Source organism: Coregonus lavaretus, assembly GCF_964263955.1.
Source record: "Coregonus lavaretus genome assembly, chromosome: 28".
NCBI classification, from domain to species: Eukaryota; Metazoa; Chordata; class Actinopteri; order Salmoniformes; family Salmonidae; genus Coregonus; species Coregonus lavaretus.
This window is the reverse complement of record NC_140015.1, coordinates 36,505,896-36,577,984: the sequence shown is the minus strand read 5'-3', so window position 1 is coordinate 36,577,984 and position 72,089 is coordinate 36,505,896. Positions and strand designations below refer to the sequence as shown.

The window sequence follows — 72,089 nt, the reverse complement described above, 5'->3', positions numbered from 1 at the left end:
CCTAAAGGACTCTCAGACCATGAGAAACAAGATTCTCTGGTCTGATGAAACCAAGATTAAACTCTTTGGCCTGAATGCCAAGCGTTACGTCTGGAGGAAACCTGGCACCATCCCTACGGTGAAGCATGGTGGTGGCATGTTTTTCAGTGGCAGGGACTGGGAGACTAGTCAGGATCGAGGGAAAGATGAACGGAGCAAAGTACAGGGAGATCCTTGATGAAAACCTGCTCCAAAGCGCTCAGGACCTCAGACTGGGGCGAAGGTTAATCTTCCAACAGGACAAAAACACTAAGCACACAGCCAAGACAATGCAGGGCAGCAACAATGTCATACTCTTTCTGACCAGACAGCACCAGATAGATACGCTACGCATACTGAGACAGAGGGGCACTGTTTCGTTGGCTCGGATGCTTTATCCAGTGAGATACATAAAGCCTCTTGAGAATTGAAGGAAATGTATGAAACACAGAGAGATGAAAGACAAAAGAATGTGTATGTTAAATCTTTTATTTGGCAATTTCTTTGGGAGCCTGGCTTCCCTTGGCATCCATGAATACACGCCACTGTGTACTACGCTATTTGATTTAAATTATATATATATATGTAGCTCAATTGGTAGAGCATGGCGCTTGTAACGCCAGGGCAGTGGGTTCGATCCCCAGGACCACCCATACGTAAAAATGTATGCACACATGACTGTAAGTCGCTTTGGATAAAAGCGTCTGCTAAATGGCATATTATTATTATTATTATTATAACACTTTGGTTTCACTAATAATATGTTGAAATGGAACCAAATTATATTTTTCTGTCTTCAGTCCTTTTTAAATATGATAGATGGACTATGTGGGCTATGGTATAGGTCGAATGTGATAGTCTGCCTATACCCGCCTTAGTAGGCCTATAACTCCATTCCTATTGTATTCAGAGTTTAGATAAATTAAACAAATTGGAAATGAGCTATTATCACGCTGGTTAATGCGATGCATGTCTGTTGAATTTGGAAAACTTCACCTGCACTCGGCCCCGCCCCATCTACGCAGCCAGTCAGGAGCCTCTACTGCGTTGCGGCTGTAGCATACTGCATACTGCATACTTCTTATTAAATGGTACGTGCTAAAGAGTATGCAACGATGAGTACATAGTATGCAGTTTAAGTATGTAGTACGCCAGTATAGGTATTCGGACAGGGCAAGCATCTGGGTGTGATTCTACATCTGCATTGCTGTTTGGGGTTTTAGGCTGGGTTTCTGTATAGTACTTTGTGATGTCTGCTGATGTAAAAAGGGCTTTATAAATAAATTGGATTGATTGATTGATTGATCTTGCCACTCTGTTATTGGTTCTGTGGAGTTACCTGCCAATGTGGTTGTTTGGTTGGTTGGTCGGGCTGTTCCTGTTGTGGTGTTCCAGTAGATAGGTGGTGCTGCTGTGGTGTGGCTGCCACCTGATGGAGCTAAAGACAGGAGTTCAGTACAAACTTACTTTACACAATTTTATAATAATAAAGTCCCTAGTGGAGGTTGGGTTATAAAGGGATGGGGAGAAGTGGAGGTTGGGTTATAAAGGGATGGGGAGAAGTGGAGGTTGGGTTATAAAGGGATGGGGAGAAGTGGAGGTTGGGTTATAAAGGGATGGGGAGAAGTGGAGGTTGGGTTATAAAGGGATGGGGAGAAGTGGAGGTTGGGTTATAAAGGGATGGGGAGAAGTGGAGGTTGGGTTATAAAGGGATGGGGAGAAGTGGAGGTTGGGTTATAAAGGGATGGGGAGAAGTGGAGGTTGGGTTATAAAGGGATGGGGAGAAGTGGAGGTTGGGTTATAAAGGGATGGGGAGAAGTGGAGGTTGGGTCCAAATAGAATAAACATTTAAAAAATGAGGAAAATGAATACATGAACGAGAATAGGACATTTCCTAAAGAAAATGTGTGCTTGCTTGTCTTGACGTATTTATGGTTGTGAAATAAGTTGTTGTGGGGTTTAAACCATAAGACACCAGGATGGTGATCTACCTGTATCCAGAAAACCTTTACTAAGGTTGTTGATCGAAAAATAATTGATAAAGAAGCTTAAAAAACAATACTCCTACCTGAACAGATGACACCAGCGTCTTCATGATGTCCACAGTTGTGTAATCCAAACCCATTGTGACTGCACCTTGTGAGAAAAGACTCGCTGCCTGTACATATAACGTCATCCAGCCAGATCGTCCCGTTCCCCTGTCCGAAGCGAGCTTCAGGTGGTGCAGACAGAGCTCTTCCACAGCCCAGCTGTCTACACACCACCTGGGCGTCACTCAAGTCCCACGAGTCATCACACACCGTCCCCCAGCTACCACTGTGGTAGACCTCCACTCTCCCAGAGCAGGAGTTAGGACCGTTGACCAATCTGATCGGGGCATCTGACAAAGAAATTAATTCCCTTCAGTCAAGTTACAACTTTCTACAGATAAAAAGGATGGAATGCAAAAAAACTAAATGTCTGTGTCCGAATACCCATGCTTGCGTCCTAAATAGTAGTCTGTTTGAGTATGCAAAAAAAAAAGTTTAATAGTATGCAACATTTCAAAAATCAAGTATATTTTAAATGCCCGGATGTCATGCTAAGTTCGGCTTTGACAACAGCTGATCAATTTGATATGGGGATGCGCCACCGAAATCAACGAATAGCGGGAAACAATGCAATCGCGCATGATGCATTCTCAGTATTCAAAAACAAAATGTTGTATATTATGTGAATTTTCAAAAATCGAGTATGGTTTAAATGCCAGGACATTATACTGATTTCGGCTGTTCATCTAGTAGAATTCGATGCACACTTTTCAAAATGTTCTACAGCTGCACCATCGAGAGCATCTTGACTGGCTGCATCACCACTTGGTATGGGAAATGCACCGCCCTTGACCGCAAAGCGCTACAGAGGGTGGTACGGACAGCCCAGTACATCACAGAGGCCGAGCTCCCGGCCATCCAGGACCTCTATGTCAGGCGGTGTCAGAGGAAGGCCCAACAAATTGTTCTAAGCTGTCATATGGAATTGTTTTAAGATGGTCATTTGACTATTTTATTTATTTTTAGGTATAATTTTTTTAAATAAAATAATAATTTGATTAAATATTGAATTAGGCTTTTACTACTATAACCCATAGAAACACATTGAATAACACATTCATAAATGGCAAAAAAAAGACAGTAAAAAAATAAATCATAAGGAATAAGGTTTTGAAGTGTCTGTCCCATATCTAGGAGATCTAAGAAAGCTCAGGATATATATATATATATATATATATATATATATATATATATATATATATATACACAAACTGCATTCGGAAAGTATTCATACCCCTTGACTTTTTCCACATTTTGTTACGTTACATCCTTATTCGAAAATGGATTAAATACTTCTTCCCCCTCATCAATTTACACGCAATACCCCATAATGATAAAGCAAAAACTGTTTTTGTGAAATGTTATCAAATTTATAAAATAAAAAACCCGGAAGTATCACATTTACATAAGTATTCAGACCCTTTACTCAGTACTCTGCTGAAGCACCTTTGGCAGCGATTACAGCCTTGAGTCTTCTTACGTATTTTTTTATTTATTTCACCTTTATTTAACCAGGTAAGCCAGTTGAGAACAGGTTCTCATTTACAACTGCGACCTGGCCAAGATAAAGCAAAGTAGTGCAATAAAAACAACACAGAGTTACATATGGGGTAAAAAAACATAAAGTCAGAAATACAACAGAAAATATATATTCAGTGTGTGCAAATGTAGCAAGTTATGGAGGTAAGGCAATAAATAGGCTATAGTGCAGAATAATTACAATAGTATTAACACTGGAATGCTAGATGTGCAAGAGATGATGTGCAAATAGAGATACTGGGGTGCAAAAGAGCAAAATAAATAACAATATAGGGATGAGGTAGTTGGGTGGGCTAATTTCAGATGGGCTGTGTACAGGTGCAGTGATCGGTAAGGTGCTCTGACAACTGATGCTTAAAGTTATTGAGGGAGATAAGAGTCTCCAGCTTCAGAGATTTTTGCAATTCGTTCCAGTCATTGGCAGCAGAGAACTGGAAGGAATGGCGGCCAAAGGAGGTGTTGGCTTTGGGAATGACCAGTGAGATATACCTGCTGGAGCGCAGACTACGGGTGGGTGCTGCTATGGTGACCAATGAGCTAAGATAAGGCGGGGATTTGCCTAGCAGTAATTTATAGATGGCCTGGAGCCAGTGGGTTTGACGACGAACATGTAGTGAGGACCAGCCAACAAGAGCGTACAGGTCACAGTGGTGGGTAGTGTATGGGGCTTTGGAGACAAAACGGATGGCACTGTGATAGACTACATCCAATTTGCTGAGTAGAGTGTTGGAGGCTATTTTGTAAATGACATCGCCGAAGTCAAGGATCGGTAGGATAGTCAGTTTTACGAGGGCATGTTTGGCAGCATGAGTGAAGGAGGCTTTGTTGCGAAATAGGAAGCCGATTCTAGATTTAACTTTGGATTGGAGATTCTTTATGTGAGTCTGGAAGTTGAGTTTACAGTCTAACCAGACACCTAGATATTTGTAGTTGTCCACATACTCTAGGTCAGACCCGTCGAGAGTGGTGATTCTAGTCGGGTGGGCGGGTGCTAGCAGCGTTCGATTGAAAAGCATGCATTTAGTTTTACTAGTGTTTAAGAGCAGTTGAAGGCTACTGAAGGATTGTTGTATGGCATTGAAGCTCGTTTGGAGGTTTGTTAACACAGTGTCCAATGAAGGGCCAGATGTATACAAAATGGTGTCGTCTGCGTAGAGGTGGATCTGAGAGTCACCAGCAGCAAGAGCGACATCATTGATATACACGGAGAAAAGTGTCGGCCCAAGAATTGAACCCTGTGGCACCCCCATAGAGACTGCCATAGGTCCAGACAACAGGCCCTCCGATTTGACACACTGAACTCTATCTGAGAAGTAGTTGGTGAACCAGGCGAGGCAGTCATTTGAGAAACCAAGGCTATTTAGTCTGCCAATAAGAATGCGGTGGTTGACAGAGTCGAAAGCCTTGGCCAGGTCGATGAAGACGGCTGCACAGTACTGTCTATTATCAATCGTGGTTATAATATCGTTTAGGACCTTGAGCGTGGCTGAAGTGCACCCGTGACCAGCTCGGAAACCGGATTGCATAGCGGAGAAGGTACGGTGGTATTCGAAATGGTCGATGATCTGTTTGTTAACTTGGCTTTCGAATACTTTCGAAAGGCAGGGCAGGATGGATATAGGTCTGTAGCAGTTTGGATCTAGAGTGTCACCCCCTTTGAAGAGGGGGATGACCGCGGCAGCTTTCCAATCTCTGGGGATCTCAGACGTTATGAAAGAGAGGTTGAACAGACTAGTAATAGGGGTTGCGACAATTTCGGCGGCTAGTTTTAGAAAGAAAGGGTCCAGATTGTCTAGCCCAGCTGATTTGTAGGGGTCCAGATTTTGCAGCGCTTTCAAAACATCAGCTGTCTGAATTTGTGTGAAGGAGAAGCGGGGGGGGCATGGGCAAGTTGCAGCAGAGGGTGCAGAGTTGGTGGCCGGGTTAGTGGTAGACAGATGGAAAGCATGGCCAGCTGTAGCAAAATGCTTGTTGAAATTCTCGATTATTGTAGATTTATCGGTGGTGATAGTGTTTCCTAGCCTCAGTGCAGTGGGCAGCTGGGAGGAAGTGCTCTTATTCTCCATGGACTTTACAGTGTCCCAAAACTTTTTGGAGTTAGTGCTACAGGATGCAAATTTCTGTTTGAAAAAGTTAGCCTTTGCTTTCCTGACTGCTTGTGTATATTGGTTCCTAACTTCCCTGAAAAGTTGCATATCGCGGGGGCTATTTGATGCTAATGCTGTACGCCACAGGATGTTTTTGTGCTGGTCAAGGGCAGTCAAGTCTGAGGAGAACCAGGGGCTATATCGGTTCTTAGTTCTGTATTTTTTGAATGGGGCATGTTTATTTAAGATTGAGAGGAAATTATTTTTAAGGAACAACCAGGCATCCTCTACTGACGGAATGAGATCTATATCCATCCAGGATACCTGGGCCAGGTCAATTAGGAAGGCCTCCTCACTAAAGTGTTTTAGGGAGCGTTTGACAGTGATGAGGGGTGGTCGTTTGACCGCGGACCCGTTACGGACGCAGGCAATAAGGCAGTGATCGCTGAGATCCTGGTTGAAGACAGCTGAGGTGTATTTAGAGGGTATGTTAGTCAGGATGATATCTATGAGGGTACCCATGTTTAAGGATTTAGGGTTGTACCTGGTAGGTTCGTTGATAATTTGCGTGAGGTTGAGGGCATCTAGCTTGGATTGTAGGATGGCTGGGGTATTAAGCATATCCCAATTTAGGTCACCAAGCAGTACAAACTCAGAGGATAAATGGGGGGCAATCAATTCACATATGGTGTCCAGGGCACAGCTGGGGGCTGTATGACGCTACAAGCTTGGCACACAGAGTTCCTCTGTGGAGATGGGAGAACCTACCAGAAGGACAACCATTTCTGCAGTACTCCACCAATTAGGCCTTTATGGTAGAGTGGCCAGACGGAAGCCACTCCTCAGTAAAAGGCACATGACAGCCCTCTTGGAGTTGCCAAAGGGCACCTAAAGGACTCTCAGACCATGAGAAACAAGATTCTCTGGTCTGATGAAACCAAGATTAAACTCTTTGGCCTGAATGCCAAGCGTTACGTCTGGAGGAAACCTGGCACCATCCCTACGGTGAAGCATGGTGGTGGCATGTTTTTCAGTGGCAGGGACTGGGAGACTAGTCAGGATCGAGGGAAAGATGAACGGAGCAAAGTACAGGGAGATCCTTGATGAAAACCTGCTCCAAAGCGCTCAGGACCTCAGACTGGGGCGAAGGTTAATCTTCCAACAGGACAAAAACACTAAGCACACAGCCAAGACAATGCAGGGCAGCAACAATGTCATACTCTTTCTGACCAGACAGCACCAGATAGATACGCTACGCATACTGAGACAGAGGGGCACTGTTTCGTTGGCTCGGATGCTTTATCCAGTGAGATACATAAAGCCTCTTGAGAATTGAAGGAAATGTATGAAACACAGAGAGATGAAAGACAAAAGAATGTGTATGTTAAATCTTTTATTTGGCAATTTCTTTGGGAGCCTGGCTTCCCTTGGCATCCATGAATACACGCCACTGTGTACTACGCTATTTGATTTAAATTATATATATATATGTAGCTCAATTGGTAGAGCATGGCGCTTGTAACGCCAGGGTAGTGGGTTCGATCCCCAGGACCACCCATACGTAAAAATGTATGCACACATGACTGTTAGTCGCTTTGGATAAAAGCGTCTGCTAAATGGCATATTATTATTATTATTATTATAACACTTTGGTTTCACTAATAATATGCTGAAATGGAACCAAATTATATTTTTCTGTCTTCAGTCCTTTTTAAATATGATAGATGGACTATGTGGGCTATGGTATAGGTCGAATGTGATAGTCTGCCTATACCCGCCTTAGTAGGCCTATAACTCCATTCCTATTGAATTCAGAGTTTAGATAAATTAAACAAATTGGAAATGAGCTATTATCAGGCTGGTTAATGCGATGCATGTCTGTTGAATTTGGAAAACTTCACCTGCACTCGGCCCCGCCCCATCTACGCAGCCAGTCAGGAGCCTCTACTGCGTTGCGGCTGTAGCATACTGCATACTGCATACTTCTTATTAAATGGTACGTGCTAAAGAGTATGCAACAATGAGTACATAGTATACAGTTTAAGTATGTAGTACGCTAGTATAGGTATTCGGACAGGGCAAGCATCTGGGTGTGATTCTACATCTGCATTGCTGTTTGGGGTTTTAGGCTGGGTTTCTGTATAGTACTTTGTGATGTCTGCTGATGTAAAAAGGGCTTTATAAATACATTGGATTGATTGATTGATTGATTGATCTTGCCACTCTGTTATTGGTTCTGTGGAGTTACATGCCAATGTGGTTGTTTGGTTGGTTGGTCGGGCTGTTCCTGTTGTGGTGTTCCAGTAGATAGGTGGTGCTGCTGTGGTGTGGCTGCCACCTGATGGAGCTAAAGACAGGAGTTCAGTACAAACTTACTTTACACAATTTTATAATAATAAAGTCCCTAGTGGAGGTTGGGTTATAAAGGGATGGGGAGAAGTGGAGGCTGGGTCCAAATAGAATAAACATTTAAAAAATTAGGAAAATGGATACATAAACGAGAATAGGACATTTCCTAAAGACAATGTGTGCTTGCTTGTCTTGACGTATTTATGGTTGTGAAATCAGTTGTTGTGGGGTTTAAACCATAAGACACCAGGATGGTGATCTACCTGTATCCAGAAAACCTTTACTAAGGTTGTTGATCGAAAAATAATTAATAAAGAAGCTTAAAAAACAATACTCCTACCTGAACAGATGACACCAGCGTCTTCATGATGTCCACAGTTGTGTAATCCAAACCCATTGTGACTGCACCTTGTGAGATTAGACTCGCTGCCTGTACATATAACGTCATCCAGCCAGATCGTCCCGTTCCCCTGTCCGAAGCGGGCTTCAGGTGGTGCAGACAGAGCTTCCCCACAGCCCAGCTGTCTACACACCACCTGGGCGTCACTCAAGTCCCACGAGTCATCACACACCGTCCCCCAGCTACCACTGTGGTAGACCTCCACTCTCCCAGAGCAGGAGTTAGGACCGTTGACCAATCTGACTTGACTATTGGCTATTGCTGATGTTGTATCGGATGTCATTGTTGAGGACATAGTGTCTGCTATGCCGGGTGGGGTGGTAAGCGGTGGTGTCGACACCTGTGTTGGAGAGGTGGTGTTGACATCTGACCGAACTGACAAAAGAGAGTCTCTGATGAAGCATAGGCTACTAGCCACAGTATCATGTACCATCATTATGTATGACTAACAAGACCTTCAAAAAAAATGTCAACTACTATGATGGAAATTGAACTCTGCCCAGATCTTAAACACAAGGACCTGAAACACATAATACCAAATGACCATCAACCATGTTACCTGAGCTATGACCAGTGGTGGCCTGTATGAACAGGAGCAGCAGTGGAGCCCCTGAGGACGTCATTAGGAACACCATCATTCAGATCCAAAACACACCTGAGAAGAGGTTCAGAGTTAGTAGTGGATAGTTAGTGGAACAATTGGTTGATACTGTATATAGTTAAACATCTATAAACCATCTATAGGGGACAATTCACATAAAGTGTTAGTAGGAATTACAAATAATATAAAGCATAATTGAAACCAAATCCAACAATGTCGTTTCAGTCTGCTAGAATAGTCAAGTCTTCCAGGACCCCTCCGTTGTTGACTTACCACTCAGAGGATGTGAGTGTTCTGGATTTCACCTGGGAGCTCCATTTATACCGTTTCCTAGGACACATCATGTGATTTATACTGTGATTACCGGCATCAAGTTACTTATTCATCGCTTTAAAATCCAAGCAGAAACTAAACTGACAGATGAATAAAATGACTCTTTGTCAGAAAGCCTTGTATCAATATACTTACTTTTCAATAATATGGACACAACCTCCATATAGAATAGGTTGGGGGTTATGAACACAAAGACAGTTTGTACATTCCAGATAATACCACAGCCAACCCCTTTGTTCCTTTGGCCAACAGCCATGTCTATAACATTTATTTAATGTGTTACTATCAAGAAGTCCTTTGAAGTCATTTGAGTCCATTGCAAAACTGTGAACAAAATAAAAAAAATACATACATTTTTTAAAGGCAAAACTTTAACAGCTCAATTGTAAAAGTGAACTATTTGTTTGATTGTACCCGTTTCTTTGAATGTTTGATACTCCTTTAATTTCCTTCTGCAAAATGAGTTATTTTCACAAAGTAAACTTTCCTATTGCACAAAGTAAACTTAACCCAACCTGCACAAAGTAAACTGACCCTAACCTTCACAGGACAGTTGCCATGGATTCAAAGTGTGCAAGAATGCAGAGAGGCTTTGTCTTTTGTGTAGTAAACCATGACAAACAATCCTGTAGAGCATTTCCACTATCTAAATCAAACATACTAACCCTGGTGGTCAGATAACCTACATTCCCAAATTGTCACGTCATGTTTGCGTCGTGTTGCTGGGAAATACCCAGGATGCGTCCCTAATGGCACCCTATTCCCTATATAGTGCACTACTTTAGACCAGGGAAAAGGGTGCCATTTGGGACTCAATTCAATGTCATTTCTTACAGAAATAACAATTTTCATTATAGGCCTCCACACATGCTTGAGGCTGTTTACCAAAACTAAAGAAGTTGGCGAAGTAACATGGTGGTGTTTTGGAATTCCCACCCCATCTACTAATAAGATTAATTGTCATACGTGTGAGATTTGCTTTACTAAAAGTGTTGTTGGTGCATGCCTCTTGTTGTATAGCTCCTGAAGTCCTAACTGTGCTGTACACTCTCAGATCAAAATAAAAGGGTTTTATTACAGACATAAATACTCCTCAGCACCCCCCCCCCTCAGAGGATCTCGCAGGTGAAGAAGCCAGATGTGGAGGTCCTGGGCTGGCGTGGTTACACGTGGTCTGCGATGGTGAGGCCGGTTGAATGTACTGCCAAATTCTATAAAATGACATTGGAGGCAGCTTATGGTAGAGAAATGAACATTCAGTTCTCTGGCAACAGCTCTGGTGGACATTACTGCAGTCAGCATGCCAATTGCATGCTCCCTCAAAACTTGAGAGATCTGTGGCATTTTGTTGTGTGACAAAACTGCACATTTTAAAGTGGCCTTTTATTATCCCAAGCACAATCAATCAATCAATTTTATTTTATATAGCCCTTCTTACATCAGCTAATATCTCGAAGTGCTGTACAGAAACCCAGCCTAAAACCCCAAACAGCTAGTAATGCAGGTGTAGAAGCACGGTGGCTAGGAAAAACTCCCTAGAAAGGCAAAACCTAGGAAGAAACCTAGAGAGGAACCAGGCTATGAGGGGTGGCCAGTCCTCTTCTGGCTGTGCCGGGTGGAGATTATAACAGAACCATGCCAAGATGTTCAAAAATGTTCATAAGTGACAAGCATGGTCAAATAATAATCAGGAATAAATCTCAGTTGGCTTTTCATAGCCGATCATTAGAGTTTAAAACAGCAGGTCTGGGACAGGTAGGGGTTCCATAACCGCAGGCAGAACAGTTTAAACTGGAATAGCAGCAAGGCCAGGCGGACTGGGGACAGCAAGGAGTCACCACGGCCGGTAGTCCCGACGTATGGTCCTAGGGCTCAGGTCTCTCAGTTGGCTTTTCATAGCCGATCATTTAGAGTTGAAAACAGCAGGTCTGGGACAGGTAGGGGTTTCGTAGCCGCAGGCAGAACAGTTGAAACTGGAATAGCAGCAAGGCCAGGCGGACTGGGGACAGCAAGGTGTCATCATGCCCGGTAGTCCTGACGTATGGTCCTAGGGCTCAGGTTCTCAGAGAGAAAGAGAGAACGAGAGAATTAGAGAGAGCATACTTAAATTCACACAGGACACTGGATAAGACAGGAGAAGTACTCCAGGTATAACCAACTAACCCCAGCCCCCCGACACATAAACTACTGCAGCATAAATACTGGAGGCTGAGACAGGAGCGGTCCGGAGACACTGTGGCCCCATCCGAAGAAACCCCCGGACAGGGCCAAACAGGAAGGATATAACCCCACCCACTCCGCCAAAGCACAGCCCCCGCACCACTAGAGGGATATCCCCAACCACCAACTTACAATCCTGAGACAAGGCCGAGTATAGCCCACAGAGGTCTCCACCACAGCACAAACCAAGGGGGGGGTGCCAACCCAGACAGGAAGATCACGTCAGTAACTCAACCCACTCAAGTGACGCACCCCTCCCAGGGACGGCATGAAAGAGCACCAGCAAGCCAGTGACTCAGCCCCTGCAACAGGGTTAGAGGCAGAGAACCCCAGTGGAGAGGGGAACCGGCCTGGCAGAGACAGCAAGGGCTGTTCGTTGCTCCAGCCTTTCCGTTCACCTTCACACTCCTGGGCCAGACTACACTCAATCATATGACCTACTGAAGAGATAAGTCTTCAGTAAAGACTTAAAGGTTGAGACCGAGTCTGCGTCTCTCACATGGGTAGGCAGACTGTTCCATAAAAATGGAGATCTATAGGAGAAAGCCCTGCCTCCCGCTGTTTGCTTAGAAATTCTAGGGACAATTAGGAGGCCTGCGTCTTGTGACCGTAGCGTACGTATTGGTATGTACGGCAGGACCAACTCGGAAAGATAGGTAGGAGCAAGCCCATGTAACGCTTTATAGGTTAACAGTAAAACCTTGAAATCAGCCCTTGCCTTAACAGGAAGCCGGTGTAGGGAAGCTAGCACTGGAGTAATATGATCAAATTTCTTGGTTCTAGTCAGGATTCTAGCAGCCGTATTTAGCACTAACTGAAGTTTATTTAGTGCTTTATCCGGGTAGCCGGAAAATAGAGCATTGCAGTAGTCTAATCTAGAAGTAACAAATGCATGGATTAATTTTTCTGCATCATTTTTGGACAGAAAATTTCTGATTTTTGCAATGTTACGTAGATGGAAAAAAGCTGTCCTTGAAACAGTCTTGATATGTTCGTCAAAAGAGAGATCAGGGTCAAGAGTAACGCCTAGGTCCTTCACAGTTTTATTTGAGACGACTTTACAACCATCAAGATGAATTGTCAGATTTAACAGAAGATCTCTTTGTTTCTTGGGACCTAGAACAAGCATCTCTGTTTTGTCCGAGTTTAAAAGTAAAACGTTTTCAGCCATCCACTTCCTTATGTCTGAAACACAGGCTTCTAGCGAGGGCAATTTTGGGGCTTCACCATGCTTCATTGAAATGTACAGCTGTGTGTCATCCGCATAGCAGTGAAAGTTAACATTATGTTTTCGAATAACATCCCCAAGAGGTAAAATATATAGTGAAAACAATAGTGGTCCTAAAACGGAACCTTGAGGAACACCGAAATGTACAGTTGATTTGTCGGAGGACAGACCATTCACAGAGACAAACTGATATCTTTCCGACAGGTAGGATCTAAACCAGGCCAGAACTTGTCCGTGTAGACCAATTTGGGTTTCCAGTCTCTCCAAAAGAATGTGGTGATCGATGGTGTCAAAGGCAGCACTAAGGTCTAGTAGCACGAGGACAGATGCAGAGCCTCGGTCTGACGCCATTAAAAGGTCATTTACCACCTTCACAAGTGCAGTCTCAGTGCTATGATGGGGTCTAAAACCAGACTGAAGCATTTCGTATACATTGTTTGTCTTCAGAAAGGCAGTGAGTTGCTGCGCAACAGCTTTTTCTAAAATTTTTGAGAGGAATGGAAGATTCGATATAGGCCGATAGTTTTTTATATTTTCCGGGTCAAGGTTTGGCTTTTTCAAGAGAGGCTTTATCACTGCCACTTTTAGTGAGTTTGGTACACATCCGGTGGATAGAGAGCTGTTTATTATGTTCAACATAGGAGGGCCAAGCACAGGAAGCAGCTCCTTCAGCAGTTTAGTAGGAATAGGATCCAGTATGCAGCTTGAAGGTTTAGAGGCCATGATTATTTTCATCATTGTGTCAAGAGATATAGTACTAAAACACTTAAGTGTCTCTCCCGATCCCAGGCCCTCGCAGAGCTGTGCAGATCCAGGACAGCTAAGCCCTGGAGGAATACGCAGATTCAAAGAGGAGTCCGTAATTTGCTTTCTAATGGTCATGATCTTTTCCTCAAAGAAGTTCATGAATTTATCACTGCTGAAGTGAAAACCATCCTCTCTTGGGGAATGTGTCACGATCGTCTGATGAATGAACGGACCAAAGCGCAGCGCGTTGAGTGAACATGATAACTTTAATAAAGTAAAGCACGTAAATACAAAACAAACGACGATTCGTGAAGTCCTCTGCTAAACTGACAGAAACGGAACAATAACCCACAATGCCCACAAGAACACATACAGAATAAATATGGCTCCCAATCAGAGATAACGAGCCGACAGCTGACACTCGTTACCTCCGATTGGGAGTCACATGACTAATCAACATAATTACAACACTTTGACACCCAACATAGAACCAAACCACATAGACTGCACACACCCTGGCTCAACATAATGAGTCCCAGAACCAGGGTGTGACAGTACCCCCCCCTAAAGGCGCGGACTGCGACCGCGCCTCAAAACCCCCAAACAGGGGAGGGCTGGGCGGGCATACCTCCTCGGTGGCGGTTCTGGCCCCGGCCTAGACCACCACCCCACCATAGTCACTACCCGCTTACGTAGGTTCCTCCAAATGACCCCCACCGGTTTAAGGGGCAGCACCGGACTAAGAGGCAGCACCGGACTAAGGGGCAGCACCGGACTAAGGGGCAGCACCGGACTAAGGGGCAGCACCGGACTAAGGGGCAGCACCGGACTAAGGGGCAGCACCGGACTAAGGGGCAGCACCAGACTAAGGGGCAGCACCAGGATAAGGGGCAGCACCTGACTCAATGGCGGATCCTGGCTGGTTGGCTCTGGCGGATCCTGGCTGGACGGCTCTGGCGGATCCTGGCTGAACGGCTCATGGCTGGCTGAAGGATCTGGCTGCTCATGGCTGGCCGACGGATCTGGCTGCTCATGGCTGGCCGACGGATCTGGCTGCTCATGGCTGGCCGACGGATCTGGCTGCTCATGGCTGGCCGACGGATCTGGCTGCTCATGGCTGGCTGACGGATCTGGCTGCTCATGGCTGGCTGACGGATCTGGCTGCTCATGGCTGGCCGACGGATCTGGCTGCTCATGGCTGGCTGACGAATCTGGCTGCTCATGGCAGGCTGACGGATCTGGCTGATCCTGTCTGGCCGAAGGCTCTGGCTGATCCTGTCTGGCGGAAGGCTCTGGCTGATCCGGTCTGGCGGAAGGCTCTGGCTGATCCGGTCTGACGGAAGGCTCTGGCTGCTCCTGTCTGGCGGAAGGCTCTGGCTGATCCTGTCTGGCGGAAGGCTCTGGCTGATCCTGTCTGGCGGAAGGCTCTGGCTGATCCTGTCTGGCGGAAGGCTCTGGCTGATCCTGTCTGGCGGAAGGCTCTGGCTGATCCTGTCTGGCGGAAGGCTCTGGCTGATCCTGTCTGGCGGAGAGCTCTAGCGGCTCCGGTCTGGCGGACGGCTCTGAAGGCTCATGGCAGACGGGCGGCTTTGCAGGCTCAGTACAGACGGGCAGTTCAGACGGCGTTGGCCAGACGGACAGTTCAGACGGCGTTGGGCAGACGGGCAGTTCAGACGGCGTTGGGCAGACGGGCAGTTCAGGCGCCGTTGGGCAGACGGGCAGTTCAGACGGCGTTGGGCAGACGGGCAGTTCAGGCGCCGTTGGGCAGACGGGCAGTTCAGCCGGCGTTGGGCAGACGGGCAGTTCAGACGGCGTTGGGCAGACGGGCAGTTCAGGCGCCGTTGGGCAGACGGGCAGTTCAGACGGCGTTGGGCAGACGGACAGTTCAGGCCCCGTTGGGCAGACGGCAGACTCTGGCCGTCTGAGGCGCACCGTAGGCCTGGTGCGTGGTGCCGGAACTGGAGGTACCGGGCTGAGGACACGCATCTCAGGGCTAGTGCGGGGAGAAGCAACAGGGCATGCTTGGCCCTGGGGACGCACCGTAGGCCTGATGCGTGGTGCCGGAACTGGAGGTACCGGGCTGAGGACACGCATCTCCGGGCTAGTGCGGGACGCAGCAACAGGGCATGCTTGGCCCTGGGGACGCACATAAGGCCTAGTGCGGAGAGCAGCAACAGGGCATGCTGGACCCTGGGGACGCACATAAGGCCTAGTGCGGAGAGCAGGAACAGGCCGGGCTGGGCTGGCGACGCGCACCGTATCCCTGGTGCGAGAGGCCGGAACAGGCCGGGCCGGGCTGGCGAAGCGCACCGTATCCCTGGTGCGTGGAGTAGGAACAGGCCGGGCTGGGCTGGCGACGCGCACCTTATCCCTGGTGCGAGTGGCCGGAACAGGCCGGGTCGGGCTGGCGTAGCACACCGTGGACCTGGTGCTTGGAGTAGGAACAGGCCGGTCCGTACCGGGAACACACACCACTGGCCTCAACCGAGGATCAGGAACGGGCCGGACCGGACTGGCAACACACATCAGTCCTTCACGCCGTGCCACAAACACTTCCCTCCCTCTACTCGCCAATGGCTCCCGTACTTCGTTAGCCTTCTCTCCTTTTCTCCCTGTGGCAGCCTCCTGCTGCTCAGTCGCCCAAGCCATGTGCCCCCCCCCAAAAACTTTTTGGGGTTGCCTCCCGTCCTTCCGACGATGGCCCTGCCGATGCCGTTGCTCCTCTCCTGCCAGGTTCTCCCCCTTCATCGCCCTCCGGTACCGGACGGCCTCCTCCTGGGTAATATGTCCCCAGCCGAGGAGGACATCCACCAACGTTCTCTCCTGACCCGGCGCCTCCTCCCATGTCCAGACCCTCTGCTCCTGGACGCGCTGCTTGGTCTTTCTTTGGTGGGTTATTCTGTCACGATCGTCTGATGAATGAACGGACCAAAGCGCAGCGCGTTGAGTGAACATGATAACTTTAATAAAGTAAAGCACGTAAATACAAAACAAACGACGATTCGTGAAGTCCTCTGCTAAACTGACAGAAACGGAACAATAACCCACAATGCCCACAAGAACACATACAGAATAAATATGGCTCCCAATCAGAGATAACGAGCCGACAGCTGACACTCGTTACCTCCGATTGGGAGTCACATGACTAATCAACATAATTACAACACTTTGACACCCAACATAGAACCAAACCACATAGACTGCACACACCCTGGCTCAACATAATGAGTCCCAGAACCAGGGTGTGACAGAATGCTGCTTTTTAGTTAGCTTTGCAACAGTATCAAAAAGAAATTTTGGATTGTTCTTATTTTCCTCGATTAATTTGGAAAAGTAGGATGATCGAGCAGCAGTGAGGGCTCTTCGGTACTGCACGGTACTGTCTTTCCAAGCTAGTCGGAAGACTTCCAGTTTGGTGTGGCGCCATTTCCGTTCCAATTTCCTGGAAGCTTGCTTCAAAGCTCGGGTATTTTCTGTATACCAGGGAGCTAGTTTCTTATGACAAATGTTTTTCGTTTTTAGGGGTGCAACTGCATCTAGGGTATTGCGCAAGGTTAAATTGAGTTCCTCAGTTAAGTGGTTAACTGATTTTTGTCCTCTGACGTCCTTGGGTAGGCAGAAGGAGTCTGGAAGGGCATCAATGAATTTTTGTGTTGTCTGAGAATTTATAGCACGACTTTTGATGCTCCTTGGTTGGGGTCTGAGCAGATTATTTGTTGCGATTGCAAACGTAATAAAATGGTGGTCCGATAGTCCAGGATTTTGTGGAAAAACATTAAGATCTACAACATTTATTCCATGGGACAAAACTAGGTCCAGAGTATGACTGTGGCAGTGAGTAGGTCCAGAGACATGTTGGACAAAACCCACTGAGTCGATAATGGCTCCGAAAGACTTTTGGAGTGGGTCTGTGGACTTCTCCATGTGAATATTAAAATCACCAAAAATTAGAATATGATCTGCTATGACTACAAGGTCTGATAGGAATTCAGGAAACTCAGAGAGGAACGCTGTATATGGCCCAGGAGGCCTGTAAACAGTAGCTATAAAAAGTGATTGAGTAGGCTGCATAGATTTCATGACTAGAAGCTCGAAAGATGAAAACGTCATTTTTTTTTTTGTAAATTGAAATTTGCTATCGTAAATGTTAGCAACACCTCCGCCTTTGCGGGATGCACGGGGAATATGGTCACTAGTGTAACCAGGAGGTGAGGCCTCATTTAACACAGCAAATTCATCAGGCTTAAGCCATGTTTCAGTCAGGCCAATCACATCAAGATTATGATCAGTGATTAGTTCATTGACTATGACTGCCTTTGAAGTGAGGGATCTAACATTAAGTAACCCTATTTTGAGATGTGAGGTATCACGATCTCTTTCAATAATGGCAGGAATGGAGGAGGTCTTTATCCTAATAAGATTGCTAGGGTGAACACCACCATGTTTAGTTTTGCCCAACCTAGGTCGAGGCACAGACACAGTCTCAATGGGTATGGCTGAGCTGACTACACTGACTATGCTATTGGCAGACTCCACTAAGCTGGCAGGTTGGCTAACAGCCTGCTGCCTGGCCTGCACCCTATTTCACTGTGGGGCTAGAGGAGTTAGAGCCCTATCTATGTTGGTAGATAAGAGGAGAGCACCCCTCCAGCTAGGATGGAGTCCGTCACTCCTCAGCAGGTCAGGCTTGATCCTGTTTGTGGGTGAGTCCCAGGTGCACCTGTGTAATGATCATGCTGTTTAATCAGCTTCTTGATATGCCACACCTGTCAGGTGGAAGGATTATCTTGGCAAAGGAAAAATGCTCACTAACAGGGATGTAAACAAATTTGTGCACAACATTTAAGAGAAATAAGCTTTTTGTGAGTATGGAAAATTTCGGGGATTTTTTTATTTTAGCTCGTGAAACATGGGACTAACACTTTACATGTTGCCTTTATATTTTTGTGCAGTGTAATTGGGGTACAAATGCTTGTCACTGGGGAGATACCAAGTAAGGTACACTATACAGTGCCTTCGGAAAGTATTCACACCCCTTGACTTTTTCCAAATTTTGTTACATAACAGCCTTATCCTAAAATTGATTAAATAAAAATCCTCCGCAATCTACACACAATACCACATAATGACAAAGCGAAAATAGGTTATTCGAAATGTTTGCTAATTTATAAAAAGAAAATAACAGAAATACCTTATTTACATAAGTAATCAGACCCTTTGCTATGAGACTCAAAATTGAGCTCAGGTGCATCCTGTCTCTATTGATCATCCTTGAGATGTTTCTACAACTTGATTGGAGTCCACCTGTGGTAAATTCAATTGATGATTGGACATGATTTGGAAAGGCACACACCTGTCTATATAAGGTTCCACAGTTGACAGTGCATGTCAGAGCAAAAACCAAGCCATGAGGTCGAAGGAATTGTCCGTAGAGCTCCGAGACAGGATTGTGTTGAGGCACAGATCTGGGGAAGGGTACCAAAACATTTATGCAGCATTGAAGGTCCCCAAGAACACAGTGGCCTCCATCATTCTTAAATGGAAGAAGTTTTGATCCACCAAGACTCTTCCTAGAGCTGGCCGCTCGGCCAAACTGAGCAATCGGGGGAGAAGGGCCTTGGTCAGGGAGGTGACTAAGAACCCGATGGTCACTCTGACTGAGCTCTAGAGTTCCTCTGTGGATGTCACGGATTACAAAGCCAGAACCCAGAAGCAGACCAGGACAAGGTAAGTTGAAACAAAGGTGAGTGTTTATTTAACAGATCCACGAGTGATGCTGAATAATCCAGGGAACAGAGCGGGCGGCGTGGATGAGTTGTTGAGGGTGCAGTGGTAGGTCCAAGACTGGCTCGGCAGCCGCCGACCATCAGGCAGAGGTTGGGTGAAGGTTCCGGACGAGTGACTGCAGATGGAACAAAACGGAGGTAAGTACACAATAAGCCAACAAGGTGCAAAACAACAAAACTAACGCTATAAGCTCTAAGGCTTATCCTCTGATAAACATACTGTTCATGGCTAACGATCCGGCAGGGAATGGATGTTAGGTCAGAGCCTAAAAAGGGTGATGATCAGGACCAGGTGTGCAGATTGCTGATGGGATGCAGGTGCGGAAAATCATGAGAGCTCCCGCCTAGCAACTTCGCCCGGCAACCAGGCAGGGAGCGTTCCAGAACCCTCGGGAAACTGGAGATCCCGAGCAGAAAACTAACAACACAGACAGGAACCGACTCAGACTGCAGGGTTCGTTACAGTACCCCCCCTCCGACGAACGCCACCGGGCGGACTCCCCGGAGCGCCAGGATGGAGGCGGTAGAAGTCACGAAGGAGGTCAGCATCAAGGATCTGTCGCCGCGGAATCCAACTCCTCTCTTCAGGACCATACCCCTCCCAGTCCACGAGATACTGGAAACCCCGGCCCCGCCGTCTGGAATCCATAATGCGTCGCACCGTGTAGGCAGGACCACCTCCGATCATCCGAGGAGGAGGAGGAGGAGGCGGAGGAGGCAACAGAGGACTGAGGAGAACAGGCTTGAGGCAGGAGACATGAAAGGTGGGATGGACTCTGAGCGTTCTCGGTAACTTGAGTCGAACTGCAACCGGATTGATCACCTTCTCCACCACAAACGGACCAATGAACTTCGGTGACAACTTCCTAGACTCAGTCCGTAAAGGAAGATCCCGTGTGGCCAACCAGACCCTATCTCCGATGGTATAGGTGGGAGCGGGAATCCGGCGACGATTCGCCTGGAGCTGATACCGGTCAGAAACTCTAAGGAGTGCCTTTCTGGCCCGATGCCAGGTCCGGTGGCAACGACGAATATGGGCCTGAACAGAGGGCACTGAGAGATCCTTCTCCTGAGAAGGGAACAAGGGAGGTTGGTAGCCATACAGGCACTGGAAGGGAGACATCCCAGTGGCAGATGTAGGGAGAGTATTGTGGGCATACTCAACCCAAGGCAACTGAGAGACCCAGGAGGTGGGGTTGGAGGAGACAAGGCAGCGTAGCGTGGATTCCATCTTCTGATTGGCTCTCTCCGCCTGACCATTAGATTGGGGGTGAAAACCAGATGTGAGACTGACTGTAGCTCCAATGGCCAAACAGAAGGACTTCCAGACAGCAGAGGTAAACTGAGGGCCACGGTCGGAAACGATATCACTGGGCAACCCGTGGACCCTGAAAACCTCCCTAACCAGGATCTCGGACGTCTCCGAGGCAGAGGGAAGCTTGGAAATGGGCACAAAGTGGGCGAACTTGCTGAATCTGTCCACGATAGTCAGAATGACCGTGTTCCCCTCAGAAGAGGGCAACCCAGTGACAAAGTCCAGGGCCAGATGCGACCATGGTCGCCGGGGAATAGGAAGGGGGTGAAGTAGTCCAGAGCTGGGCCGATTGGCACTCTTATTCTGCGCACACACTGGACAGGCAGCAACAAACCCCCGAGTATCCTCTCCCATGGCAGGCCACCAAAAACGTCTGCGAAGAAACGCCATCGTCCGAGCCACGCCAGGGTGACAAGCCATCTTGCTGGCGTGGGACCATTTGAGGACAGCAGAACGAACCGACTCAGGCACAAACAACCGACCGGATGGACCGTTACCGGGACCGGGCTGCGTCCGAAGGGCCGCCATAACCTCCTCCTCAATCTTCCACATAACTGCTCCCACGACACAGTTCCGGGGAAGAATCGTCTCGGTCTTGGACCCACTCTCCTCCGTCTTGGAGAACATCCGGGACAAGGCGTCCGCCTTGCCGTTCTTAGATCCAGGTCGGAACGTCAGGGAAAAATTGAATCGTCCGAAAAACAACGCCCACCTGGCCTGACGGGAGTTGAGAAGTCTAGCCGATTGCACGTAAGCAAGATTCTTGTGGTCAGTCCAGACAATAAACGGTTGCTCCGCCCCCTCCAACCAGTGGCGCCACTCCTCCAAGGCAAGCTTCACCGCGAGAAGGTCCCGGTTACCCACATCGTAGTTCCTCTCCGCAGGCGAAAGACGACGAGAGTAGTAGGCGCAGGGATGGAGTTTACCGTCAGTGGAGCATCGCTGCGACAGGATGGCGCCAACTCCCACATCAGACGCGTCCACTTCAACGACGAACTGACGGGCCGTGTCCGGTTGAGAGAGAATCGGTGCGTTGGTGAATCGCCTCTTCAAATCCAGAAACGCTCGATCCGCCTCCGGATTCCAATTGAAGGTCCTGGTACTGGAAGTCAAGGCAGTTAACGGAGCGGCCACACCGCTGTAATCCCGGATGAATCTGCGGTAGAAATTCGCAAACCCCAAAAACCTCTGGAGCTGCAATCTCGTACCGGGCTGGGCCCATTCCAGAACCGCTCTAACCTTCTCCTGGTCCATCCTAATCTCTCCCCTGGAGATGATGTACCCGAGGAAGGATGTCGTGTGGGCGTGAAACTCACACTTCTCGGCCTTCACGAACAGGCGATTCTCCAACAATCGCTGCAGAACCTGTCGGACATGCTGGGCGTGATCGGAAGGTTCCTTCGAGAAGATCAGAATGTCATCCAGGTAAACAAACACAAAGAGACCGATCATATCTCTCAGGACGTCGTTCACCATACTCTGGAATACCGCTGGAGCATTGGTCAGTCCAAACGGCATCACCTGATACTCGAAGTGACCCATCGGTGTATTGAACCCCGTCAACCACTCGTCCCCCTCTCTGATCCGGACCAGGTGATACGCATTGCGTAGGTCTAGCTTGGTGAACACCGTAGCACCCTGTAAGGAGTCGAAGGCAGAGCTCATCAAGGGTAGGGGATACTTGTTCTTGACCGTGATATCATTCAACCCCCGATAATCAATACACGGTCGAAGAGAGCCATCCTTCTTACCCACAAAGAAGAATCCTGCCCCCAGGGGTGATGACGAGGGACGAATGAGACCAGCAGCTAGGGACTCCTTGATGTAGGTCTCCAAAGCCTCGCGTTCAGGTCGGGAGATACTGTATAACCGTCCCTTGGGATAGACAGCTCCAGGGAACAGGTTGATGGCACAATCATATGGTCGGTGGGGAGGGAGTGACAGAGCCCTCTGCTTACTGAACACTTCCCCCAAATCGTGATATGTCTCGGGAACACGGGACAAATCTGGGGGTTTAGCCTCAATCACCTGACTGGGAACCGAATGGGAACAGGCAGTCTTGAGACAGTTGGCATGACAATCAAGGCTCCAACTCGTTACCTTGCCCGTCACCCAATCGAACGTGGGGTTGTGTTCCTTCAGCCAGGGGTATCCAAGGACCAGAGGAACATGGGAAGACAGCAGAATGAAGAATGAAATCACCTCAGAATGATTCCCCGACAACAGCATCTTAACCGGTTCAGTCCTCATCGTGATACGTGCCAGACTACTGCCGTTCAGAGTGGTAGCTTCAATGGCTTCCGGTAATTGCTCCTTGGAAAGCCCCAGCTGTTCCACCACCTCGGCATCAATAAAGCTTCCATCGGCACCTGAATCGACAAAAGCGTTAATCGCTAAGCTCTGATTCCTGTTCATGAGGGTAGCCGGGAAACGGGGTCTGACAGAGGTATTGAGAGGTCAAAACTGGCTCGCTAAAAGTCCTCCCAACTTTAGCGAGCCGCGCAGTTTGACGACCGCCGGGAACAAGTGGCGACGTAATGTCCCGAACCACCACAGTAGAGGCAACAATTAGTCCTACGTCTATGTTGGCGCTCCTCCTTGGTTAACCCGTGCCGCCCCACTTGCATGGGTTCAGAATCGGGAGACAGGACCTCTCCACTAATCCTGTGTGGTGGACAATGATCGACGTATTCTGGTCCAATCCCCGACCCGACTGGGACCTGAGAAGCTGATTGATTGGACGGGACCCATTGCTTCTCCCTCCTTCGCTCTCGGACTCGATTATCCACCCGAATAGACAAGGCTACCAAGCTGTCCAGGTCACTAGGCTCCGGATAGGAGATCAACTCATCCTTGAGCTGCTCCGACAGGCCCTAGTAAAAGGCCGCTTGCAGAGACTCCTCATTCCACCCACTCTCCACAGCCAACGTCCTGAACTCGATCACGAAGTCGGCAACGCTGCGAGTTCCTTGGCGAAGCGAAAACAGGCGCCTAGCTGCGTCCATCCCTCGGACGGAATGGTCGAATAGCTTCCTCATCTCGGCTGTGAACCCCTGGTATGAAGCCATGCAGGTGTCCTGTCGTTCCCAAACGGCTGAAGCCCACTCCAGCGCTCGACCACGCAGCAACTCAATAACAAAGGCTATCCTAGCCTTGTCTGTGGCAAAAGAGTAGGGCTGTAGATCGAACACTAAACCACACTGCATAAGGAAAGAACGGCATCTTCCCAGCTCCCCCTCATATTTATCCGGCGTCGGAACCTTGGGCTCACGGAAGGACACAGCTCCAGAAGCGGCAGGCGAGATGGGTGAAACCGGTAGTGGATTCTCCACCGGAAACTTGCGCTGGTTCTGGACCTCCGTCAGACTGGTAGAAAGGTTCCGAACTGACAACGCAATCTCCTGTAGTACCGTGCTATGATGGCCCAACATCTTCTCCTGATGGGTAATGGCATGGCGAACAGAGTCCAGGTCCGCTGGGTTCATTACTGGCCGGATCGTTCTGTCACGGATTACAAAGCCAGAACCCAGAAGCAGACCAGGACAAGGTAAGTTGAAACAAAGGTGAGTGTTTATTTAACAGATCCACGAGTGATGCTGAATAATCCAGGGAACAGAGCGGGCGGCGTGGATGAGTTGTTGAGGGTGCAGTGGTAGGTCCAAGACTGGCTCGGCAGCCGCCGACCATCAGGCAGAGGTTGGGTGAAGGTTCCGGACGAGTGACTGCAGATGGAACAAAACGGAGGTAAGTACACAATAAGCCAACAAGGTGCAAAACAACAAAACTAACGCTATAAGCTCTAAGGCTTATCCTCTGATAAACATACTGTTCATGGCTAACGATCCGGCAGGGAATGGATGTTAGGTCAGAGCCTAAAAAGGGTGATGATCAGGACCAGGTGTGCAGATTGCTGATGGGATGCAGGTGCGGAAAATCATGAGAGCTCCCGCCTAGCAACCTCGCCCGGCAACCAGGCAGGGAGCGTTCCAGAACCCTCGGGAAACTGGAGATCCCGAGCAGAAAACTAACAACACAGACAGGAACCGACTCAGACTGCAGGGTTCGTTACAGTGGAGATGGAAGAAACTTCCAGAAGGACAACCATCTCTGCAGCACTCCACCAATCAGGCCTTAATGGTAGAGTGGCCAGACGGAAACCACTCCTCAGTAAAAGGCACATGACAGCCTGCTTGGAGTTTGCCAAAAGGCAACTAAAGACTCTCAGACCATGAGAAACAAGATTCTCTGGTCTGATGAAACCAAGATTGAACTCTTTGGCCTGAATGCCAAGCGTCATGTCTGGAAGAAACCTGGCACCATCCCTACGGTGAAGCATGGTGGTGGCAGCATCATGCTGTGGGGATGTTTTTCAGCGGCAAGGACTGGGAGACTAGTCAGGATCGAGGGAAAGATGAACGGCGCAAAGTACAGCGAGATCCTTGATGAAAACCTGCTCCAGAGCACTCAGGACCTCAGACTGGGGCGAAGGTTCACCTTCCAACAGGACAACAACCCTAAGCACACAGCCAAGACAACGCAGGAGTGGCTTCGGGACAAGTCCCTGAATGTCCTTGAGTGACTTGAACCCGATCGAACATCTCTGGAGAGAGCTGAAAAAAGCTGTGCAGCAATCCCCATCCAACCTGACAGTGCTTGAGAGGATCTGCAGAGAAGAATGGGAGAAACTCCCAAATACAGGTGTGCCAAGCTTGTAACATCATACCCAAGAAGACTCGATGCTGTAATTGCTGCCAAAGATGCTTCAGCAAAGCACAAAGTAAAGGGTCTGAATATTTATGTAAATGCATTTTTTAGCAAACATTTCTAAAAACCTGTTTTTGCTTTGTCATTATGGGGTATTGTGTGTAGATTGATGAGGCAAACTAGTTTTTTAATCAATTTTAGAGTAAGGCTGTAACATAACAAAATGTGGAAAAAGTCAAGGGTGTCTGAATACTTTCCGAAGGCACTGTATATACATAAGTATGTGGACACCCCTTCAAATTAGTGGATTCGGCTATTTCCGCCACACCCATTGCTAACAGGTGTATAAAATCAAGAACACAGACATGCAATCTCCGTAGACAAACATTAGCAGTAGAATGGCCTTACTGAAGAGCTCAGTGACTTTCATCGTGGCACCGTCATAGGATGCCACCTTTCCAACAGTTCAGTTCGTCAAATTTCTGCCCTCAACTGTAAGTGCTGTTATTGTGAAGTGGAAAACTCAGCCGTGAAGTAGTAGACCACACAAGCTCACAGAACGGGACCACGAGCGCTGAAGCGCGTAGCGCGTAAAAATCGTCTGTCCTCGGTTGCAACACTCACTACTGAGTTCCAAACTGCCTCTGGAAGCAACTTCAGCACAAGAACTGTTCATTGGGAGCTTCATGAAATGGGTTTCCATGGCCGAGCAGCCGCACACAAGCCTAATATCACCATTTGCAATGCCAAGCGACGGCTGGAGCAGTGTAAAGTTCGCCGCCATTGGACTCTGGAGCAGTGGAAACGCGTTCTCTGGAGTGATGAATCACGCTTCACCATCTGGCAGTCTAATGGATACAACACGATGGAAACCATGCCCATACAATATAATAATGAGCCCCCTCAGCTACATTGCCCACACAAACATGAAAAAACACAGTGATGATTGTACATTATATTCAAATTATTGTGTACAAAACTTTACCATTATACTAGATTATTTGCACATGTACCCTAAAAGGTACTGAAGAGTACAGTATGTTTACCTCTGAAGATACTTTGAGTAATTTTTAACCTTTTTGTACCCAAGGGAACAATACTGAACCCTAACTGCACCCATATTTTTGAGAACGTACTAGAATACTAAGTGCATAAAATATTTGCCTTTATTTATTTTCACTGGTGATTGGACCCTGAGGGGATGGGGGTGTGAACATGTCTTATGATGCTGTTATGGCAGGGCTCTCCAACCCTGTTCCTGGAGAGGTTTTTCACTCCAACCCTGATCTATTGCTCCTGATTCTAGTAATTAGCTGGTTGATAAGCTGAATAAGGTTAGTTTCAACTGGGGTTGGAGCAAAAACCTACAAGAGGGTAGCTCTCCAGGAACAGGGTTGGAGTTAAAACCTACAGGAGGGTTTCTCTCTAGGAACAGGGTTTGAGTTAAAACCTACAGGAGGGTATCTCTCCAGGAACAGGGTTGGAGTTAAAACCTACAGGAGGGTAGCTCTCCAGGAACAGTTTGGAGTTAAAACCTACAGGAGGGTAGCTCTCCAGGAACAGGTTGGAGTTAAAACCTACAGGAGGGTTTCTTTCCAAATAAAATAAAATAAAATAAAATAGAATTGTATTTGTCACATACACGTGTTCAGCAGATGTCATTGCGGGTGTAGCGAAATGCTTGTGCTTCTAGCTCCGACAGTGCAGTAATGTCTAACAAGTAACATCTAACAATTTCACAACATATACCCAATACACACAAATCTAAGTAAGGAATGGAATTAAGAATATCTACATATATTGACGAGCAATGACAGAGCGGCATGGACTAAGATACAGTAGAATATTATAGAATACAGTATATACATATGAGATGAGTAATGCAGGATATGTAAATATTATTAGAGTGACTAGTGTTCCATTTCTTAAAGTGGCCAGTGATTTCAATAGGCAGCAACAGCCTCTAATGTGCTAGTGATGGCTGTTTAACAGTCTGATGGCCTTGAGATAGAAGCTGTTTTTCAGCCGGCACCACCCTCTGTAGAGCCCTGCGGTTGCGGGCGGTGCAGTTGCTGTACCAGGCGGTGATACAGCCTGACAGGATGCTCTCAATTGTGCATCTGTAAAAGTTTGTGAGTGTTTTAGTTGCCAAGGCAAATTTATTCAGCCTCCTGAGGTTGAAGAGGCTCTGTTGCGCCTTCTTCACCACACTGTCTGCGTGGGTGGACCATTTCAGTTTGTCAGTGATGTGTACGCCAAGGAACTTGAAGCTTTCCACCTTCTCCACTGCAGTCCCGTCGATGTGGATAGGGGTTTGCACCCTCTGCTGTTTCCTGAAGTCCGCGGTCATCTCCTTTGTTTTGTTGATGTTGAGTGAGAGGTTATTTTCCTGGCACCACTCCGCCAGGGCCCTCACCTTCTCCCTGTAGGCTGTCTCGTCATTGTTGGTAATCAAGCCTACTACTGTTGTGTCGTCTGCAAACTTGATGATTGAGTTGGAGGCATGCTTGGCCACGCAGTCATGGGTGAACAGGGAGTACAGGATGGGGCTGAGCATGCACCCTTAAGGGGCCCCAGTGTTGAGGATCAGCGAAGTGGAGATGTTGTTTCCTACCTTCACCACCTGGGGGCGGCCCATCAGGAAGTCCAGGACCCAGTTGCACAGGGTGGGGTTCAGACCCAGGGCCTCGAACTTAATGATGAGCTTGGAGGGTACTATGGTGTTGAATGCTGAGCTATCGTCAATGAACAGCATTCTTACATAGGTATTCCTCTTGTCCAGATGGGATAGGGCAGTGTGCAGTGTGATGGCGATTGCATCGTCTGTGGATCTATTTGGGCGGTAAGCAAATTGAAATGGGTCTAGGGTGACAGGTAAGGTAGAGGTGACATGATCCTTGACTAGTCTCTCAAAGCACTTCATGATGACAGAGGTGAGTGCTACGAGGCGATAGTCATTTAGTTCAGTTACCTTTGCTTTCTTGGGTACAGGAACAATGGTGGCCATCTTGAAGCATGTGGGGACAGCAGACTGGGATGGGGAGAGATTGAATATGCCAGTAAACACACCAGCCAGTTGGTCTGCGCATGCTCTGAGGACGCGTCTATGGATGCCGTCTGGGTCGGCAGCTTTGCGGTGGTTAAAATGCTTAAATGTCTTACGTCAGCCATGGAGAAGGAGAGGCCACAGTCCTTGGCAGTGGGCCGCGTCGGTGGCACTGTGTTATCCTCAAAGCGGACGAAGAAGGTGTTTAGCTTGTCGGAAGCAAGACGTCGGTGTCGGCGATGTGGCTGCTTTTCTTTTTGTAGTCCGTGATTGTCTGTAGACCCTGCCACATACATCTCATGTCTGAGCCGTTGAATTGCGACTCCACTTTGTCTCTATACTGATGTTTTGCCTATTTAATTGCTTTGCGGAGTGAGTAGCTACACTGTTTGTATTCTGCCATATTCCCAGTCACCTTGCCATGGTTAAATGCGGTGGTTCGCGCTTTCAGTTTTGCGCAAATGCTGCCATCTATCCACGGTTTCTGGTTATGGAACAGGGTTGGAGAGCCTTGTGTTATGGATTAGTAGTTTATGACCCCTAGATTAGCAAGGGAACCACCAAACGTAGTTGGTCTTATAGAGCCATCTGGTGGGTGATATTGATACAGGATAATGAACCAAGACTTGGCAATATGCCAGGACCTTCTTCAGATTCATTATCACATCCTCAATGTTGTTTCAATGATAAGACAGAAATGTTTAATTGTTTTCTATTTGAGATGAAGTCGATATTTCTAGGTGTCTTGAAATCATACTGAAAGTCAATAAAATATCTATTACATGTTTATTACACCTCATGTAGTCCTTTTTTTGATCACTGTAATACAACACATTTTTTCAGATCTCTTTTTTTTTGTGACTGACTGGGTTCAAAACTGGATTTCCAGCGCACCACACAACTGTGTTACCCTGAGCTGAAGCCTGCCAGCGCACCACACAACTATGTTACCCTGAGCTGAAACCTGCCAGTGCACCACACAACCATGTTACCCTGAGCTGAATCCTGCCAGCGCACCACACAACCATGTTACCCTGAGCTGAAGCCTGCCAGCGCACCACACAACTGTGTTACCCTGAGCTGAAACCTGCCAGCGCACCACACAACTATATTACCCTGAGCTGAAACCTGCCAGCGCACCACACAACATGTTACCCTGAGCTGAAGCCTGCCAGCGCACCACACAACCATGTTACCCTGAGCTGAAGCCTGCCAGCGCACCACACAACCATGTTACCCTGAGCTGAAGCCTGCTAGCGCACCACACAACCATGTTACCCTGAGCTGAACCCTGCCAGCATGGGCATTCTCTTGGGGAGCTAACAGAAGTCTTCAGGTCTAGGTCTCAGGCAACGTTACACACCACGTCAGTGTGGTACAAACCCCCTCTGTTACATCTGGCTACATGTCTGAGATTGAATATTGAGAGCATTTTGAACACTGCCCAATGTTTACTGACTCAATTGAATCAAATAGTAGTGTGAAACAGATGGACTCTTGATCTGATATAAAGGCAAAGTCAATTAGAAACCATTTGATAGGAAAGCTATCGAGTCACTGCCATTGATTTGGAGCGTTTTCAACCTTTTTCTGCTCTCTGTGTGTTTAAGTTGTATCAGTAGGTTCGTATTCTGGGGAAAGGTTGCATCTTTATTAATAGACATGCTGGAATGTGATATACTCCTGGACCCTGTAGTATTGTTGCTTAATGATGATTCCAAATTGGCCTTGTGGACAAACAACATCAAATGATTGTTAGCTGGTCTAGCTGTGAATTCCTCCACATGAGCTTTGTGTGCCACACTGACTCAGACAGTTTCAGGACATTGTGATGTTAGAGTTGTCCACTGCTAGGATGAACAAGGCCAAGGCCTCCACACTGCTGACATGGACAGATGGAAGTTCTAAGACATCAGAACTCATTTCCCTGAGATCTACTGAGTTCTACTGTCTTACTATCGTGTTTCTTACTTTTCTGTGATCACTGTTTCCGTTGTGTTTGGCATGTGTTACAATTTTATTTGTATTTATTTATTATTTATTTATCTATTCTTTCCCTTTTGATTTCCATTTTCATATTTCTGTTTTAAAACTATGCTGTTTTCATTTAACCTATGGCGTGATATGCAAACTGGGACCTTTAGGGGAGGGGGGTTAGTGGGTGGTGGATGGGGTGTCCTTTTAGGGCTTTATGTTGTTATGTCTGAACATGTTCTAAAAATAAATGTATCACAAAAAAGTTATATCATTGACTCCTGAGGACTCACAGACAGGCATCCGTATGACCTTTAACGGAGGTGCTTTGGATCACATAGAGTTGATAGTAAAACACACATCCTTTATTTTGGGGGTTCAAGTCCAAAAAGCTGATAGTAATGAAGTAGATGCTCCAACACATTAGTTCATTCTTAGAAAAGGTTCCAGGAAGAACATTTTCACCAAAGGTTTCCTAAAGGGTTCTTTGATTGTTCTTTGTTGGGCAAAAGGGTTCTACCTGGAATAAAAAGCATTCCTGGAAACTGGACAGCCGAAGAACCCTTTATGAACCCTTCCAAAGAAAAAAACGCTTTTGATCCCTGAAAGGATGTTGGTCATGTCCATGTCCTACTTCATTACTGCTTTGCATCACAACAAAAGAAACAGAATGGGAACATTATGACACTGAAAAGGAAAGTACATGAGCTGTATGTTTATTGATATCACAGAATGTGTTTTTCAGATCAATGGAACCCCTCCATTTTAATGTTGGCCAGTGGACAGACTGATTGATCTTCTCTCTCTCTTAATACTCCTTGTAAGAGAAAAAAAAAAGATTATGCAGATCTTTTTAAAGCGCTCCAAATGCGTAATTCTTTTGTCCTCTACAAAGAACACCATAGTATTTTAGATCACTGAATGCACGGCCTGTATTTTAGATCACTGAATGCACGGCCTGTATTTTAGATCACTGAATGCACGGCCTGTATTTTAGATCACTGAATGCACGGCCTGTATTTTAGAGGAACATGCAGGCCGTGCTTTCAGTTAAGTACAGTATTGAGTGTTTAGATTGGCATGATGTTTTGGAGGTCTCCAAGGGAGCCAATCAACTGGTTGAAACCCTGTGGCTCCAACACCCAGCGTGAGGTCACTCAGGACACATTTCTGGTGTTGGCACTGCCATTTACCACTCGCTAAACTAAGCTGTTTAACATGGCTGCGATCGGGGCAAGCAAGGCCCCCTGTGGTCTCATCGATCCTACCATGCAGTCCTCCCCAGGGGTGCTTTTAGAGATTTGGAAGGGTGTCAATTGGATTCTGAACCCTCTGACCACTGTCCTGTCAGTACGTTCTCCTTAGAACTGGTCACCTAGAATTCTAGTTCTAAGAGTTGGAAAGTTGCAACCGGGAGAATGATTTGTTGCTACTCGGCACACAGTGAACCTACACTGAACGGTTTTACATTTCAGGATTGATCTACTCACCGCCAGAGGATTAGAGGACGAACAACAGACGAAGAACAGAGTAGATATTCGTCATCCTTGGCGCATGCCCCTTAAAAGTGGAAATCACTGTGAACTCAGTTTGTAAGCACTGATGCTTTGAGTGCACAGGCGGCTGGTGGCACCTTCATTGGGAGGACGTCTCATAGCAATGGCTGGAACGGAATAAATGGAATAGTATCGAACACATCAAACATGGTTTCCATGAGTTTGATACCATTCCATTTACTCCATTCCGGACATTATTATTAGCCGTCCTCCCCTCACCAGCCTCCTGTGCTTGGGTGACACGTCCAAAAGATGAATCACGGAAATTAACTTCTCAGAAGCCACATTTTCAGATACAGAGAATAAATAGTCCCATTCTCCCCTGTCAAACACATCTGAATCTAAGAATGCACAGGAATGTCCCAATATGCAGGGAAGTGTTGGACATTGATTAATAAAACCTGTCTAATCCGATAATATGTATATCAAAGCAGATGTCTTTCATAAAAGAAATGTAGCTAATATTTGAATGTTTTGATTCAAAAGCTAAATTGGTCTATAAGAGCAACAATTAGACACATCTTTGCAATGCTTGAACAAAAGTTTGAATGCTGCTTCTGTCAGACTTTGACACACTGGTCGAGAGAGTGCTTAAACATTTCCAGAAGAAAAGATGCCAGTTTGGCAGAAAGTGTATCGGGTACCCTCGGGCGATTCGGAATCATTAAGGAGAGAGGAGAGATGACACGCTCAGATCAGGTAGTGAAATATTCCTTTTGAATCTCACTGGGCCTGAAAAAGCAGCCTGAATGAAACCTAGTGGATGGGATCGGTCAGTGTCTGTAATTGACTGTACATAGAGAGATGGCTTTGAATCACGTGTCATCATCTCAAATACAGCCTCTCTATATTTTTTAATTGTCATTCCATGGCAACAATAGTTGGTTACAGCCTGTCAGGTAAGAGGGGCTTGGCTTTTACTCAGCAATTATTTTAGACATCCTCAGTGTTGTGTTATTTTATTCATCCTTTCTACGGCTACCTGTTTTGCTTTAACTCTATTCATTTCATTGTTTTAATATGAAGTGTGTTGCGATTTTGAATGCACTTTAAATAAAGTTTGATTTAATTTAATTTACAACACCAGGGCAAGCTATCACTTCTTCTCACAGGGATGTCCTCTGTCCTCCAGTAGCCATCCCAATTCCTTCCTTCCTGTCTCAGACCTCATTAGAGAGTACCTCAGCCCAGCTCTCCTCAGAGAACATGTCAAACTATTCATAGCACACAGGCTAGATATGAATCTCCTAGGACATCTGTAGGTAACTACATAGATGCATTCTTACTAGCCGATTGCAACTGCAACCCAATTCCCTCTGAAACAATGTTTTATGCTATCCTTGGTGGACTACGTCGGATACCATAATGAAATAAATCCATATTCTTTCTACAGATGTATTTATCTATTTGTTTTATGTGGGGGTTATTCAACAGAGATTATTTGACTAGACAGAAGGTAATCTCGTTTAACACAGAACTAAAATCTTGCGTAATTTGGTCAGACGCTCGATAGACATCTGTCAACGAGAGATTAGACTGAAGGCTAATTAGTGCAGGTTAGGGTTTTTTGCCATGAATCTTGTTCTGGAGGCAGCTCTGCAGAGTGGTCACAAGTCATAACATCTGATTTTAAACATAACCCTAACCTTAACCCTAAATTAAGACCAAAAGGCACATTTTTGTTCTCAATAATGTTTACAATATAGCCAACTTTCACTTTGCAGCTGGTCCATCTAGCTGTAATCGTTCAGTTCTGCCTCAAGTACAAGACTCATCCCAATAAACATCAACCTGCTTAATTAGTCTGAAAGGCTTCTTCATTTGCTTTCATCTCAGTCAGCAGTCCAACACACTTTGAGCACATCTCTTCATCTCTCCCTGAAGAGATCATCAAAACCATCTGGGTATTGGCTCCCCATTACCCCAGAGACAGGGAATCAATATTGAAACTACGCGGCAGAGAAAGGGTCAATTTAACACCTCGTTCATTGGTCAATTACTTCAACATTCCTTTGACCTTTTTAGGTCATCACCACATTCTCATGTGCCAATGTCATGGGCGGCTTCTCTCTGCCGGGACCACAATGCACCAGGCAGTAACCATTACGCGTCAATTAGGCTGAGTAAGAGTTTTTAGGAGACCATGTGGCTTGATGCCACTCACCAGAGTGGATAGTATGCATGGTATTGATTTCATGGTTCCCCGTAAGAGCAATTAGCATGTTCCCTGCCTGCAGCAGCAACCTGTGAACTCTTTGACCAGCTGTTCCTTTTGTTGCTGAGGATCACGCACATTCGTTTTGCACTCGGCAACAGAACAACAGAACATACAGACACACAGTCACTCTGCATGCACTGCCTCAGGTGCCGCTTGTTAGTGTGGTTTGTCTCTTCAGCTCATTTCAATCCTTTTCAACACAAAATAAGTAAGCATTAAAGGGATAGTTCACCCAAATTATTAAATTATATATTAGTTTCCTTACCCTGTAAGCAGTCTATGGACAAGGTATGATGATAGCAATCCATATACATTTTATTTTTTATTATTTGGTGTTTTTATAAATGCCAATCAATAAGATATAGCAGTTGATTTTGATTACCATAGCAACAAAACATGAGCAAGAAGGGGGGATTGATACAGACGCTCAAGATACAACAATTGAGAGATAATATTACATGATGGGTATCTAACCAAGGTCTTTGATGGTGGAGATGACATTTGACCAGCCCACTAGTCTTTGTAGCCGTGCCATGCTTTGGTTTTATTTACTTGGCCACCGTTTCCAAATGCTAACTTTGTAGCATTCGTGGAACAAATCCAATGCAAGTCAATAGTACCGATATGTTTCACACTTCATGTCCAAACCATCTATTGAGCTACACAATCAATGTTAGATATTTTAGGATGATTTGGACATGAAGCATTGTCCATACTGAACTCATATCAAGCCATTTGTCATGAAAGCAAGACATGAACAAGAAGACAGGTGTGTACATCAGTGGAGGCTGCTGAGGGGAAGACGGCTCATAATAATGGTTGGAATGGAGCAAATGGAATGGCATCAAACACATGGAAACCATGTATTTGATACCATTCCACTGATTCTGCTCCAGCCATTACCACAAGCCTGTCCTCCCCGATTAAGGTGCCACCAACCTCCTGTGGTGTACATCCATGTGAATGTATTTTATTTTCCGAAGAGTACAAACAGTTGAGTTAAATAGACGAAGCCCCAGATGGATATGTGCACTAGTCCAATCAGAGTGCAGTGCACTGAAATTGTCACATGAAAATTTTACAGTGGCCATTGCTCTAATGCAGGGCTCTCCAACCCTGTTCCTGGAGAGCTACCATCATGTAGGTTTTCAATCCAACCCCAGTTGCAACTAACCTGATTTAGCTTATCAACCAGCTAATTATTAGAATCAGGTGTGCTAGATTACAGTTGGAGTGAAAACCTACAGGACGGTAGCTCTCCAGGAACAGGGTTGGAGTTAAAACCTACAGGACGGTAGCTCTCCAGGAACAGGGTTGGAGTTAAAACCTACAGGACGGTAGCTCTCCAGGAACAGGGTTGGAGTTAAAACCTACAGGAGGGTAGCTCTCCAGGAACAGGGTTGGAGTTAAAACCTACAGGACGGTATCTCTCCAGGAACAGGGTTGGAGTTAAAACCTACAGGACGGTATCTCTCCAGGAACAGGGTTGGAGTGAAAACCTACAGGACGGTATCTCTCCAGGAACAGGGTTGGAGTGAAAACCTACAGGACAGTATCTCTCCAGGAACAGGGTTGGAGTGAAAACCTACAGGACAGTATCTCTCCAGGAACAGGGTTGGAGTTAAAACCTACAGGACGGTATCTCTCCAGGAACAGGGTTGGAGTTAAAACCTACAGGACGGTATCTCTCCAGGAACAGGGTTGGAGTTAAAACCTACAGGACAGTATCTCTCCAGGAACAGGGTTGGAGTTAAAACCTACAGGACAGTATCTCTCCAGGAACAGGGTTGGAGTTAAAACCTACAGGACAGTATCTCTCCAGGAACAGGGTTGGAGTTAAAACCTACAGGACAGTATCTCTCCAGGAACAGGGTTGGAGTTAAAACCTACAGGACAGTATCTCTCCAGGAACAGGGTTGGAGTTAAAACCTACAGGACGGTATCTCTCCAGGAACAGGGTTGGAGTTAAAACCTACAGGACAGTATCTCTCCAGGAACAGGGTTGGAGTTAAAACCTACAGGACAGTATCTCTCCAGGAACAGGGTTGGAGTTAAAACCTACAGGACGGTATCTCTCCAGGAACAGGGTTGGAGTGAAAACCTACAGGACAGTATCTCTCCAGGAACAGGGTTGGAGTGAAAACCTACAGGACAGTATCTCTCCAGGAACAGGGTTGGAGTGAAAACCTACAGGACAGTATCTCTCCAGGAACAGGGTTGGAGTGAAAACCTACAGGACAGTATCTCTCCAGGAACAGGGTTAGAGTTAAAACCTACAGGACGGTATCTCTCCAGGAACAGGGTTGGAGTGAAAACCTACAGGACAGTATCTCTCCAGGAACAGGGTTGGAGTTAAAACCTACAGGACGGTATCTCTCCAGGAACAGGGTTGGAGTTAAAACCTACAGGACGGTATCTCTCCAGGAACAGGTTGGAGTTAAAACCTACAGGACAGTATCTCTCCAGGAACAGGGTTGGAGTTAAAACCTACAGGACAGTATCTCTCCAGGAACAGGGTTGGAGTTAAAACCTACAGGACAGTATCTCTCCAGGAACAGGGTTGGAGTTAAAACCTACAGGACAGTATCTCTCCAGGAACAGGGTTGGAGTGAAAACCTACAGGACAGTATCTCTCCAGGAACAGGGTTGGAGTGAAAACCTACAGGACAGTATCTCTCCAGGAACAGGGTTGGAGTGAAAACCTACAGGACGGTATCTCTCCAGGAACAGGGTTGGAGTTAAAACCTACAGGACAGTATCTCTCCAGGAACAGGGTTGGAGTGAAAACCTACAGGACAGTATCTCTCCAGGAACAGGGTTGGAGTTAAAACCTACAGGACAGTATCTCTCCAGGAACAGGGTTGGAGTTAAAACCTACAGGACGGTATCTCTCCAGGAACAGGGTTGGAGTTAAAACCTACAGGACGGTATCTCTCCAGGAACAGGGTTGGAGTTAAAACCTACAGGACAGTATCTCTCCAGGAACAGGGTTGGAGTGAAAACCTACAGGACAGTATCTCTCCAGGAACAGGGTTGGAGTGAAAACCTACAGGACAGTATCTCTCCAGGAACAGGGTTGGAGTGAAAACCTACAGGACAGTATCTCTCCAGGAACAGGGTTGGAGTTAAAACCTACAGGACAGTATCTCTCCAGGAACAGGGTTGGAGTTAAAACCTACAGGACAGTATCTCTCCAGGAACAGGGTTGGAGTTAAAACCTACAGGACAGTATCTCTCCAGGAACAGGGTTGGAGTTAAAACCTACAGGACAGTATCTCTCCAGGAACAGGGTTAGAGAGCCCTTCTCTAATAGGTATGCACAAATCTTGAAATTACTAAGATTATCAGGCTGTTACTGACAACTGTTGTCAATTTCCAGCAGACATGCTGTTATAGGATTTTGTATTCAAATGTATTGGTGTTGGTATGGTGTCATAGATATCACCAAACTAATTAACTCTGTGCTTAATTACTTAATTGTGCTATTGACACAGATTTCACATTATATTGGTCTTATTACTTCTAATTAACATAAATTAAATCCTCACATACAGTACCCTAATTATATTATAACAGGGTACTGTATCATAAAATAATCCATTCATATTGACTCCATAATATAGTGTTTAATCACCCTTTGAAGAGAGAGAGACTGTACTGTCCCTACTGACCCTACTGGGCCACAGATCAATGTTAACACGGAAAAGGGAGAAATTCAAAATCAAAGCCGTCGTCATAGCAACGGCCCCTGCCAGATTCCACCAATCAATGGAGTCCGCAAGGCGATGCGAGAGGCACCAGGCGGGGGAAAAGGCCAGGCGTCCTACATAAAGAGTCCGGGACGGGGAGTCAGGGCGCCACAACGGGGCAACCCACCTCTTGCACACACACACACACACACAAAGACACTAAGCACCAAGGGGAAGACGGAGAGAGTGAAACGAAGAAAAAAGAAGGAACAGAGAAGAGAGAGGGGATATATATGACTAGATATGGCACACAGCTATGAAGGAGGAATCCCTGCCCGGGTATATCTGGGAAGCCTGCTTGTGGCTCTTTGCTTCCAACCCATCACCGTTGGAGGAGGTAAGGTGACTGTGCGACAGACTGCACTGCATTGCGATCAACTGTTTACTTTGTCTATTTTAGTCACTCTGCCACTTTCCTCTCACTACAGTGCATAAAGAACATCCGTTTTATTTCCTATCCTATTTACATTTCTTATCCTAAAGAAGGGTAGGAAAGAGATACAACTCTGTTTTAGAGGAATATCTCCTCACTCAGTGTGTTGGGGAAACGGTAGTGGGACACATTGTATGTGGGTTGCTCTCTTTAAGCCCTCAGGCACTGGGTTGAGTATTGGAACAGCAGTACTATCCCCCCAGTTCCCACATCCTATCTCTGTCTGTCTGTGGTGTTTTGCAGAGAGAGCCTGAGATGTTTGTTTTTGTGCTGCCTTTGTGAGTCAGAATCGATAAGGATGCTATTTTAGAGACTGAAGAAAATGCTCCTTCCTATATTGAAGGTCTTGACCTGGGAAGCATCAATTGAATTGCACTTTATTTCAGGCTATAATGCCTTCATCTTGCATGGAAGTTTCTTCCTCATGCGTTTTGTGTGCAGAATCCTCACACACACTGTAGGATTTTTCAGTGAGCATATATCTATGTTTAATTTAGGGGATTCAACCCCCCAGCTTCTAAAACTCACTGTGCTTAACTAGAGGAGACAATTCTTAATATTTTATTAATAACATCATCCTCAGATGTATCCATTTTTCTGAAGTTCACGCTTCAATCTATTGTAACAAATGGAATGCTTGATTACAGCACATTTAAATTCGGAAGTAAATTAGCCGAAACAAATCAATCTGTCACAATTAAATGGCATGTTAACCTATCACAATTAATATGCTTGCAAAAGTCAAATTGAACTTCTGAAGTCCAATTTTGTTTGAGCTCGGTGAATGACACAAATTCCACAAATGCAATATGCAAATGCCAAAGTTATTTGTCAATGGCCCACAAGCATCAGCTGCCGTCACGGAGATGTAGGCTATAGGTTAGTTGTGTTTATTGAACTGAACAAAGGTTGCTTTGAAGTGGAGGTGCATGATTAGCCGACAGTGGTGATATGAAGACTGGGGGGGCAGTGAGGCAGCTAAGGGAGTGGAGGGGCAGGAGTCTTTCTACCCCTGTGTCTCATTAAACCTACAGTAACAGGAGGAAGCAGCTGGTGTCGTTAGAGGCAGAGCAGGAAGGGCGTTAAAGAGAGTGAGCGTGCAGCTTGTCGTGCTGAGACTTTCTTTCATGTGACTCTACAGTGTGCATGTGACACTTGTGCTCATCCTCAAGAAGACCCTGTAGTGAAGAAGGAGACATCTTGTGCTCATCCTCACAGGAACCCTGTAGTGAAGAAGGAGACATCTTGTGGTCAACCTCACAGGAACCCTGTAGTGAAGAAGGAGACATCTTGTGCTCAACCTCACAGGAACCCTGTAGTGAAGAAGGAGACATCTTGTGGTCAACCTCACAGGGACCCTGTAGTGTTAGTAATAAATCGAATCAATAATAATTTTAGCAGCAGCGTAGGTATGAGGGATCGCAGTGGTTAGCCATTTAACAGTCAGGAATATAGCCAGGAAGTACAGTAGAAGCTGTTTAGCAGTCTGTTGGTCTGAGCCTTGATGCACTGGTACCACCTGCCGTATGGGAGCATGGAGAACAGTCCATGTCTCGGGTGGCTGGAGTCTTTGGCAATTTTTCGGGCCTTTCTCAGATATCGCCTGGCATGTACGTCCTTCCGGTTGAGGGGGTTGCAGTTGCCATACCAGACGCCAAATCGTATCAGCCTCCTGAGGGAGAAGAGGCACGACTGTGCTGGTATGAGAGGACCATGTTAAGTCCTCGGTGGTGTGGACACCGAGCAATTTAATACAGTATATGAACACTATATTCATGTCATTATCTGCAAATATGGGTTTAAAAACTAATTTAAAAAAACTTTTAAAAAGTTGTTTAGTCAGGGGATTAAAAAAACTGTTTTAGACATGTCTGGTGCTTGTACAGTATAGCCTAGGCAAAATTGTACTTAAAGACAAGTAGCCTTTAGGTTTCATAGCCTACACTATTACCATCCATTATCATCCATTATTATCAATTTCACATAGTCTATTAACAGTGTGCTTTACGCTCCAAGATGCTGACCCTAAACCCAAACCACGGGTAGGATTTCCCCATTAGCGACTGGGTCAGTCATTTCTGAACTGCAGACGAACTCAGCGACTGTTCAAGTTTATGGCCATGTCATCACTGCACTGTTATTTAAGCTTTGGAGGGGAGAGTGCAGAGTGTTGAGGCTAGTAGACGGCTTGTCATAATGAATGATTGGTTAGAGGTTGTAATTAATTGTGAGAGCCAGGTGGGTTTATAGGGACAGCAGGGCTTTTATGTTTTAGAACGATGTGTTGAGTTGCTCGATAGTGGCACATGTTTTAGAAGGAGGTGTCGATTGGCTGAATAGGGGTGTTTATGTTTTAGGAAGATGTGTTGATTGGACAGTTGGATAGGACTTGATGGATGTACCAGTGTTGTCAGGTAGGACAGGACGTCAATCAGAGAGACTCAGGTGTCGATACATTGATCAAGGAGGGTCTCACATGGATTGAGTATCTGTTGGCTGAGTCTGTGTTGATTGGCAGAATGCTCAACTGCCAACTCAACATTCAGTGTCAAAGTGAGTGATGACTGGAGAAGAAGGGCTCTATCTCAATTTGTCTTTCCGCAATTCCTCACCTCCTTCACAACCGTATTGGAGGAGAAGGTCCAAGGGGAGGATGCCATACAGAATAGAGAGTATGGTAAATAGAAAGAGGTTGCGAGGAATCGAGGACAGATGAATTGAGAAAGAGCTATGGTGTTTTCACTTGCAGTTGACCTAGTGTTGAACGGGATCCCTTCATCTTCTCTTCCTGTAGCCGCGCTGAAGCAGGAGGTGGCGCTGGAGAATGGCGCCACAACGCTGAACCACTCCATGGCAATGGTGCAGCGCATGGAGGGTCTGCTGGCCCAGGGCAATGGCAGCGATGTGGCCCTCCATGTGCAGACGGTAAACACGGACGAGGTGAAGGTGATCCAGGCGCACACGCTGGTGCTCTCGCTGCAGAGCGAGGTGTTTGAGGAGCTGATGCTCAGCCGCAACGCCAGCACCGTGGTCCTGAGAGAGCCTGCTGACTGTGCTGCTGTCTTTGACAAGTTCATCAGGTGAGGGGACCTGGAGGGGGGAGGAGACATAATGAGTGCACACCTCAGGGGGATGGGGGAGGAACAGAATTGGGCTAGTGATGTTTCATATTTTGTATAAAAAAAGTGACCTCCTTTCAAGTTCAGTAATGCTAATGTTTCTGCAGACCGATCTAGCCTTGTTTTATCTCTGCAGGTACCTCTACTGCGGTGACATCTCCGTGCGTCTGGACCAGGCAATCCCTCTGCACAAGCTGGCCAGCAAGTACCGTGTGTGGAGCCTCCAGCAGGGCCTGAGCCAGTACATGACGGGGCACCTGTCCAGCGACTCCCCGACGGGCCATGTGGTTGGCTGGTACCAGTACGCCATGCAGATCGGCGACGCCAACCTGAGGGACAGCTGCCTCCAGTACCTCTCCTGGAACCTGTCGTCAGTGTTGCAGAGCGGCGAGTGGGGCTCCATCAGCGATGACCTGCTGCTGTCCCTGATGCAGCGCTCCGACCTCATCCTGCAGAGCGAGCTGGAGCTCTATGAGGCCCTGGAGGCCTGGATCGGCCAGAACCAGCCGGCTGGCCTGACGGTGGAGAATGCCCTGAGGCAGGTGCGCTACGGCATGATCCCCCCGCAGCACCTGTTCCGTCTGCAGAAGCAGTCGCCACTCATGCTGAAATACTACGAGTCCATCCGTGACCTGCTCTTCCTGGCCTTCCAGTTCCACTCGGCCTCGCCCGTCCAGCTGGCCAAATACTTTGACGTCAACTGCAGCATATTCACGCCGCGCAACTACCTGTCGCTGTCCTGGGGCTCGCCGTGGGTCATCAACAACCCCACGCGCGACGACCGCAGCTTCAGCTTCCAGACCCAGCTGGGCCCCAGTGGCAGCGATGCCAGCAAGCGGGTGACCTGGAACGCCCTGTTCTCCCCGCGCTGGCTCCCGCTCAGCGTGCGCTCCGCCTATACTAATGAGATGCAGGCCACACGCACCGACGGCGGCCGTCCGCGCATCATCGTCACCCCAGCCACTTCCAGCCCCGACTTCGCCGGTGTGAGCTTCCAGAAGACGGTGATCGTGACGGCGAGGCAGGGGGGTAAAATGGTGGTTCGTCACGTCTACAACTTCCACCAGAGCACTGAGGAGGCCGGGGATTTCCTGGTGGACGCCGACCTTCACCGCCGGGTGTCTGAGTACCTCATTGACAGCTCCCTCTACCTGCACGTCGTGGTGAAGCCCCTTTACCACAGCCTCATCGTCGCCAGGAAATAGGCCAAGAGGTTGTTGTCGCCTTAGTAACCAACGGTTCCCACTAGATGGTCAAGTTGCAATGTCAAAATTGGCTATATCATAAAAAATTATGAAAACCAAAAATGTGCTTTTTGGTCTTAATTTAAGGTACAAGGCATAAGGTTTGCAGTGTGGTTGAGATTAGATTTCAAGAATATAAATTGTAGAAATAGGCTGGGTTTATGACTTTGGAACTTGCCCAGACAGTGACGACCGTAACCAACTGTCCTCCCTGCTGAGTCCCCCTCCTACCCCCCTCCGCCTGCACACAGTCACATATGCACACACCACTATGCCAAACACACTCATATCGCAACTCCTGTTTATTGGCCTGGTATTGGGCACCTTTGTTCAACATCAGTAAATGGTGCTTTTTGCAGTAGTGGTTAAGTTTGTCTCCGAACTGTTTTAGCTCCGAAAAGAGGTGTCTGGTGCCAGCTGTAACTGTACTGCATCTATTAAGTCAATGAAAGTGTTTCAGATAATAACAGTTCCTCCACATCTTACACACATGGTAGTGGCAAACACATGACTGCACTGTATTTGTTTGAGATATGATTATGTCAATACTTGGATATTTCCTTGATTTCCCCTGATTAGAGGAAAGGCACATTCTTTATGACACATTTAACTGTATGATGCTATCTGCATAGCTATAGGATACTACTAGTATATCAAAGTGTCAGTTATTGGTATTGTTTCCATTAGCTGAACTCTCACTTTGTCGGTGCTAACCAAATCTCACAGGATCAAGTGAAGCTTCTTTCATTGCTTTGCACACTGCTGCAACACCATAAGTACTGGCCATTTTAAAAGCATGCATTCATACCATTAGTCACAATTACCCACATATAAGTTTACAAGCCTAAATGTTATAGCCATGCTGATGCTCAGTGACCAGACAATTCCTATACCAGAGTTTCTCTAGAAGCCATTTTGCTGTTGCCCTACTCTTTTGCAAGTTGGGGAGCATTTCTATTGAATCTTTAACCCTACCTACAGTATTAGTGCTATTAGTAGGATTGTGTTGTTGTGAGTAGTGCTGACATAATTAATTATACACAGGCCTATGGATGACATTGTTGGTCTAAGTTATACTGTCGGGTCTTTAGAATGTTACTGTTATTGGTTCATGTAGCTACGGTATCTCTCTATGTCCTCTTCCTATATCCTGAATAAAATTGTATTTTACCCAGTCTGTAATTTGTCTGTTTACTTGATTCACCGTAATATGCAGAACACTATGTGATACAGAGGACAATTGTGAGTTAAGCCTAATTTATACCATACATATGCAACGAAGTAACACAAACGCAAAATAGCGACCCTGTATACTGGCATCACATTTATAATTGCGGGGCTGCAGACGTGTGTATTTTTGCTACGCAACAATACAGGATTGCCATTTTTCATAGCTATTGGTAGTTCTTGTACTTCATACTAGGTTTGGTATAAATTAAGCTTTAATCAAAAACAAACAAGGTAGGCCTATCAAAATGAATTTCACATGCCTTGTATGGGGATATCGCTCTGAAATCGAAATGCTTTGAAGCCATTGAAAAACCACAAATTATATAAATTTTTCAATCATGATTTGTTCCATAAACTGGTCTGGGACATGTCCACACCTGTTGGCAATGACAGCAGAGACTACATATCCCACAACTATGTAAACCAGGGCAGGAAAAACGTCATAACGCATTTGACGCTCGAGCCTTTAGCTGTCAGATTAGTCGAGTTCGTTTTGCATAGCCCGGTGCCCCGGTGAGCGAGTTTACTCATTTTAGACCATTTCATTGGTCCTGAAAAAAATCTCTACACACCCGGGGCACCGGGCCATGCAAAATTAACTCGACCACTTCTTTCGCGACCTAAAAAGTGTAACGTTTGGTATTGTATCGAGTTAAATTCGCTAGCATTCATATTTGTGCTTTCGGTTTATAACTGTTTAACAAGAAGCCCTGTAACACGGAGACAAACTAACGCAACTTGCATGAAGATTGAAACAGACTTGCATCGAAGTTGCAGGAGAGCGGGGTAGATGCAGGAAGGGAGGGAGTAAAAAGTATTTGTGCTTCCCCTCCCCCTCATCAAAGCAAAGGGGGAAATGTCTCTTTCTAAAGGAGGTAAGAATTATTTCGTTTTACTTACAATAGTGTTAATCGTGCAACAAGACTGAGTTTCCGACAAAAATGCATTACTGGAAGTCAGGGTTATGTATTGAGTCATTGCATTATTGACGTTTTTAAAATATAGGTTCGTTTCCTGCTTAACTAACGTTAGGGTCTGCCCTTGTACAAAGTTGCTAGCTAGCTAACTTCAGCTAGCTACATTTTAGTACAAGTTGTACTGTGATGCCCCATTGCCCAATGCATTTATCTGTAACCTGGCTAGAAACCATAACATTATGTGGTTGTTTCCTGTCAATTCTTGGAAATTGAAACAATTGTTTATGAACAAGCGATAACGTTACTAACGTTAGCTAGCTAGTTAGGCTACTTGGGGCTGCAAGTTGCAACTGTTGCTTGCTAGTTAGTTACTTACCTAGCGAACTAATGTTACATATATCATTGTCTATTCGACCAAACGAAAAGTGTGTAGCTAGCCACACCGGTATCGATGTAACGTTAGCTATATCGCGTGCGTTATTTTATTGGGAACACGCATGCCATGCCTCGCGACTTGTCGTTTGATGGGAAAACATGAGTCATGGATTTCTTCCGACAACGTTACTTAGTCTAATATTAGCGTGTGCGTGTTCATATTGTCTCCCACGCATTCTTTCAATAGTTTTTCACTTATATTTGTCTGTCACATATTTTCTCCAAAGCAATGCGAACAAACGCCTGACCTATCATACAGTTGGTCTCCCTCTGACACTAAGTTATCAGTTATGTGATGTGTAACTAGCTAGCAACAGCCAGGCAATGTTGAATAAAAAACGCCAGGTGGAAAACAAATCGAGGCCCTCCTCCTACCTCGCACATGGGGACATTATGTTGATAATGTGAATTTACATTTCATGTTCACTGCGTGGTATTATGCTACACGAGCGTTTGTCCTGGGGATCCCAAGGGGTGCACATTTTGGGTTTTGCCTTAACACTAACGTAACATAGCTGATTCAAAATGTCAACTCATTATCAAGCATCGATTATTTGAATCAGCTGTGTAGTGCTCGGGCAAACACCAAAACATGCACCCCTTGAAGTCCCCAGCAATGCTGGGCTACACAATCCTACTGGCATTACCATGGCTAGGAGAGGCCTGCTCACTGACTGTATGCTGTACAGGAGCTATCCCAGGCAGCCCATCTATAGCCTAGCTACCTGAACGCATGTGTTGACTTGTACTTCCAGTGACTTCTGCAGTCTGTCTTTGTTGACAGCCTGCGACAGTCTGCGGTTGTACAGCTGCTACACTGGTGTGCTATGCTGACATAATTGGTGCTCACCTTCCTTTCGGGAGCAGCAACGGCCTGTTTGCATATAGTAAAAGTGTAGGATGAACCCTGGGTTTTCCATTGTGTATGGACTTTTCTTGACCACTGTAGCCAGTTTCACTTTGTTTGAGGTATTGGGTGGAGTAGGCCTAAGTGCTTTGCAATGCTTGTTTGTTCATTTCAAGTTGCTGTTGCTTAAGGAGATTTTACAACAAATAATGCACTCTTCTACAATGGTATTTGCCCTGCCCACACAAGAAACGTCAGCTGCAATGTGAGACATTTTCAAGCAGCCCATTCAGAGCTAGCGGAGGTGACAGACCATGAAAGTGAGGTCTTTTTTTTTTCTTTTTTTTTACATTTACCTTTTAGTAATTTAGCAGATGCTCTTATCCAGACCAACTTACAGACAGTGCTAGCTCCTGGAGTTGAAACCAAGGCTTTAGCACAGTGGGTTAACACAGTCTGACCTGTGTGCCTTCTGGCTGGCAGCCTGTCTCATCCTGGACACAGATTAAGCCTAGTTCTGGATTAATTTGATCTCCACTGAAAGTGCATTGTAGTCCAGGACTAGGCTTAGAGGTAAACTCGGCAATACAAAAGTATTTGGTATTTTATTCGTATCCCCATTAGCTGTTGCTGAAGCAGCAGCTACTCTTCCTGGGGTCCACAAAAACATGACATAATCCAGAACATCAATAGACAAGAACAGCTCAACGACTGAACTACACACATTTTTAAATAAGAACAATAGAACCCCAAAAAGGTCCTACTGACAGTTACACACATTACTGAGTTACCACACATCAGTACAGGTACCTATACCTAAGAGTTATTTGGGTCAGACAGGGGAGAGGCATTGTGATGTGTGGTTTGCTTGAGTCATTTGAGATGGAAATGAGTTCCACACAGCAATATTGGGCCAATTTCCGCAACAACTAAGAACGGTGAAGCACAAGGCTAAACTTCTCTGCTGTTTTGGTCCCGTACCTACCACGTTGTAGCAGTGTGAAGCGAACCCATGCACAGAAATACTGTGTGACAGTGAGAGAGCACTGATGCTCATCCAGAGTGAAAAATAACCTGTTACTTGGAAGATTAATCGTTGCCGGTGTAAACGGGTCGAGTGCCTGTACCCCACTGTGATGGTGGCTCGCGACCCAGCTATTCACATCGTCATCCAATGGGCTGTCCAAGAATTCAGTGTTCATCTTCACACAGAAGATACAGCATACCTTGTACAGGAGTCTTCAAACCAGTGCAACTGTCTGTGACTAAAGCCGGGGTGTGGTTATTTTCCTCTACAAGGTACTGAATCACCTGTAACATGATATGCACACACACCACAGCTACGACTGTAGCTGGATTAGTCAGCATCAATTATTTAATTTTACCGCCTAGGCCTATAGGCTATTTTTGTGCATGGTTCAGGTCGTTGAGGGAATGCTTCCTTTGAAATCTTTGAAAGAAAGCTGCTGTATTGCTCGAGTTGCGTCACGTCCAAGCTCAAGAATCGCAGAGGTTCAATTCTCAATGGCTGACGCGCTCCTTCATTCCATCTTGTGAATTGAATGAGAAATAAAGTTGATTTTGGTTACATACGGCCTCGACTATACACCACTGGTTATTTTTTTAAACTATTTACAACGCGCTTTGTGTAGCAGGTATAACATCACATTGGCACGACCTTGATGGCAAAGCAACGCGTATAGTGGCGCTGAAGTGTAAACGAAAGGGTTGTAGTGCAGCAAGCTTATCAGGCTGGGTTTAGGGTTCGGGTGGATGCATGTACCAGGGGTTCAGAAAGCTGAGGGAGAGCTATGCCCAATGACATCATGTTTCCCAAAGAATCTCACTGACAGCTGTTCAGAAAGGATGAGTCTTGTTTGGTCGGCAGTCATCCTCTCTTACCTGGTCACAGGCAGTAGAGGGGAGTGCACACTTGCCCCTACCCCCAAAACCCTGAGAAAGTTACCACAGTAGGCATCATCCATATGGGCTGCCGTTTGTAACATGATAACTTCCAACTTGTTTTCGGCGACGTCAGACATTCCCACAAAAAAAAGTGTTGGATACTGCATAGTCCCATGCCTGAAATGCTTAGAGTTGTAGGATTTTTAATAGCTCCCTCGTTGATATGAGGCCTGATGTAGGCCTAGCTGTCAGCTAGTCAAATATGTGACCTCAGACGCTCAAGGTATATGTCAGGGAGTTCAGCTGAAACAGAGTGCCACGTAAGATCCGTTCCTGCCATGCATTTTAGCTATGCGTTGCGAGCTAAGGGCGAAATTTAGCCGACCTAAATAGTTTCTTGCCTTTAATTTTTTTGGCCTGTAGATCAGCTTTAACATTGCAGATAGATTGTGGCTTCTAACAATGTAATTGTCTGCATAATTTCCAATCCCCCATATTTATTTTTGGTGGGAAAATAATAATATATAGAACAAAAATATAAATGCAACAATTTCATTGATTTTACTGAATTACAGTTAATATGAGGAAATCAATCAATTAGGGCCTAATAAATGTATTTAAATTGACTGGGAATACAGATATGCGTCTGTTGGTCACGGATTCCCCCCCAAAAAATGGGCCTCACAATGGGCCTCAGGATCTCACCACTGTAGTTTTGTGCATTCAAATTTTCCTTCGATAAAATGCAATTGTTCATTGTCCGTAGCTTATGCCTGCCCATACCATGACCTCCCCACCATCATGGGACACTATGTTCACACCGTTGACATCAGCAAACCGCTCGCCCACACAACGCCATACACGTGATCTGCGGTTGTGAGGCCAGTTGGACGTACTGCCAAATTTTCTAATACAACGTTGGAAGGGGCTTATGGTAGAGAAATTAACATTAAATTGTCTGGCAACAGCTCTGGTGGACATTCCTGCAGAGCGCATGCCAATTGCACACTCCCTCAACATGAGACATCTGTGGCATTGTGTTGAGTGACACAACTGCACATTTTAGTGGCCTTTTATTGTCCCCAGCACAAGGTGCACCTGTGTAATGATCATGCACTTTAGTCAGCTTGGATTATATTGACAAAGGAGAAAGCTCACTAACAGGGATGTAAACACATTTGTGCACAACATTTTTGAGAAATAAGCTTTTTGTGCATATGGAACATTTTTGGGATCTTTTATTTTAGCTCATGAAACATGGGACCAACACTTTACATGTTGCGTTTATATTTTTGTTCAGTGTATTTTAAATGTAAAAAATATATATATATTTTCCTTCTTTATTTTCCCCTAACCCTATCATCCCTCCCCTAATTGGAGTAAACAAATGGACAACAATACCTATGCCTCTACTTCCAGCTTATACATACTATATACATTTTACGGACACAGTATATTTTACATTAGTTATCTTTTTTGTTTTTAGTCCCAGCTTTCAGCGGTCTAAGGCACTGCATCTCAGTGCTTGAGGCGTCACTACAGACCCCCTGGTTAGATTCCAGGCTGTATCACAACCGGCCGTGATTGGGAGTCCCATAGGGCGGCACACAATTGGCCCAGCGTCGTCCGGGTTTGGCCAGTGTAGGCCGTCATTGTAAATAAGAATTTGTTCTTAACTGACTTGCCTAGTTAAATAAAGGTAAAATAAAAAATAAAATCCTCAACCCCTCCCATCGATCTCTGAAGACTATCCAGTTTGGATTTCTAGCTGCCATGTGTTTTCCCGCTGTGATGTTTCACAAAAGTTCTGAACCTTTCTGTTCTCATGGTCTCTACATATTGTAAATCAAAGAAACATTTTTGTTAAGAGTATTATTATATTATTGATCGATTTTACTATGACTTTTCAAATCACCCAGCAGTGCTATTTGTAGAGTTAGCGCCAAGTAAATGTTGTAATTTTTCAGCCATTTCTGAACCTGCGACCAAAAACAAGCTACATATCGGCAGTACAAAAACAAGTGATCTAATGATTGTCTCTTCGCAGCTAAATCTGCAGAGCTGGGATGGTTGTATCCCCCATATATACATGTGTGTGTATATATAACATTGGTTGCAAGAATTCTGTATAATCATTTAAATGGAAAAACTCTTACGTTTTGAAACCGGCATCGTTTTGTGTATTACATTTACATTTTAGTCATTTAGCAGACGCTCTTATCCAGAGCAACTTACAGTTAGTGAGTGCATACATTATTTCTTTTTTTATTTTATTTTTTCATACCCCCTGTGGGAATCGAACCCACAACCCTGGCGTTGCAAACGCCATGCTCTACCAACTGAGCTACATCCCCTGCCGGCCATTCCCTCCCCTACCCTAGACGACGCTGGGCCAATTGTGCGCCGCCCCATGGGTCTCCCGGTCGCGGCCGGCAACGACAGAGCCTGGATTCGAACCAGGATCTCTAGCAGTGCCTTAGACCACTGCGCCACTCGGTATCAGTTCATAAACCATGTGCCATGGAATCGGTACATAAAAAATCTCCTCCCAACTATTTTGCAACCTGTATGATGCAGCTGTCCATTTTTTGGTCCTTAAATGAAACTGGTTTACTTTTTTATTTATCACAATTTTCTTTAGCCAATGTTGGTCTTTAATGCCGACAGACAAGTTCCTTACCGTCTCCCTCTTCCAGTTGCCGCCTTCATTTTTGCGGTAATGCTACAATTAGTTGGTTGTCATTTTGAATAGAGCAGACATTTCCATATATATTTTTTACCTGCTGGTGTGACATAATTCCACCAGTCCCTATTTATATCATTTACAAAGATTATACCGTAACTTTTTTATCTCCAAATGTAAAAAAATAAATAATAATCTATTAGTATATTTGATTTTAACCATAATATGTGTTGTAATATTTGTTCTGTCTTTTCTGGTGGATGAAACTGAAATTGCAACCAGCTTTCTATGGCTTGTTTCAAAAATAGCGATAGTTTGGAGATTTCATTTCAAATAACCGAAAGTGAGAGGTTGTAATCTGAAATGAAGGGGAAAAGGGCAATTTCTTGCCATGCTACTTCAGTTGGGACAAAGGCTGTTTTTACACTGTTGTTCTAGGTCATTTTAGGAAGGTTTTGAATGCTCTTTTTTTTAGCTCAATGGAGGAAATGCACATCTATTTTTACCCTGCTGGGTGCATGTGAGCATAGCACAAGTCAATGAATCTCCCCTCACTGTATTCACTGGGAAGTCAATGACTCTCCCCTTACTGGGAAGCGGGACATCTGCAGTGGCTCATCTGAGGAGAGCATGAGATTCTACCAATCCGGTCTATACGAACTTGCTTTCATCTGGATATGTAGGTTATTTGCTAACATTTAACTTCCTGTGTATGTACTGCAGATAATCCAACCACGATTAGGCTGCACTGTACTACCCAGCCAACACAGCATACCCAACCTAAATGCTTCACTTGAAACATTGCAAAACGTTGCACTGCATTGCATTTATAAACGGTGTCTCTTTGATGCTGTCTGCAGCCTTATTTCAGAGAACCAATGGAAGCTTTAAACAGCAAGTGGTGTTTAAGTGTCTGGTCAACTCTGAGCCAATGTACACTATATATATATATATATATATATACATACATACATACATACATACATACATACATAAGTATGTGGACACCCCTTCAAATTAGTGGATTCGGCTATTTCAGCCACACCCGTTGCTGACAGGTGTATAAAGTTGAGCACACAGCCATGCAATCTCCATAGACAAACATTGCAGTAGAATGGCCTTACTGAAGCGCTCAGTGACTTTCAACGTGGCACCGTCATAGGATGCCATCTTTCCAACAAGTCAATTCGTCAAATTTCTTCCCTGTTAGAGCTGCCCCGTTCAACTGTAAGTGCTGTTATTGTGAAGTGGAAATGTCTAGGCACAACAACGGCTCAGCGCGTAAATCCTCGGTTGCAACACTCACTACCGAGTTCCAAACTGCCCTGGAAGCAACGTCAGCACAAAAACTGTTCGCCGGGAGCTTCATGAAATGGATTTCCATGGCCGTGCAGCTGCACAAGCCTAAGATCACCATTGGCAATGCCAAGCGTCAGCTGGAATGGTGTAAAGCTCGCCGCCATTGGAATTTAGAGCAGTGAAAACGCGTTCTCTGGAGTGATGAATCACGCTTCAACGTCTGACGGACTAATCTGGGTTTGGCAGATGCCAGGAGAACGCTACCTGCCCGAATGCATAGTGTCAACTGCAAAGTTTGGTGAAGGATGAATAATGGTCTGGGGCTGTTTTTCATGGTTCGGGTTAGGCCCCTTAGTTCCAGTGAAGGAAAATCTTAACGCTACAGCATCTAGACGATTCTGTGCTTCCAACTTTGTGGCAATAGTTTGGGGAAGGCCCTTTCCTGTTTCAACATGACAATGCCCCCGTGCACAAAGCAAGGTCCATACAGAAATGGTTTGTCGAGATTGGTGTGGAAGAACTTGACTGGCCTGCACATAGCCTCAACCTCAACCCCATTGAACACCTTTGGGATGAATTGGAACACCAACTGCGAGCCAGGCGTAATAACCCAACATCAGTGCCGGACCTCACTAATGCTCTTGTGGCTAGCTGAATGGAAGCAGGTCACCGCAGCAATGTTCCAACATCTAGTGGAAAGCCTTCCTAGAAGATGAAGAATGACTAAAAGAGTGGAGGCTGTTTTATAGCAGCAAATGGGGGACCAACTCCGTATTAATGCCCATGATTTTGGAATGAGCAGGTGTCCACATACTTTTGGTAATGTAGTGTATCTCTGAGCCAAGTTGTGAAGGTGCTTCCTTTTCCCCTTCCTTGCCTAATGGCCTCTCTGGGTTAGAGGGAACATCATGTCCAGGTCAATGACAGGTGTACAGGACAAACATGTACCAGGATGCATCTCAATCGTCTCAAGTGTCATCCTCCTCCCCTCGTGTCCTTTCCAACACAGATCTTACAACAGAGAGCAGAGCCTGTAATTGGCTACCTGCCAATGTGGCTGGTGCAGAAGACAAATGCAGGGGTCGCTTTAGAGTTCAAAAATCTGCGTTTTCAAAACGCAGACCATCAAGAAGTCGGCTTTAAAAAATATATAATTTCACCTGTTTTATATTGAAAGTCACATAATTGTTTTGCTTCAATAGTGATCAGAGGTGTGCAACTATAGTTTTCCTTTACAGAAAATACATTAGTCCAACACATTCGGCAGAAAATAGCTTCATTCAACAGACGACAACAGAAGTGCAACGCTATTTGTCTAGCAGCCACACAAATAAATGAGCATTCAATGAAAAGGCAAGGTATTTTTTTGCAAAAAACGATGCATGGCCATCATATTTCTAATGTTTATCATAGAAAGAATGTAGCCAGCTACATTTCAGAATTTTTTGCTTGAAGCTAATCGTGCATTTTACCAGAGAAAAATAAGCTACACCGTGAGAAGTACTGGAGAAAAAGTAGCTCCACATCAGTCAGTCCTGTCTGCTGATAGTGTCTGTCTGAATTCTCATCTGAGTGGAGAAGTGCAACTAAAGCACAAAATTAGTCTGAGCAAAAATTCCAGCATTTAAATGTGCATTTTACAAAACGCAGCAAGATATTTCTTATGCGTTTCATAATTTTTTTGTCTGCGTGAAAATGCAGAATTATGCATTTAACATGACCCCTGCAAATGTATCTGCCAATACCTGCCAGAAATCAACCTGCCTCAGGTCCCGGATGAGAGCAGATCCTATATCTTTCTGCTGTATCACTTCCACTCATCCAATGTTGTGATCAGGAGAGTCTGAATCCCACGTTCCTTCAGTTGGGGTTGTTTTACACCAGCAAGGCCCCATTGCCCTAGCCTGGATGAGAAGTCCCCACTTGTTACTTGTGCACAGTGTTTATGAATGCACTGTAGTGTGCATTTCACACAGGGAGAGGTCTCTGGTCTCCAGTGTGTAGGCAGGAGCAGACCTACTGCAGGAGATAACGAGTCACTTTTCAGTGAGTATTCTTCTGATTATGGTTGAGACAAACCAAAGCGGCGCTGCTTGTACAACAGTAGGATTAGAAAGAACAGAGGGTTAATGAATGAGGTCATATGTTTCTGCCTTCTTCGTTCCAATTATGAGCCAGTCATTGACCTGTTTCCTATTGTTAAGCAATCACTGGGTAGATAACAAATCCAGCTGTACAGTCAGTAACACATGTTACAGTACGAGTCGGAAGTCCCCACCAAAAACGGAACAACTCCCCCCACCACCACCCCACTGAAAATCAAAACCAAGCATTCTCACAACACTCTGGTCTGGTTTATTGAACGTGAGAATTGACAGGTCATGGCACAGATAGGTTTTCTGAAAGGACTAGGCTAGGCTAATCTCTCCTCTCCCCATCCTCTTCTCTCATAGGGAAGAAGAAGAACCCAGGTCTCAAGCTCTCCAAAGAGGTCTTTGAGCAGCCCCCACCTGCACCCCCAGTGTAAGGCTTCTTCTGTCATTGGTTGGCTGGATTCCAGGTTGTCTTTTTCGTGGTCACGCTGTGCATCTCAGATGATTGCTATATCATATTAATGTGGTTCCTGAGATGGTCGGCTAAACACTATTGTGAGATCTCATCATCTGTGCAGCACGACTCCAAAAAAAGATGCCCTGGAAATTCGCCACTGCTGTGTGTGTCTGTGTCACAAACGTCATGATGACCTCTGTGCAGATTATGTATTTTGTTTTAATTTCTTAATAATGGTGAAGAAAACCACTGATGCCAGAGAGAAACTAACAAAAGAAACAGGGAGAGTGTGCTGAAGAGGTAGTTGTACTGTAATAGACGATGAGGTTATGGTTTTAGTTTCATATGCAGATGTCATTACCTGAATCTCCTCTCACAAAAAGCCTAAACTATACAACCCAGGATTTAAATGGCATCTTGTGAAAGTACAGTGACACAGTGTGATGTTCAATAAGAGCATTAGTCGTTTCTGTTAACACTTTGATATCGATGTCACATTTTAAACGAATGCATGGTGTTAATCCCACTACCTATCCTCTCTCCTCAGCCCCCCTCGAGATCTGGATTCGAAAGCCTGTGTTACCATTGGAGAGAAGGTAAGGAAGGGAAGAACGTGATGTTCAGGCTGTAGTACTTCAGTTTCTATCACCTTTGTGGTTTTACCTGGGTCGTGTTCATTAGACACCAAACGGACGAAAATGGACTGAAACAGGAAGGGACTACCTGGGGTGTATTCATTATGCCGATTCTGTTGGAAAACGTTTCTTAAACAGAATGAAACGGGGACAGACCTTTCTGAATCTGTCTAATAGAAACTCATGTTTTAGTTGCAAAACAATTTTCTCAACTGTGATTACTAATGATTACACCCCTGGGTGATTACTAATGATTACACCCCTGGGCTTGTCCTATAAGAAGCGCTTATTTTCGTTTTGTAATGCTAAGGTTTTTGAAAACGTTTTCTGTTGCATGCCCTAATAAACACGACCCTAGCGTTTTCTCTAATGCATTTACTGGTTGACTTTGATGTGACTGATAGACTTCTCTCACGCTGTGCATCTCAGACAAACATGACGATGACCTCTGTGCAGATGATGTATTTGTTTTAATTTCTGAATAATCCTGATGAAAGAAACCACTGATGCCAGAGAGAAACTAACCAAAACAAAAAAATAGGGAGAGTGTGCTGAAGCGGTAGTTGTACTGTAATAGACGATAAGCATATGGTTTTGGTGTCAAAATGCTGATGTCATTACCTGACTCATCTGACAGAAATCCTAAACTGTACCACCCAGCCTTACCTGGACTTGTCCAATAAGAAACGCTTATTTTTGTTTTCTGTTGTCCTAATGAACACGACTCTGGGGTTTTCTCTAATGCATGTATTGGTTGACCTTGATGTGGTTGGCTGATAGACTTCTCTCTCCACTGTTTCTCTCCTTCTGGCCAGAACTTTGTTATGAAGGCAGATGACTTGGAGCAGATCGGGGAGCTTGGCAGGGGAGCGTATGGCGTGGTGGACAAGATGAGACATGTGCCCAGTGGCCTTATCATGGCCGTCAAGGTGGGTGGAGTGCTCCAGGGTGCATGTTTAGTGCGCAAATGTTGTGTAACGTTGCAGATAGAAATGCTATGAATAGAGACAACACGGTTCCTTGTTCTACATGTCAGAGGCATGTTTGTTCTACATAGCATGTTTCTATCTGAATGTTCCAAAATGTTGTATTCTGCTGAACGCACGTGGTCCCAGTCCTCAAAAGTCAACAGGCATTTTAGATTTGTATATCTGAGATGTTTATTAGATATTTGTGTGCGTGTCACATATAAAGACAAACCACACAGCTCTATCTCGGCGTCAACACTCCTGACCAACAAAGACCTCTGTGCAGATGATGCATTTGTTTTAATTTCTGAATAATCCTGATGAAAGAAACCACTGATGCCAGAGAGAAACTAACCAGGGAGAATGTGCTGAAGAGGTAGTTTAACAGTAATAGATGACTGTAAGGTTATGGTTTTGGTGTCGTATGCAGATGTCATACCAAATTCAACGTTTATTTACACTGGGAAGTCGTACTCTTTAACAAGTGAGCCCTGAACTATATTCAAAATACATACATTATGGAAGAGCTAATTGGTGTTCCTGTGAGTCTTCCATTCAAATTGCCGTGGTCTGAGCTGAGGGGCTTTGTTCCTTCTAGTGATTGTATTTCTGTGGCTAGTCCTGATGGTCCGTGTCCTCCCTCCCTCCCCAGAGGATCCGGGCCACAGTGAACACCCTGGAGCAGAAGAGACTGCTGATGGACCTGGACATCTCCATGAGGACCGTGGACTGCTTCTTCACGGTCACCTTCTACGGCGCTCTCTTCAGAGAGGTCAGCTCTCTGTAGCACATATACTGGGTTTACCTGAACACTGTCACTCAGCACCACATCTGTAGCAAATAGACTGGGTTTACCTGAACACTGTCACTCAGCACCACATCTGTAGCACATATACTGGGTTTACCTGAACACTGTCACTCAGCACCACATCTGTAGCACATAGACTGGGTTTACCTGAACACTGTCACTCAGCACCACATCTGTAGCACATAGACTGGGTTTGCAGAGGCAGCCCAACTATTACATTTTGCCAATTTATTGGCAAAAGATCTGATTGGTCAAAAGACCAATTATTGGCAAAAGATCAGAATTGGGCTACTTGTGTAAACGCAGCCATAGACTGGGCACCGTCAAATTAACTCTTGTTCAGTTTGTTGTCAAACTACGATGAGGAGTTATCTGGACTTCATCTTAATTGGTAAAACAAATCTGTCCTCGTCTCATTCCCTTCATCAACTGGTTAGAAAATACTTAACAGGTTGTTACGTTCCCCAGCAAGAAAACCAAAAATTGTCACTCAAACGGGAACTAACAGAGTCACTGATAACAACCAAAAGGAAACAGGTGGGGTTTTAAGAGGGGTTCTAAAAGACACTCATGATGTCCACTGAAAGTTGACTAGCAACAACAACTGGGACCTAAGACATCCATCATGAGCGGCCACAAAATTTCCCCAAAAGAGGCAAACAAAATAAAAACCCACACCAAACTTAAAGACAGGAACCCAAAAAGTGGAGAAAAATTAAAACAGGGATGTTTTTCTAGAAATGAAATGGGGAGAGCCAACTAAAGGTGTTGACCCTCCACATCTCTCAAGACAACTGGAGCACTGGGCCAGCCTCTCTCTTAAATATCACCTGGGCCAGCACAGGTCAAACACCTTCCGAGTAACGAGATGGACAAGCCAGCACAGGTGTAACTCATACTGACTAACGAGGTGACACCAATCGGTGCGCCCTACGTGCTAACGTGCTGTACGTGCTAAAAGTCCAACCTCAAAACATACATGGAAAAAACCAAAACCTTTAACAAGGTGAAAACATTATGGTGGAAGCCCATCGCTAGGCTGGTTTTCACTTGGCCCTCAAATACATTTTCATTTCGGGTGCGTTTTCAAACTACGATTAAAAGTAGTCTCCTCCGTATTAATCATGGAAGGACTTATTTGCTTTTCTTTACTGTGTTTTTGTGTGTCACAATGACCTCTGTGCAGATGTATATATTTGTTTTAATTTCTGAATATTCCAATAAAATGTGAATTGAAGGAAACCACTGATGCCAGAGAAACTAAACAAACAACAACAAAGAAACCAGTCTGAGTGTTCTAAAGAGGTAGTTGTACAGTAATGGGTGTTGTCTCTGCGTTGCCAGGGTGACGTGTGGATCTGCATGGAGCTGATGGACACGTCTCTGGATAAGTTCTACAAGCAAGTGATAGATAAAGGCATGACCATCCCTGAAGACATTCTGGGGAAGATCAGTGTAGCGGTGAGTGGACACCTGGGTCGTGTTCATCAGGGCACGCAATGGAAAACATTTTTAAAACGCATTGCAACCAAAAACTAAAATGAGTATTTTGTTATTGGACCAGGTCCAGGTAGTTCCTCCCTGTTTCAGTTCGTTTTTATTCTGTTTGGTGCCTAATGAGCACAACCCTGCAGGGTTACTGAATTAATGCTTATAGCTACAGTATAACATGACGATGACCTCTGTGCAGATGATGTATTTTGTTTTAATTTCTGAATAATCCTGATGAGAGAAACCACTGATGCCAGAGAGAAACTAAACAGAACAAAAAAACAGGGAGAATATTGAAGTACACTTTCATATTGATATGATTTATATTGTCATTTGTAAATAAATAAAATAAAAAAATAAAATGTACACACCAGGTTGGTATGACACTGTATTAGAACCAGTCACACAGCTAGTCCTGTTCCCTCAGGTTATCTGTCATTAAAATCCAGTGTGTGTAACCGTCTCTGTCTCTCTCCAGATCGTCAAGGCTTTGGAGCATCTGCATAACAAACTTTCAGTGATACACAGAGGTAAATGAAGGACAAGACTGTGTTATCCCGCTGAGCTAAAGCCAAGTCAAACATACATTTCGCTTGGGGAGCTGGGAGCTAACACAAGTCTTCAGGTCTCGGGCACGGTTGCTCATCACTCGATCACCTCCTTTACATTTTAGTCATTTAGCAGACGCTCTTAGCCAGAGCGACTTACAGTTAGTGAATGCTTTACCCATGCTGATCTGAAATGTCCCTTTATTTTCTTTGCATTTTTTTGTTTTTTTGCCCACCACCACGTTTGGGGGGACTAAACTATTCATTATTATTTTTAAAAAATCTTTATTTTTGTAAATATGTCCCTCCTTTGTGCAGATGTGAAACCGTCCAACGTGCTGATCAACACACAGGGTCAGGTGAAGATGTGTGACTTTGGCATCAGCGGCCACCTGGTGGACTCTGTGGCCAAGACCATGGACGCCGGCTGCAAGCCCTACATGGCGGTGAGTTGGAATGGGGAGAGAGATGGGTGAGCTCTGACACCTTCTCGGCCATGTTCAGTAAGCACCAGGGTTTTGGTTAGCCGGTAATGGCCAGCTTTTGGTTTTAATTGTTTTGGGAAAATCCAAAAAATTGCTGTAGCAAAATATTGCTTTTTAGCCTGTTCATGGATGGAAACACCATCGATGTAAAAGGATTTGACCGGTCATGCTTACAGTGCATTCGTAAAGTATTCAGGCACGTTCCCATTTTCCACATTTACAGCCTGATTTTTAAAATGGATTCAGTTAATTTTTTCCCTCATTGGTCTATACATAATACCCCATAATGACAAATCGAAAACAGGTTTTTAGAAATGTTTGCAAATGTATTACAAATAAAAAAAACGATACCTTAATTACATAAGCATTCAGACCCTTTGCTATGAGACTCGAAATTGAGCTCAGGTGCATCCTGTTTCCGTTGATCATCCTTGAGTCCACTCGTGGTAAATTGCGCTTCCCATTTGCCATTTTATATATGCGACGGTATAGGTAGGCATCAGTACGTCACACCACTTTGTAATGAGCTGGAGGCAGTGTTCATGTTGAAAACATACTTACATGTAACTGTTTGAAACCTGAACGTTTTACTACATATTATGAGACGTCTTACCTTCCTTACAAGGAAAATCCGAACATAGAAACGTGGAGGCAATTATTTTATAAGGACTTCCATTTGCCATTGAGAGCAGTAGCATATTTCTCGCATGTTCTATTGGTTTTCAAATCAACTTTCTTTCAGTAGCCAAAGGCACAATCCTAGTCATATTAGCAACCCATTCTAGTTGTTGCATCTTTAGTTCTCACCTCTCTCTAAATTGTGTGTGTGGTGCGCTTTTGACAACGGAGTTTTCATGCTAATTGTATTTTTGAACGAACAGCCTCGTGTAGTCTACTGCCTTGTGCTCATTGCTGTGCTAATAATGTGAAGAAATAATTATTTCATAATAATCATTTATCAACATTTTAAGTTAACATTCTGATCTGTTGCATCAGCCTTGTTGTTTTTTATGTAGCCTAGGCCTACCGGTTGTATGAATTTGGGATCCTTCGTCCCACAACTGTCCCAGAGTCTGTTTGGAATAGGCTGTTTCTTTCTCGCACAGAATGATAAGCTGACCAATAGAATAGGTCAACTTTTCTGCTATGCAGGATATTAGATTGACAGTGATTTTGCTGTTAGTTTCTCGTCTTGTTGGCTGAGGAGAAGTAATGTGACAGTTATTCTAAGATCTTCAAAGTGCGCATCAGAATTCGGTAAGAAGGACGCACGCCGTTGCATCTTTGAGTTGCATGTTCTTTTAAGATGAATAACCATAATCTAAATGTGATTTCGGTGGGTGGACGCCCTAATATTCGTACATTTCTCATGTCTGTTAAATTAAAGTGCTGCCGGTCAAATGTCTTGCGCCACATTTTCCTAACGGAAACCTTGGTAGGCACCAGATGGGAAAACATTTTAGAGAAGTTTGACACGGAATAAATAAAATGAAATGTCCATATTGGACAAGTTAATGTGGTACCTCTTACGTGCCGACTGAACACGACCCTGGGTGCAGCCGCAGCGTAAGGCTTCTTTTCAGTCACAGATTCCTTTTTTGTGGTCAAGCTGTGCTTCTTGCTATATCATGTTGATGTGGTTCCTGAGATGCTAAACGTGACTATGACCTCTGTGTTTTAATTTCTGAATAATCCTGATGAAAGAAACAACTGCTGCCAGAGAGAAACTAAACTGAACAGAAAACCATGGAGCTTGTGCTGAAGAGGTAGTTGAACAGCGATAGTGAGTAGGAACGGGAAGAGAAAGAGAGGTGGATCTTACACCGTCTGGGCCACATTCAGTAGGCACCACATGGAAAACGTCTAACACAACAAAAATACTTAACACGACCCTGGCCTAGTTGGGGTTGGGAGCGCACTGCCTGAATGAAATAGGATTGGTGCTGGTTGTGTTAACCTCATTGTTTATATGTTATTGTGCTATTCTTATCCTATGTTATGGCGCTGATGTAAATGTAATGGTGGTCATAGTGTTTTCTCTGTTTCAGCCAGAACGGATAAACCCCGACCTCAACCAGAAAGGCTACAGCGTCAAGTCAGACATCTGGAGTCTAGGAATCACGATGGTGAGTCACAGACATGATTGGGACCAAATCCTGGATTGAGATGATGTAAACTGTGCATTAACGTCAAGTACATCCATTCATCTCAAATCGGCATTCTACCAGAAACAACCACACCAATTCTATCAACAGCAGGGTCATGTTCATTAGGCACCACACAGAAGAAAATGGGACTGAAACGGGGAGGGGCTACCTGAATTGATGTTATTGTATTCTGTTGCAACATTAGTTTTACGGTGTACCCTAATGAATACAACCCTGGTCTGAGTGATGATTCTACTGTGTTGTCTCGTGACGATAAATACCAGGCTCCATAGTTGAAAGATGAGCTCCTGCCTGCTGCTCTCTGTGGGTTAACAAACCTCTGTGGGTCTGTCTGGTCTTCTCCCCCCTGCCCCAGATTGAGCTGGCCATTTTGAAGTTCCCCTACGACTCTTGGGGTACACCCTTCCAGCAACTGAAGCAGGTAGTGGATGAGCCCTCTCCACAGCTGCCCTCGGACCGCTTCTCCCCTGAGTTTGTGGACTTCAGCTCCCAATGGTGAGCCCATCTCTCTCTCCCTGTCTGCGTTCCAAATGGCACCCTCTTCCCTATTTAGTATGGATGGGCATGAGCACTCGAACAGACGTCAAAACGTGCTTTTTAACCAGAGATCCATTTTTCATTTTTTATATATACTGTAAAACTATTTGGTGGAATGGTTCCACACTGAAAATATACAAAAACATTAGTTTGAAAAAGACAATGAGATGTGTTTTCATCAGAATCATTAAGCCTAAACCCACTAAACCAGAGTGATGTCGTGGCTGTAATTCATCACTGTGCGCAGTGTTCAATGTGGAATTGTTAATCCGTTTAGAAAATTCAAAAGAACAGGCAGGGTAAACTAAATCGAAAGTCTGAAGGCCTATATCGAAAAGCCAGATTTTGGTTTGTAACCTTGAAGAAATTGTATTTCAACCAAACTAAGCCCCGTTTCAAATGATCACTCTTTGAGAATAACTGTTCCAGAGGCGCATCACTTCGCACTGGCAACATTTTTCATTTGGAAAAATATTCTGTTCTGTTTTATTGTGTTATATTATATCATGTTTTTTGCGGTAAAATAGGTGTCATGACTGATAAGTGCTCGGGAAATTAACAAAACAAGGCTATGCCATTGCAAAGCCATAGGCTTCTACAAGCAAGCGCCACTGCTGAGGTTACTACCTTTTTGAAGATTGTGTTCCACTATATAATATAACCAGTTGATATTGTTGTTTCAAGAAATTAATCTTAAATGGCAATTGTTTTTTTATTGACTGAAAAAAAAATAATATATATATATATATATCGTATTTTCCGCACTATAAGGCGCACCGGAGTATAAGCCGCAGCAGCTAAATTGAATGATATTGAATGATGTGTACATATATAAGCCGCACTGGACTATAAGCCGCAGGTGTTTTAATGTTTTGAATTACCATATGTAAGGGTTCGTGCACAGAGGGGATTGTCGGGAAAGAGACAAACTGTTTCGCTCCGTAATGTCTGTCTCTATTGCTCTCGTTCTGTCTCTCGTTCTGTCTCTCGTACCACTCTCGGTTCCACTTTTACTTTTGCGCGCTACCTGTCTCACTCTTTTCCGGCCTCCAGCTTTTCCTGCTGGAGCCCGCCGCTTAAAGGTGGGGGGCGCGGACCGGTCATAGAGCCCATAGAGTTAAAGTTGGTGGACTGTAACCTGTAAAATCCATAGATTTAGGAGGTCTTCTAGTGGCCGTTAGCTGTAAAAATCCATAGATTAGCCGCACCGTTATATAAGCCGCAGGGTCGAAAATTTGGAAAAAAGGCGCGGCTTATAGTCAGAAAATTACTGTGTGTGTGTATATATATATATATATATATATATATATATATACATACATACATACATACATACATACATACATACATACATACATACATACATACATACATACATACATACATACATACATACATACATACATACATAGTGGGGAGAACAAGTATTTGATACACTGCCGATCTTGCAGGTTTTCCTACTTACAAAGCATGTAGAGGTCTGTAATTTTGTATGTATATATCATAGGTACACTTCAACTGTGAGAGACGGAAACTAAAACCAAAATCCAGAAAATCACATTGTATGATTTTTAAGTAATTAATTTGCATTTTATTGCATGACATAAGTATTTGATCACCTACCAACCAGTAAGAATTCCGGCTCTCACAGACCTGTTAGTTTTTCTTTAAGAAGCCCTCCTGTTCTCCACTCATTACCTGTATTAACTGCACCTGTTTGAACTCGTTACCTGTATAAAAGACACCTGTCCACACACTCAATCAAACAGACTCCAACCTCTCCACAATAGCCAAGACCAGAGAGCTGTGTAAGGACATCAGGGATAAAATTGTAGACCTGCACAAGGCTGGGATGGGCTACAGGACAATAGGCAAACAGCTTGGTGAGAAGGCAACAACTGTTGGCGCAATTATTAGAAAATGGAAGAAGTTCAAGATGACGGTCAATCACCCTCGGTCTGGGGCTCCATGTAAGATCTCACCTCGTGGGGCATCAATGATCGTGAGGAAGGTGAGGGATCAGCCCAGAACTACACGGCAGGACCTGGTCAATGACCTGAAGAGAGCTGGGACCACAGTCTCAAAGAAAACCATTAGTAACACACTACGCCGTCATGGATTAAAATCCTGCAGCGCACGCAAGGTCCCCCTGCTCAAGCCAGCGCATGTCCAGGCCCATCTGAAGTTTGCCAATGACCATCTGGATGATCCAGAGGAGGAATGGGAGAAGGTCATGTGGTCTGATGAGACAAAAATATAGCTTTTTGGTCTAAACTCCACTCGTCGTGTTTGGAAGAAGAAGAAGGATGAGTACAACCCCAAGAACACCATCCCAACCGTGAAGCATGGAGGTTGAAACATCATTCTTTGGGGATGCTTTTCTGCAAAGGGGACAGGAGAAGGTCTGTATGGAGGAATGGGCCAAAATCCCTGCTGCAGTGTGTGCAAACCTGGTCAAGACCTACAGGAAACGTATGATCTCTGTAATTGCAAACAAAGGTTTCTGTACCAAATATGAAGTTCTGCTTTTCTGATGTATCAAATACTTACAGTGGGGAAAAAAAGTATTTAGTCAGCCACCAATTGTGCAAGTTCTCCCACTTTAAAAGATGAGAGAGGCCTGTAATTGTCATCATAGGTACACGTCAACTATGACAGACAAATTGAGAAAAAAAATCCAGAAAATCACATTGTAGGATTTTTAATGAATTTATTTGCAAATTATGGTGGAAAATAAGTATTTGGTCAATAACAAACAAGCAAGATGTCTGGCTCTCACAGACCTGTAACTTCTTCATTAAGAGGCTCCTCTGTCCTCCACTTGTTACCTGTATTAATGGCACCTGTTTGAACTTGTTATCAGTATAAAAGACACCTGTCCACAACCTCAAACAGTCACACTCCAAACTCCACTATGGCCAAGACCAAAGAGCTGTCAAAGGACACCAGAAACAAAATTGTAGACCTGCACCAGGCTGGGAAGACTGAATCTGCAATAGGTAAGCAGCTTGGTTTGAAGAAATCAACTGTGGGAGCAATTATTAGGAAATGGAAGACGTACAAGACCACTGATAATCTCCCTCGATCTGGGGCTCCACGCAAGATCTCAACCCGTGGGGTCGAAATTATCACAAGAATGGTGAGCAAAAATCCCAGAACCACACGGGGGGACCTAGTGAATGACCTGCAGAGAGCTGGGACCAAAGTAACAAAGCCTACCATCAGTAACACACTACGCTGCCAGGGACTCAAATCATGCAGTGCGAGACGTGTCCCCCTGCTTAAGCCAGTACATGTCCAGGCCCGTCTGAAGTTTGCTAGAGTGCATTTTGATGATCCAGAAGAAGATTGGGAGAATGTCATATGGTCAGATTAAACCAAAATATAACTTTTTGGTAAAAACTCAACTCGTCGTGTTTGGAGGACAAAGAATGCTGAGTTGCATCCAAAGAACACCATACCTACTGTGAAGCATGGGGGTGGAAACATCATGCTTTGGGGCTGTTTTTCTGCAAAGGGACCAGGACGACTGATCTGTGTAAAGGAAAGAATGAATGGGGCCATGTATCGTGAGATTTTGAGTGAAAACCTCCTTCCATCAGCAAGGGCATTGAAGATGAAATGTGGCTGGGACTTTCAGCATGACAATGATCCCAAACACAACGCCCGGGCAACGAAGGAGTGGCTTCGTAAGAAGCATTTCAAGGTCCTGGAGTGGCCTAGCCAGTCTCCAGATCTCAACCCCATAGAAAATCTTTGGAGGGAGTTGAAAGTCTGTGTTGCCCAGCGACAGCCCCAAAACATCACTGCTCTAGAGGAGATCTGCATGGAGGAATGGGCCAAAATACCAGCAACAGTGTGTGAAAACCTTGTGAAGACTTACAGAAAACGTTTGACCTGTGTCATTGCCAACAAAGGGTATATAACAAAGTATTGAGAAACTTTTGTTATTGACCAAATACTTATTTTCCACCATAATTTGCAAATAAATTCATTAGAATTCCTACAATGTGATATTCTGGATTTGTTTTTCTCATTTTGTCAGTCATAGTTGACGTGTACCTATGATGAAAATTACAGGCCTCTCTCATCTTTTTAAGTGGGAGAACTTGCACAATTGGTGGCTGACTAAATACTTTTTTGCCCCCACTGTATGTCATGCAATAAAATGCAAATTAATTACTTAAAAATCATACAATGTGATTTTCTGGAATCGGCAGTGTATCAAATACTTGTTCTCCCCACTGTATGTATGTATGTATGTGTGTGTGTGTGTGTGTGTGTGTGTGTGTGTGTGTGTGTATGTATATATATATCTCCCTGTGGGTCCAGGCCTGGGCACTGCCCTGCTGTCCTCTCCCTGTGGGTCCAGGCCTGGGCACTGCCCTGCTGTCCTCTCCCTGTGGGTCCAGGCCTGGGCACTGCCCTGCTGTCCTCTCCCTGTGGGTCCAGGCCTGGGCACTGCCCTGCTGTCCTCTCCCTGTGGGTCCAGGCCTGGGCACTGCCCTGCTGTCCTCTCCCTGTGGGTCCAGGCCTGGGCACTGCCCTGCTGTCCTCTCCCTGTGGGTCCAGGCCTGGGCACTGCCCTGCTGTCCTCTCCCTGTGGGTCCAGGCCTGGGCACTGCCCTGCTGTCCTCTCCCTGTGGGTCCAGGCCTGGGCACTGCCCTGCTGTCCTCTCCCTGTTGGTCCAGGCCTGGGCACTGCCCTGCTGTCCTCTCCCTGTGGGTCCAGGCCTGGGCACTGCCCTGCTGTCCTCTCCCTGTGGGTCCAGGCCTGGGCACTGCCCTGCTGTCCTCTCCCTGTTGGTCCAGGCCTGGGTCCCCTACAGCCTGTGCATCTCTGACTGCTACAACATATGAATGTGGTTGGTGAGACTGATTGTGGGACTTCCTGGTTAAATAACTAAATAGAAACATTAAAGCCTTCTCCAGACGTCATCAGATCTGATTATCTGCCCAGTGTGAATGTGACCTGGAAAAATAGACGACCTGGAAATTAATCCACCTAAATCATGGGGGGCAACCCAGTTGTCCTGACAACCCAGTTGTCCTGACCTAGTTCCACCTTGGCCCACTCTATAAATGTCTTCCTGTTGCTTTCATGTACTCTTTTGTGGTACGTTTATCTGGTGTAAATGTGTTTTGGTGTACGTAGGGTTGCATAATTACAGCAACCTTCCCAGGTTGGAGGATTCTGGATTTCCTGCTTATTCCTTCCTGATTATGGGAATTTTAGTGAAGTTATCAGAATTTTGCAACCCTATGTGTACTAAATCATAGGTTGAACCAGAGGACAGGATCCTCAAAAATGTTTAGATGTGTTGGGGGCTCTTACTTAAGGTGTATTGTAAGAAGTGTCCAGTATTGAGGTCTGTTTCTCAGTTCTTTGTTTTGTTTTGTCTCTGCAGCTTAAGAAAGAAACCCAACGAGAGACCCGCCTACACAGAATTAATGGTTGGTTTTAGATCCTCATAAGCATTTGTTTCTATTCGTGACCAGTGAATATGTGTTGTTTTTCTCTCTTCATTCATGCCGTCTTTGTAAAGGCTCACTTCCTGTCTCCGTTTCCTCTTTGTCATGTGTCCACAAGAGGACAGGCTTTCCCAAGTGATTAGTCAAACCATAAAGATGATGTATTCTTGTATACACAACGCATGTTTAAATCCTGTGTGTAAATGTTTCTGTTGGACTACTCTTACTTTAGGAGTTGTTGACTCATGGTGTTTTCTCATCTATTTCTTTTTACAGCAACATCCCTTTTTCACCCTGCATGACTCCAAAGAAACGGACGTAGCCAGCTTTGTCAAGATCATCCTGGCAGACTGACACGCCCCTCCACCCACCAGGGTAGGAGGTAGGTGGGACTTCTCCACCCACCCACCAATCCCAGGCCTTTCAGAAAGCTCACTGGAAATGATCTGCCACACAACTCCAACTTTCTGTCCACCTACCTACCCCACAACAGAGGGGTTTTCCCAAAGACTGACTACAGCTCACAGAGGCCATGTGGGAGAGCGCTAGTAATATGAACTCAAGATATTGATGTTGTCCACCCAAACTGGAGAGGGTCAACTTGCCCACGGATCCAACAACCCCTTCCCTCCCTCTACTCCTACAAACTGAACTGAATCAAACTCCTCACTGTACCAGTTTTCTGAATGGACAGTGTCAGCAGAAAGTAAATCTCTCGCTACACATACTGTATGTTCATCACTCTGAATTACACAAAGCGAAAAATCGTTCGATAAAATGTGTACGTCTCTGTATAATGAATTGAAAAAATATATTTTGCATTTATGCGTTTATTTCTCTCATACAGTTTGTAACTGTATATTTTCATCAAGTATGAATTAGCAAGGGAGTGTCTTTACTCTTTCTGAATCCTAGCATGAGGTGAAGAGGTGACCTGCATTTCTCGTCTCACCTTCTGGTGATTGGTCAGTGGCTGGACGGCAGCAGCTGTCTTCGGGCAGGGTTTGGGGAGGCTCTGGAGGGGTCAGACGAAGTAATTTTCTTCTTGGGGAAAGTTCAAAGGTGAAAGAAAGCGTGACAGGGGGCCCTGGACAAAGGGAATTGCTAGTCCTACCTAGGAGTATTTTGTGGCATGGGAATGCGAGGCATCCGATATCATCTGACCTCAAAGACATGCCCCTATATGCACACCCCTCTGCCCCGCCCCTTCCTAAACTCTCTCACCCATCTGTACACACCGCTCTGCCCCGCCCCTTCCTAACCATCGCACCCTGCTCTGTCACCAAGAGTGTTGTGAAGAGTGTATTCTCATATAGTACATGGAGATGGAATTGGGGGAATGATTCTCTTAACTATCCAGACTATACTGCATCTATCTTCCAGTCCCTCTGAGCCATTTAACATATGTATTTTCATTATTCATTATTATTACCTTGGTTTCCTGGATGTGGTTGGGGGCTGCTGTTTGACACATTTAATTATTATTATTATTATCTTTTCATTATCCTGAGTGCAGGACAGGAGCATGTCAGTATCGTGTTTCGCCCCCGAAGCACTTATCTTAACAGAGGTCAACGAAGCCTCATGCCTTACACGTACAGTATATTAGGGAAAATAATTTATGTGTGTTGAAGATGTAAATACTATTTTGGACAACTTTTTCTCTTTTAAATGTAACGTTGGCGATGTGGAGTGATGTGGCAGCAGAGTGGACGTGTACTCGTGCGCTATGCGGCTGATTGATGTGTACTCGTTAGTTTTAATGCAGTCGGTGTGTGAGAGAGAGGTAAACGCAGCCCGCTGACTCCTCCTGTACTCGTCGATGAGCTGCTGCAGCCACCTCAGGTTTCAATGCCCTGCTTTAAGTCAGCGGAGGCAGCCATGTTTGTTTCCCCACGATGTTGTACCTCTCTGAAGGCTGGGTAGTGTTCATTAGGCAGAAAACTGAATGAAATAAACAGTGAGGAACTACCTGGACTTGGTCCAAATAAGAAACGCTCATGTTCGGTTCCTCGTTGCAAAACGTTAAAAGCTTTCCGTTGCATGCCCCAATGAACATGACCCTTTATGGTGGAAGACTACTTCTGTGTGAGATCATGCTAGGCTGTGAATGCGTACTTGCCATTTAGGCTTGAATCCCAAATCGACCCCTAATCCCTAGGCAATCCTCTAGGTCTGAGACCGATTTGAACAGGTATGAGCACTATAACAAGGTGAAGCAATCGACATATTGGTTAAAAGTATCCACTCCATGCTTTATCTATAGGAGTGCCCTAGGGAGTAGGGAGGCTCTGGGTTGATCTGGAACTCAACCCTCCGGACTCTGCTATGCAGTGGCCCTTAAGTCTTTGATCAGGACTATGAGAATCCTGCCATGTGGCAACCAGTGGTAGTGGTGGCACTTGCCCTTAGTGTTTTTAGGGTGCGTCCAAAAGGATGCCCTATTTCCTATCCCTTCTTTCTAGGTAATCGGGTGCCATTTCAGACGCTGCCTTGGTCTGTGATTGGTAAGCCTCTCCGGTCACCCCTCAGCCTCTCTGACGTACACTGTAGTGGGCTTTTTATCAAAGTCGGTGGACGAGGAGTATTTATGATATGTGAGTAAAGAAGGGAAAGCTAATAAAGAGCTGCTGTGATTTGACCTTTTTTCTCTTGTTGGCCATCTTAGAAGCGGGCCACTGTAATCCTCGGAATAGTTCCGTTCCACTTTTTAGTTCCGTAAGCGAACTAGAGCAGTGAACAACACATTAGAATGTAGGGTGTGGTGCCTTTTTTGGCCCATTCACAGTGTGTTTATGGCTATCGAACTTACGGTGTTAGTTCTTTATAGGTAACTTTGTAGTTTGCAAAGCTTAAGGATCTAGAAGTGTAGCGGGACTATTCCAAATAGTACAGAGGCCCCGCAGAAGACACTGATTCCTTATGTGTTGAGAAGAGTGAGTACAGGCTGATGAGTGTGGATGGAACTGTACAGGCTGATGACGGTGTGGATGGAACTGTACAGGCTGAGTGTGGATGGAACTGATGGTCTACCTCTCTCATTCACTCTACCCGCCACCACGTCATTGGGTGATTTCTGACAAACTTGAACTGTGGGAAGACGTAATAAAGGCTTTATTCTTAAATAAAATGTGTCCTTCTGAATTACTGTTATCACACAAACCTTCCCGAGTGTCCCGTTTTTATCAACTAAATCGCAACCATGATTGTTATTGTTGCTAGACCTTAGAATCATGATTCAATCAAATCTAAGTTTATTGGTGTTGTACACAGTAGCAGATGTTATAGCGGGTGCAGCCAAATGCTCCTAACAGTGCAGCAAAAATATCAAACAAATAATAATCCGAAACAAGAAATCGCGAATGTCAGAACGAAACCAGTGAACAACCCAAATAACACTCAGTAATCCAAATTTCAATCTATGCGTCTGTACTAGTGTTGTCACGATACCAGAATTTTGACTTCGATACCAGGTATAGTGCACTCAATACCAAAACGATACCACAGCAAAAAAAGAGACCAGGGAGGACTAATTGGATGTTCTAAGTCCATAACAATGTTTAAACCACGTCAGGGGACCATTTCTTTAGGTCTGGGATTTTTAAAAAAATCTTTTACTGTAGTTTTCCCTTATTGCTAAGTGCATGTGCACTTGAATTAGTTTGGTTAGCAGTGGTTCTGTAGGGCACATGATTGAGTTTGCAAAACAAATGGCCACTGGATTGATGCAAAAAAATCATGATTCTGCCTACTTTGTAGTTCACTTTTAATTAGAAGGTTTTGGGGAAAGCCTTTCCATCTATCTGATGAAGGTTAGCCTATCATTAGCGTTGCTAATGGCTACACAAGGTGGTTAACATACACGCACCACACAGATGGGCATTCAGATAAAGATAAACTTGGGCAAATTAATTAAGTTTCTAATAAGTTCAACAGATTTAGTTGATTTCCAAACGTGAGACACCGAAAGTACAATTATAGTACCGGACTGTTCATTTTGTATTGAAAAATGACTGAACTATTTTGTATTTATTATGGATCCCCATTAGCTGCTGCCAAGGCAGCAAAATTAAGGCAGTTATACAATTTAAAAGACATTACAATACATTCACAACAGATTTCACAACATATTGTGTGCACTCAGGCCCCTACTCCACTACCACATACCTACAACACAAAATCTGTGTGTGTGTATAGTGCGTATATTATCGTGTCTGTTTATGCGTTGCTTCACAGTCCCGCAAGGTGTATTTTTATATTTTTTAAATCTAATTTTACTGCTTGCATGAGTTACTTGATGTGGAATATTGTTCCATGTAGTCATGGCTATATTTAAAATGTTTAGTCATTTAGCA

At 45.2% G+C, this 72,089-nt stretch overlaps 2 protein-coding genes across 2 annotated transcripts; both read left to right on the top strand.

The window, feature by feature from the left end:
- Positions 1-38,063: 38,063 nt before the first annotated feature.
- LOC311104503 (BTB/POZ domain-containing protein 17-like) lies at positions 38,064-43,933 on the top strand. Its single transcript, XM_084146358.1, has 3 exons — positions 38,064-38,297; positions 41,188-41,473; positions 41,649-43,933. Exons 1-3 carry the CDS (start codon positions 38,204-38,206, stop codon positions 42,715-42,717), a joined length of 1,449 nt encoding a protein of 482 aa, XP_084002484.1. The 5' UTR covers positions 38,064-38,203; the 3' UTR covers positions 42,718-43,933.
- A 533-nt stretch (positions 43,934-44,466) lies between these two features.
- LOC311103442 (dual specificity mitogen-activated protein kinase kinase 6-like) lies at positions 44,467-68,565 on the top strand. Its single transcript, XM_084145012.1, has 12 exons — positions 44,467-44,861; positions 54,526-54,595; positions 55,170-55,218; positions 56,073-56,186; positions 56,878-56,997; positions 58,378-58,494; positions 59,003-59,054; positions 59,391-59,518; positions 61,606-61,683; positions 62,081-62,220; positions 67,671-67,716; positions 68,011-68,565. The coding sequence occupies exons 1-12, from the start codon at positions 44,843-44,845 to the stop codon at positions 68,086-68,088; spliced, it is 1,011 nt and encodes a 336-aa protein (XP_084001138.1). The 5' UTR covers positions 44,467-44,842; the 3' UTR covers positions 68,089-68,565.
- Positions 68,566-72,089: the final 3,524 nt, after the last annotated feature.

Bases quoted from the DNA above. Each gene is read 5' to 3' on its own strand.
- LOC311104503 (XM_084146358.1), top strand. From the start codon at position 38,204: ATGGCACACAGCTATGAAGGAGGAATCCCTGCCCGGGTATATCTGGGA. The intron at 38,298-41,187 runs GTAAGGTGACTG...CTCTTCCTGTAG, and splicing joins ACCCATCACCGTTGGAGGAG to CCGCGCTGAAGCAGGAGGTG. The intron at 41,474-41,648 runs GTGAGGGGACCT...TTATCTCTGCAG, and splicing joins GTCTTTGACAAGTTCATCAG to GTACCTCTACTGCGGTGACA.
- LOC311103442 (XM_084145012.1), top strand. The intron at 55,219-56,072 runs GTAAGGAAGGGA...CCTTCTGGCCAG, and splicing joins GTGTTACCATTGGAGAGAAG to AACTTTGTTATGAAGGCAGA. The intron at 61,684-62,080 runs GTGAGTCACAGA...CCCCTGCCCCAG, and splicing joins GGAGTCTAGGAATCACGATG to ATTGAGCTGGCCATTTTGAA.